At 55.1% G+C, this 68,625-nt stretch overlaps 3 protein-coding genes across 7 annotated transcripts in view; 1 reads left to right on the plus strand and 2 right to left on the minus strand.

Annotated features, from left to right (window-relative positions):
• Positions 1 to 15,756: 15,756 nt before the first annotated feature.
• Positions 15,757 to 30,130, plus strand: LOC101538207 (zinc finger protein 665-like). Of its 2 annotated transcripts, XM_055129403.1 has the most exons (4): positions 15,757 to 15,900; positions 16,047 to 16,106; positions 25,345 to 25,404; positions 26,596 to 30,130. In XM_055129403.1, the coding sequence occupies exon 4, from the start codon at positions 26,821 to 26,823 to the stop codon at positions 28,294 to 28,296; it is 1,476 nt and encodes a 491-aa protein (XP_054985378.1). In that variant the 5' UTR covers positions 15,757 to 15,900; positions 16,047 to 16,106; positions 25,345 to 25,404; positions 26,596 to 26,820; the 3' UTR covers positions 28,297 to 30,130. The 2 variants fall into 2 exon arrangements, with proteins under 2 accessions (XP_054985378.1, XP_054985380.1); XM_055129405.1 differs by lacking the exon at positions 16,047 to 16,106 and having other exon boundaries at positions 15,767 to 15,900.
• Positions 30,131 to 36,074: 5,944 nt separating this feature from the next.
• On the minus strand, positions 36,075 to 46,099 carry ZNF846 (zinc finger protein 846). Of its 4 annotated transcripts, none has more exons than XM_055129402.1 (7): positions 46,024 to 46,099; positions 43,665 to 43,840; positions 43,386 to 43,474; positions 41,887 to 42,013; positions 41,433 to 41,507; positions 40,414 to 40,496; positions 36,075 to 39,305 (listed from the first exon to the last, which is right to left on the minus strand). In XM_055129402.1, exons 3-7 carry the CDS (start codon positions 43,416 to 43,418, stop codon positions 37,971 to 37,973), a joined length of 1,653 nt encoding a protein of 550 aa, XP_054985377.1. In that variant the 5' UTR covers positions 43,419 to 43,474; positions 43,665 to 43,840; positions 46,024 to 46,099; the 3' UTR covers positions 36,075 to 37,970. The 4 variants fall into 4 exon arrangements, with proteins under 4 accessions (XP_054985377.1, XP_054985374.1, XP_054985375.1 ...); XM_055129399.1 differs by having other exon boundaries at positions 41,887 to 42,106; XM_055129400.1 differs by lacking the exon at positions 46,024 to 46,099 and adding an exon at positions 45,664 to 45,773 and having other exon boundaries at positions 41,887 to 42,106.
• Positions 46,100 to 57,255: 11,156 nt separating this feature from the next.
• Positions 57,256 to 68,625, minus strand: part of LOC129402513 (zinc finger protein 883-like) — a 12,311-nt gene continuing 941 nt past the window's right edge. The window contains exons 3-5 of the mRNA XM_055129397.1: positions 64,007 to 64,088; positions 63,147 to 63,229; positions 57,256 to 62,557 (exon numbers count right to left, since the gene is read on the minus strand). Of these exons, the coding sequence (XP_054985372.1) occupies positions 60,938 to 62,557; positions 63,147 to 63,229; positions 64,007 to 64,079 (1,776 nt within the window). The 5' untranslated portion in view covers positions 64,080 to 64,088 and the 3' untranslated portion in view covers positions 57,256 to 60,937. The remainder of the gene's footprint in view (positions 62,558 to 63,146; positions 63,230 to 64,006; positions 64,089 to 68,625) is intronic.

The following is a 68,625-nucleotide window of genomic DNA, read 5'->3' on the forward strand; positions in this document are numbered from 1 at the left end:
ATTGGGCTCCGGTATCTAGCATCATTCCTAAGGGTTTCCCCTCCACAGAGATAGTTGCCCAAGACTCGAGGAGGGGGTCCGAGCCCTGTCTCCCCTAGTCTTCCTCCCCTGCACCTGCCAGGAGAAGTTTAGTTCTTTCCGAGGCCTCTGCCTCCTTCCTGGGGTTGGCTCTGTACTTTCTTTTCAACTTGGGGCACTCCTTTCTCCAATATCCTATTCTTAGCAATAGGCACACTGCTGGGCTGGAGCAATAGCACATCCAGTAGGGCATTCACCTTGCACGCGGCCGACCCAGGTTCGAATCCCGAGCACCACCAGGAGTAATTCCTGAGTACAGAACCAGGAATGACCCCTGAGCATCACTGATTATGACCCAAAAAGCAAAAAAAAAAAAAAAAAATAGGCACACTGCTCTCTGTCTAGCTTCTGGCGTGCCCTCCCCCGTCTCACCAGATCCCTCTTTCCCATCCCTAGGCCTTTCTTTCACTCCTACCAAGAAAATCCTGGCCATCTCTTTCTGCTGCTTCTTACTTTCTTTAGCTCGGTATTCTCTGTCTTCTCTCCTGATCCGGTCCCCTCACTCCTTGGGAGTCTCCCGAGTGTGGAAGACTTTCTCTGCCACCTTGTCCCTAATAGTCATTTTCCCCAACCCCTCCTGTTTGTACGACTTCTTCCTTATATCCGGGGCTGCCTGATTTATGAAAGATATTATAACAGCAGACTGGTTTTCGCCAGCCAAAGGGTCAAGCGGGGTATATTGCCTATAAGCACCATAGAGGCGCTCCAAGAACATGGCCGGGCTTTCATCTCTGCCCCGTACAATTGCCTTTACCTGTGCCAAATTGGTAGGGTGGCGAGCCGCCACTCGGAGACCAGCCATCAGAGTCTGGAAATAGTCATGGAGCTGCTCCCTACCTGCATCGGTCCAAGGGGAAAGCCTTGTCTATGAGGTTCTGCAGCGTAGTGGGTCTGCCAGTCTCTCCCAGGACGTTCTTCCGAGCCTCATTGAGAATCTGCTCCTTTTCCTCAGGGGTAAACAGCGTGTCGGGTAGCTGCCTGCCGTGGTCCCAGGTTGGGGAGTGGGTATGCATAATTGACTCAGTGAGAGCTATTAGTCTTTTGGGATCCTCGGAAAAGGGAGGATTCTGGGTTTTCCAATTATACAAATCACTAGAGGAGAAAGGCCAGTATTGGTGGACTTGATCCCCTCCTGGGCCCACCTGTCTGATAGCCCGGACACGAAAGAGGGGAACCAGCGGGTCCCCTGAAGAGGAAGGCTCCTCGAAGCCCCCCTTCCTGAATCTCCCTTGGTCTACAGGGCCTAAGAGTGTGCCCCGAGTCTACCGGCAGGGCCAAGGGAGAGGAAGATGAATCTGCCGGCTGGACTGGATTATAAGGGGGTGGCTGCCTCCTAGCTTCGACCAAGCGGGCTAAATCAGCATCTAGTTCCTGCAGGACCCACTGATAAATTCCATCCTCAGGGAGGACAGGGGCCCTCGGGTGATGGTGGTCCATGTTCTCAGCCACCAGGGTGTGGTCAGGCTGAAGGAGCAGCAAATCTTCTGTGCCCGTGGTCCTCTCTCCCGTCCCCTTCGCCACAGCCACCGTCACTGGAGCCCGTGGAGAGCTGAGATGGGGTGTCGCTGCTGACCTGCCACTGTCCTGAGCCTGTGGAGAGAGAGTCGTCAGGGGTCCAGGGAGCGGATCCACAGTCATGAATAAGGGGTTAAGTCATTGTGGGGGGTTGTCAATCAGATCCTCCCAGAGGATGATGTAGGGCAATTGATCGGGATACCCCGATGATCCCGGCCGAGTGATGACTGATAAGTGATGACCTGCAGGATGAGGTCCCGTGAAAAGGAATCTTGGGGGGGGGGCATCTGACCCTGAAGGTGGGCCACTCTGAGGAGCAAGAAGTGTCGATTTTGCCCTTCTTAATGACCAGCCCCAGATTGAGGGCTCTCCGCTGCAATTCAGAGAAGTGGTTAAGAAGGAGAGATTTCAGGGTCACCTGTGCCTGAAAGTCAAGATTATTAAGGGGAAAGTAATAAAGGTTATCAATACAGTGGCCAAAGCAGCCCACAGACATGATTTCAGAGGAGAGACACGCACGCTTTCACTCGGACCGGTCCTCTCTCTTACTTCTTCCACATTCACACACACCTCCTCTTCCTACCTCCTCTTCCTCCTCACTTGGTATCGGTATCAGGCTAAAGGGCGTCCACTGAGACTGCCGCAGCCTGTCAGGGACGTCTTCCTCCAGTATCAACAAGGGAGTCTCCAGGATTCATTCCAGAATTCAAACCGCCCCTAGGTGCCAAACGAGGAGCTAGTCCTCCCAGACAAGGACCTAATCCTCCCAAAAGAGAGCGGCCAAACTCTCTTTCTGAGGTCCCTGGAACCCAGTTCTGTCCTCAGGCCTAGCCCACTGTTTCATCCCAGATATCACTCCAGGAACTCAGAAAAGGCCTGTAATCAACTCCGGTACCAGTGGCTGGTTTGTGGGTCCCAGAAAAAGGGGAGATTATCGATCCCGGACGAGCCCCCAGATGTTGGGGTCAGGGGTCAATAATTTTCCTTCTCCGAGCCGCACAAAGAGTCGACTAGTATTGCAAAACGCAAGCCGAGTTGATTCAAGCCAGCTAGCTGGGGTCAAGCTCTCAGGCGCATAGGCCAAAGCAAGACCCCGAACAAGGGTAACGCTTCAGATTTTATAGTCAGTGTATGCATCAGGCCGAGAAGCAGAATTCTGAGAACCAAGGCTGAGTTATCAGCCCAGTTGTCCTTCTTTTGCAGATGGCTGGGGGGGCGGTGGGCGGTGAGGTGGGGTGGAAAGGAGCAAAATCCTGCGAAAGTCAAACTGTTGAGAGCAACAAACTATTAGGAAAAACAACATGAGATAGGGGGAATGCTCAGAGGGGCATGGAGCAGGGGCTATAAAAATGGAGTCCGTTGTGGAGTCTGTCATGTCCCACTCCATTTCCAACAGTGTCATCCTGTTTTCAAGGGGGAGGCAAGTTTTTCATGTGCGAAGCCTGGACCCAGGCTTTGAGTCCATCCACTTTCAGAGCGGGGGGTGTGGTCAGGATCACAGTGTAGGGGATTCTCCACCAAGGTTCAAGGGTGACAGTCTTTACGTATATACATATATATGTATATGCATATTTTTAAATGAATCAGCATGAAGTACAGTTACAGACTTACAAACTTTTGTGCTTATGTTTCAGCCATACAATCATAGAGTACCCATCCCTCCACCAGTGCCCATTCTCCACCGCCAATGATCCCAGTATCCTTCCCACCATCCCCACCGCATCCCCCCACCCCACCCCACCTCTGTGGCTGGGCATTCCTTTTGCTCTCTCTCTCCTTCTGGGTGTTGTGGTTTGCAATAGAGGTATTAAGTGGCCATCATGTTCAGTCTATAGTCTATTTTCAGCACTCATCTCCCATCCTGAGGGACAGACATAGAAAGATTGCACTCATTTGTGGAATATAAAGTAACAGAATGATTGGGCTGGAGTGATAGCACAGCGGGTAGGGCGTTTGCCTTGCACAAGATTGACCCAGGTTCGATCCCCAGCATTCCATATTGTCCCCTGAGCACCACCAGGAGTAATTCCTGAGTGCAGAGCCAGGAGTAATCCCTGAGAATCGAGGGGTGTGCCCCAAAAAGCAAAAAAAAAAAAAGTAACAGAGAGAGTCGGTAACTCCTCACCTGTATTCACCAGGAGACCTGGTCTGGGGCCAGTGACACAAGACTGCCGCCCTTTGGTACATCTACGCAATGGAATACTATGCAGCTGTTAGAAAAGGTGAAGTCATGAAATTTGCATGTAAGTGGATCAACATGGAAAATATCATGTTAAGTGAAACGAGTCAGAAAGAAAGGCACCCTTTACTTGGTAGTCCCTTCTCTATCTGAGCTGCCTTCTCCCACAGCATGTGAGGCCGGCTTCTAAGCCGTGGAGCAATTCTCCTGGTACTTATTTCTACTATTCTTGGGTGTTAGTCTCCCATTCTGTTACTTTTTTTTTTTTCCTTTTGGGTCACACCTGGCGATGCTCAGGGATTACTCCTGGCTCTGCACTCAGGAATTACTCCTGGTGGTGCTTGGGGGACCATATGGGATGCTGGGAATTGAACCTGGGTCAGCCGCATGTTGATCCACCTATATGCAAATTTCATTACTTCATCTTTTCTAACAGTTGCATAGTATTCCATTGCACAGATGTACCAAAGGGTAGCAGTCTATGTCACGGGCCCCAGACCAGGTCTCCCGGTGAGTACAGTTGCGGAGTTACCAACTCTCTCTCACTCTGGTGATGCGCCCCGAGCCCCTCATGTAGGACCTGTAATGAGTGGAGAGGAGAGTGATCCTACATTTCTGCCTGCACCTCCTCTTTTAGGCTAAGTTGGAATGGTGGCGGTCGACCAAAAAGAATTTCAAAGGGAGTGAAGTTCTTCCAGTAGGGGGGGCTCACACCTGCCACATTCAACAGAGAAGAAGCCGGGCGTTCTCGGCCGGGCGTTCTCGGCCAGAGAATGCTCTGAACCCGAGACCGGACCAGCATCACTGGGTATCCAGACGGAGGAGGTGCAGCCACCACACCCTCTCCAGATGGAGCCCCGGCGACACTGAGCAGCAACTAACACGGCTCCAGGATTCGGGACTGGGACAACTCCGAACCGCGCGGCCGCATTAGTGGCCGTGCAACCTTTTCTAAAAACTGAAAACATACAATCTTTTAATGGAAAACTAATTATCAAATGCTTCCTTGGTAGTAGGACTGCCTTTCTTGGGGAGAAACTCCTACAACAATAGTGAGTTTTGTGTTGAAATATGGAACGTAATCAAGGTAAAGAGAAAATGAAGTGAAATTCATCAGTTATACAGTTGGGGGTGGGGGGGCAGGGACAGGAGGTATATTGGGGTTTTTGGTGGTGGAATATGGTCACTGGTGAATGGATGGGTGTTTGAATATTGTATAACTGAGACATAAACCTGAGAACTTTGTAACTTTCCACATGGTGATTCAATAAAAAGTTAAAAAAAAAAAAGCTATTCAGCACCATGAGCTGCGCTTGCTTGGCAAGAACGTCTACCCTGCCCACCCACCTGCAGCAAAATGCCCCCCACCATGCCAGGCACTGATCCCAATGTGCACCTGCCCGCTACTGCCCCAACCGGCCTGACACCTTCCTTCACATACACATGCAGCGTTTTGATAAATTATTGGTTTTCATGAAAAAAAAATTAAGAGCTGTTTAAAATTCCTATTCTGGGGCTGGAGTGATAGCACAGCGGGTAGGGCGTTTGCCTTGAACGTGGCTGACCTGGGTTCAATTCCCAGCATCCCATATGATCCCCTGAGCACCGCCAGGAGTAATTCCTGAGTGCAGAGCCATGAGTGACCCCTGTGCATTGCCAAGTGTGACCCAAAAAGCAAAAAAAAAAAAAAATCCTTGTTCTTGGGGTTGGAGCGATAGCACAGTAGTTAGAGCGTTTGTCTTGCACGTGGCCAACCCGGGTTCAATTCCCAGCAACCCATATGGTCACTTGAGCATGGCCAGGAGAAATTCCTGAGTGCATGAGCCAGGAGTAACCCCTGTGCAGGTGTGACACACAAAACAAAACAAAATCCTTATTCTTTCCAAATGTGTGCTCATAGGACTAAGAATGAATACCTAGAACCAGTTTAAATGTCTACTCTTGGCCGTTAGCCAATTGACAGGCTGGGGTAAAGCAATCAATTCTGCCCTTTGAGCTGAGGTTCCTCCTGATAAAGCTCTGGCTTCCAAAACCCTGGCCAGACTAGTGACAGCATGTACAACATTGAGTTTCTTAAAAGACTAGACTGCTTATTTACTGAATTACCCAAAGGGGGTACCATTTATTTATTTATTTATTTATTTATTTATTTATTTATTTTATTTAGGGTCACACCCGGCGATGCTCAGGGGTTACTCCTCACTCTGCACTCAGGAATTACTCCTGGCGGTGCTCGGGGGACCATATGGGATGCTGGGAATAGAACTGGGTCGGCCCTGTGCAAGGCAAACGCCCTACGCACTGTGCTATCGCTCCAGCCCAGGGGGTACCTTTTAAATCAAGATTAGAATACATTTATTCAATCACCTCTGTAGAATTAAGATCTGAGTCTTGGGGCTGGAGTGATAACACAGCGGGTAGGGCATTTGCCTCGCACACAGCCAACCTGGGTTCAATTCCCAGCATCCCATATGGTCCCCAGAGCACTGCCAGGAGTAATTCCCGAGTGCAGAGCCAAGTAATCCCTGTGCATCACTAGGTGTGACCCAAAAAGAAAAAAAAATCTGTGTCTTATGAAAAGCAAGTTACAGAAACATGGTTTTCTCTCCACCTTTATTTCAAATTTGCCAGATGGCTTAACAAACCTGGCTTGTTCTTTTGTGTAAACACAGCAAGATTGGAGAACTGTCCATTTGGGGTACCTCATTATTTACTGAGAAGTTCTGGGGATTGGCTATAGACAGAGTAGGAGATGCACCATTAATGGTGTAGTTTTTTTTTTCTTCTTGGGTGACACACCCTGATGCTCAGGGGTTACTCCTGGGTGCTTGGGGGGACCATATGGGATCCTGGGAATCGAATCTGGGTCAGCCGCATGCAAGGCAAATGCCCTACCCGCTGTGCTATTGCTCCAGCCCTCACATTTTATGTTTTACCTCATGTCTGGGCTACCCCAGGCTGGGCTGTTGTAAGGATCAGGTCACGCGTTAAGCTGGAGGCGGCCTCTTGCTTGCAGCTTGAGCTGGCTGTGACCTTATTCCAGATCTCCACATTCCTCATTTTTCATAGCACAGACGATGTCCAGTCCTTCCTTGAGCTGGCCTACCTCTAGGGTCTCCCTGAGGTTTCTTTTGTTTCTTTTTTTTTTATTATTTTTGCTTTTTGGGTTACACCTGGCAATGCACGCACAAAGGTTACTCCTGGCTCTGCACTCAGGAATTACTTTCTGGCAGTGCTTAGGGGACCATATGGGATGCTGGGAATCACACCCAGGTCGGATACGTGCAAGGCAAACACACTAACCGCTGCACTATGGCTCCAATTCCAAGGTTTATTTATTTTCTTGCAAAAAAATAACTAGTTATTTTGCTCTGACTGTTTCTCTGGAAGACAGCTTTGGGGTCCTATGGTTGGTTTTCCTGTCTGCATAAGAGGTAGACTTTATTACAGAGAGGAAAGACCTTTATCTGGGTCTATGCAAACCAATATAGTGCAATGAATCATTAAAAAACACACTGGGGGCTGGAGTGATAGCACAGCGGCAGGGCATTTGCCTTGCACGTGGCCAACCTGGGTTCGATTCCCAGCATCCCATATGGTCCCCTGAGCAACGCCAGGAGTAATTCCTGCATGCAGAGCCAGGAATAACCCCTGTGCATTGCCGGGTGTGACCCAAAAAGCTAAAAACCAAACATACCAAAGATACAAAGAAGAGAAAAGCAAATATTTCACCTAACTCAAAATGAAATGTAACCGTTTGCTGTGGGCCCTAGTCAAAAGGAGCTAAAATCTATAGAGATAAAGCATACAGTTTAACATCATGTTTAATTCATTCAATCCCATCTTGAAAACCTTGATTTCCTGCAACTTTTTAAAGAATTCAATGATCTAAGAGCACTGTAACAGGAGTTCGGATAATCTGTCTAATATCTTTTTTTTTTTTTTTTTTTTTTTGCTTTTTGGGTCACACCTGGCAATGCACAGGGGTTACTCCTGGCTCTGCACTCAGGAATTACCCATGGCCGTGCTCAGGGGACCATATGGGATGCTGGGATTTGAACCCGGGTCGGCCTCGTGCAAGGCAAACGCCCTACCCGCTGTGCTATCTCTCCAGCCCCGAGTCTAATATCTTTTCCATAGATCTTGCCAAAAAGGTACTAGGACAATCCTATAGATGTAATTTAAAGAGTTTCTTATCACAATATAGTCTGATTAGTTCCATCCCTTAAAACACAACCTCAAACTTTCTGCACATTTTTTTTTTCTTTTTTTGGGTCACACCCGGCATGGCTCAGAGGTTACTCCTGGCTCATGCATTGAGGAATTACTACTGGTGGTGCTCAGGGAACCATATGAGATGCTGGGATTCAAACCTGGGTTGGCCGTATGCAAGGCAAACACCCCACCTGTTGTGCTATCACTCCAGCCCCTGCACATTCTTTTTTTTTTTTTAATTTTTATTAGTGAATCACCATGAGGTACAGTTACAGACTTACAAACTTTCGTGCTTGCATTTCAGTCATACAGTGGTCGAGTCCTCATCCCTCCACCAGAGCCCATTTTCCACTACCAGTGGTCCCAGCATCCCTCCTACCACCCCCACCCCGTCCTCCCTTCACAACCCTCCACCTCTGTGGCAGGGAATTCCCGTTTGCTCTCTCTCTCTCTCTCTCTCTCTCTCTCTCTCTCTCTCTCTCTCTCTCTCTCTCTCTCTCTCTCTCTCCTTTTGGTGTTGTGGTTTCTGCACATTCTTTTACATTCATTTTGTCTTACAAACTTTCTTTTTCAAATCCAGATTCATTTTAACAGGATCTCTTTCTTTCATTTTTCTTAAAATATAGTCACATCTTACAACTATAACTTCCTTATTTTACTGAGCTTAATACAGCTTGATTTCCTAAGTTTTGAAACAAGTTGCTAGTTATTACCTCAGTTAGCATGACAAAACTGTACTCTGCAGTATTATTTAAAAAGCATTACATCAGTTCTATAGATATCCAAAAAGTTACAACACTCACAATTAAAATTCTTAAAACATATATTCACTTGGCAAGAGTTCACTTCACATTATGAATTAACTAAAACATACTGAAGTTTTATCTTTAGAATTCCAATTTCTAGGGAAACAGATCTAAAAGAATTAAAATACTCACAAAACAGACTATTTTCTTCTTATTTATTTTTTTAAAAATTATTTTCACTGTCACTGTCATCCTGTTGATTGTCAATTTGCTCGAGCAGGCCCAGTAACATCTCCATTCGTCCCAGCCCTGAGATTTTTAGCAGCCTCTCTTTACTCGTCCTTCCCAACAGTGCTGCCTTAGAGGCTCTTCAGGGTCAGGGGAATGGGACCCATCATTGTTACTGTTTTTGGCATATGAATACACTATGGGGAGCTTGCCAGGCTCTCCTGTGCAGGCAAGAAACTCTCGGTAGCTTGCCAGGTTCTCCGAGAGGGAGAACTAGGCTATAAGATGTCCGGGAGCTTGGTCTTATAGTCCCTGGATGTTGGTCATTGATGGGATCACAGGGCAATTTCTGGGTGTGACTGCCTAGCTACTGGAAAATGGGGGATCTGGGTGGAGGAGGCCCAGTCCCAATCCAAGCAGGCTTGGAGATCTCAGCCCCAGGTCCCTCAGATCTGGGTTCCTCTGCCGGTTCCTTTATGTATGAGGCTTGTCTAAGCTTGTGGAGAGTGGCCTTGAGCATGGTTGTGGCTAGGTTCTGGAGGTCTTCAGCTACCGGGGCTCTGCTCAGGGCAGGGAGGGAAACTCAACCTGCCCTCTCTGAGGGGCCTAGGTGAAGACAGGCAGGTGCAGGGGCAAGAGTCTCTGCCATTGGCATTCTTCATTACAAATATTTATTGAGGGTCGAAGCAGTAAGACAGCTGGTAGGGCTCTTGCCTTGCAAGAAACCAGCCTGGGCTCAAACCCCAGCATCCCATGTGGATCACCAAGCACTCCAGGAGTGATCCCTAAGTACAGAGTCAGGAGCAAATCTTAAGAATCACCCAGCATTGGGGCTAGAGCAATAGCACAGCGGGTAGGGCATTTGCCTTACATGTGGCCAATCCGGGTTCGATTTCCAGCATCCCAGATGGTCCCCCCGAGCACTGCCAGGAGTAATTCCTGAGGGCATGATCTAGGAGTAACCTTGTGCATTGCCAGGTGTAACCCAAAAAGAAAAAAAAAACTAAAAAGACAATTACTAAAAAAAAAAAAAGAAGACAATTACTAAAGGTTGAGCCTTGTGTGCTTATACAGACATACATACATATATATGTAGCACTGCAGCACTGTAGTCTCATTGTTCATCAATTTGCTTGAGCAAGCACCAGTAACGTCTCCATTGTGAGCATAACAGGTCTGTCTTCGAATATATATATGTAAAAATATATTTCTCTCTAAGATTGGTTGCCTCCTACTTTAAACCCCATTATATGTGTTGCGGTACTCTTGGAGTATGGGTGGTGTGAGGTTTGAGTTGTCATGCTGCTGCAAATGAGGTCGCGCAATCCAGGAATAAGTTTGCTCGTGGGTGTGGCTCGGCCTCAGCCTGTGGAGCGTGGCCGTGAGCAGGGTGGCAGTTGAGTTCTGGAGGTTTTCGGCTGCTGGGGCTGGGTCCCTTGGGGTGGGGAGGGGACTCACTTGCCCCCCTCGGGGGCACCCCTAATGAAACAGCCTGGTGCAGGGTCCAGTGGCATGGTTATGGCATGTGTCTTGTTATACTCCCTTATGGGAGAGAAAGACATACAACTCTGGATCGTGGCTGGTGACTAGCTATTTTTCACTTGACTAGTAATGCCCAAAGCTGCTGGGGTGGCTCAGGGCCTCATGCCTCACTCCCTGCACTCCCATTCTCAGACCATCAAAGCCAAAGGGGTTGTTTTTTAGCCACTTGAATTTTAAAGTGACTCTCATTTTTTACCTGCACACATGCATACTCATAGTTACGCATTCATGCACACATCCACATATGCATCCATGTATATACACTCACATATGCACACGTGCACATTCATACTTCTTGGTCCCAGGAGCACCACCAGGAATGACTCCCGAGCACAGCGCTGGGAGTAGCCACTGAGTAGCTTACGTGTGGTTCAAACACTTCTCCTCCCCCCAAAAAACCCACAAAAAAAACACAATGGAAAGATGCTTTGAAATGAATCTTAGTGACTTAGGATTTAGCAACAATACCCAGAATGCCAGGGTAGGTGGGGAAAACTTGGAACCAAGTTTCCTGAGAAATTATACGGCCAAAAGTTAGGTATGTGAGGGCCTGGAGCAATGGCACAGTGGGTAGGGCATTTTCCTTGCATGTGGCTGACCAGGGCTCAATTCCCAGCATCCCATATGGTCCCTCGAGCACCGCCAGGAGTAATTCCTGGGTGCAGAGCCAAGAGTAATCCCTGAGCATCACCGGGTGTGACCCAAAAAAGCAAAAAAAAAATAGGTATGTGGGAACCATGCCCACAACCACCCCCACTCCCACTCCCCACCCCTGGCTCAGCTATACAAGCTCATTTATCTGTCTTGCTTCAGAGACCCACAAATAAATCTTGGAAGAGATTAAAGAGCTGCAGTTAATCTCGGACCCGCACAAAGCTCAACAGATCAGGATAAATCAGAGGGGGGCAGGCCAACTTGGCATCTGCCCAAGCAGAGTCCCTGACAGCCACTTGCTCCCACAACCCAAAATAACCACCATCCCCCCTCTACCTCCCCCCACGAAGCCAGACTCCAGCATCTCAGGATGGACCCCAATGAGATACAATCTGCTGAAAATTCGGGTATACTGGTTTTGTGACTGAAATCTCCAGGCTTTCTTGGGTCAGGATGGGCTACTCCCCCCCCACTCCCTGTGCTTCCAGAAGCATCCTCACCCCAAAGCTGCCATCCAGTTAAAATGGTACTCCAGGCTTGCCTTCCAGATAAAATGACTGAACACCCCGAACAAACAAGATGACCTCTTAGTGTCTGTATTGTAAATTATAATGCAGAGAGAGAGAGAGAGAGAGAGAGAGAGAGAGAGAGAGAGAGAGAGAGAGAGAGAGAGAGAGAGAAAGAGAGAAAGAGAAAGAGAGAGAGAAAGAGAGAGAAAAAGTGCCTGCTATAGAGGCAGGCTGGGGGGGAGGAGGGGGGATCGTGTTGGGGGATGGTGGGAAATGGGGAACATTGGTGGTGGGAAGTGTACACCGGGTGTTGGATCATTGTATGGCTGGAACCCAATCATGAGCAACTTTGTAATGGTTTCTCTCACAAATATTCAATTGAAAAAAAATTAAACAGACAAACTGAGCCTGGACTTTTTGCCCAGTTGGATGCTTTCAGTTTGCTGCCCTAACAGACATGACAGGTGGGAAAAAAGCAGCCGCGTGGGGGCGCTGCAGAGCGACGCGGTTTCCGTATCTGAAGGGCCTTGCCAGACTGGAACACCGGGAGGGGGGCCAGGCTGCTCTAAACGCTTCTGGAGCCAAGGAGGCTCGCGCCTGCGCCCTGGCCATCCCACCCTTGCTTCTTAAAATGTGCAGGCAAGCCATGAGGTAGGGGTGAGGGGCAACCCCAATCCGGGTCCCTGCTGCAGTGCCTACGTCCAGCATGGCTAGGATGTTCCCAGTTCTAGTGTGTTCTGTTCTCTGAATCCAGGTCGCTGCATGCAAGGCAAACACCTTCCCCTTTGGCGCGCCCTGCTCAAAATATGAATGAATGCACTTAAGCGTTATGCTGAAGACCTCTGGAAAAACACCAAAAAACAACAGGCTCCGGGGCTAGAGAGATAGTACAGTGGGGAGGCGCTTGCCTTGCATGCGCCATACAGGGTTTGATGCCCGGGGTTTGATCACTGGTACTGCAGAGGGTCTTCTGAGCCCAGCCGGCAGAGATTCCTGAGTGCAGGACCAAGAATCAGCCCTGAGCACAGTCGGGGTGGTCCCCAAACCAGAGTCAGACAGCGTTGTTAGCAATGTTGAAAACTGCTTCTATTACCATTTCCACTGGCCATTTCCACACTGACTGCTCTTTTTTTTTTCCTAGTTTGTTATCAAGAGAGACTGCCAGGCTCTGTGCCAGAGCTAGGATTTGCAAATATTTGTTTTGTTTTCAGCTTCTCATTTCTTCTTTTTTAAGTTGACTTATCATTCCTGGAGGGGGTTGGGAGACTGTATGGGATGCCCGGGATCGAACCCAGATTCAGGTGTGTGCAAAGGAAGCATCCTACCCACAGTACGATGGTTCCAAGCCTTATTAGAACTCTTGCAGGGGTGGGGGTGGGGACCTGGAGCAATAGCACAGCGGGTAGGGAGTTTGCCTTGCACGCAGCCAACCGGGTTCGAATCCCAGCATCCCATATGGTCCCCCGAGCACTGCCAGGGGTAATTCCTGAGTGCATGAGCCAGGAGTGACCCCTGTGCATCCTTGGGTGTGACCCAAAAAGCAAAAACAAAAAAAAAAGAAAAAGAACTCTTGGGGGGCTAAAGCAATAGTAAGCAGGTAGGGCATTTGGCTTGTACGTGGCTGACCCAGGTTCGATTCCCAGCATCCCATATGGTTCCCCCCACACCGCCAGGAGTAATTCCTGAGTGCAAAGTCAGGAGTAACCCCTATGTATTGCTGGATGTGACCCAAAAAGCAAAATATAAAATAAAATAAAATAAATATTTTTTTAAAAAAAGAACTCTTGGGGCAGGGGAAATAGTTCAGAGGGTGGCATGCCAGAGGCCTGGGCTCCATCCCTGGCAGCTCATTGTTCCCTGAGCACCTCAAGGAGTGACCCCCAATCACTGCAATGGCTCCTGAGCAGGAGGTGGTGTAGCCTAAAAGAAAAAAGGAGAGAGAGAAAGAAAGAAAGGAAATGCCAAAGACCAAGTATACTCAGAACTTTTTCTTTTCTTTTTTCTTTTTTCCTTTTTGGGTCACACTCAGCGATGCTCAGTGGTTACTTCTGGCTCTGCACTCAGGAATCATTCCTGGCCGTGCTAGGGGGACCCTATGGGGTACTGAAAATGGAACCCTGGTTGGCAACATGCAAAGCAAACGCACCTCCCTGTTGTACTATGCTGTGGCCCCAGAATTTTTTATTTTTTAATTCCCCTTCTTGGTTTTGAGCCTACTGGCAGTGCTCAAGGCTTTTTCCTGGCTCTGCATTCAGGGACCACCTCTGGGAGCTGTTGTACCAGGCTCTGCTGTGTCAAGGCGAGAACCTATCCCCTTTACTGTTCTCACCTAGAACAATCTTTTTTCCTATTTTCCTTAATTGTTTTTTGAGCTACACCAGGCAGTACTCAGGGCGTATTTACCGCTGGCTCTGTGCTCAAGGATCTCTCCTGGAGAGAACTAGGGGCCCATATGGAGGTGCCAGGGATGGAAACCAGGTCAGCTGCACGCAGGGCAAGTGCCTTTCCCGCTGTGCTTTCTCCAGTCCTAGATTTTTTATTTATTTGTTTTGGGTTTTTTGGGCCATATTTAGTAGTGCTTAGAGCTTATTCCTGATGGTATAGAAGGGACCATGTGGGATGCTGAAGATTAAACATGGGTCCAGTAAGCGCAAGGTGGGGCGGGAATCTATCTACCCACTTCTGGCCCCTTCTCTGGCCTTTTAATTAAGTTACAGTTGTCCTCGCCTGAGTAGAGCCCCAGAGGCATAGAATACCATGCGGTCTAGTTCAAACTCACACAGAATGAATCTCCAAGACAAAATAAACGAAGCCTGGGCTGAAAGTGCAAAGGGAGGATGAACATATTATCAAACCAAGGATAAAAATCCACTGGGTCACGGCAATTAATGCAATAAAAATAAAAAGGCTTTGTCATGGTCCAACACCCTGCTGTGCTAAACACTAAGAAAATTAGGAGCAGATGGAAACTACCTCAACACCAGAAAAGCAGTTTCTGAATCTCACATCCAGCACCATTCTCAGTGGTTATGGATTGAACGAACCGTATTTCACCAAGTAATCGGCACCTCGCAATCTCTGCACTCCCTTGTTAAGCAACAGTTATTCAGGGGGACCGTTCGGGGCTTGTGGGATCGAATCCGGGTCGGCCGCTCGCACGGCGCCCTGCCTGCCGTCCAAAGTCGCCGACTCTCTCTAGGGGTGAGGTACGGAGAGATCAAGCCTGCTGAGGACGAAATCCAGGGCCTCACAGACGCAAAGCAAGTGCCCTAGGGCTGAGCAACACCCCGACGCCCTTAAAGGGCGTTTCACTCCCTCTACCCCACCTTAGAGGATCTCATGGAGCCAGACAAAGGCCACCTTCTGGATACCACAGGGGGCATTTAACCAGAAATATGCTTCCTTGTTGAATAAAAGCAAGCTTGGTATCACTGCATTAGACTTCTTAGCTAGGATTTGACTGATTCCCCCACTCCAAATGTTTGAGATACTTGTTTGCAAAACATTTTTTAAGTTACCGAAAAAATGTGGGGGGCGGGGCTAGCTCAAAGGAATACAGCGCATGCTTTGCATGCTAGATGCCACTCCGCTAGATCCCCGGAATCACAGGGTCACCCTCGGAACTGGACTCCCCCAAACCCCAACCCAGCTAAAGCACCGAGAAGGGGGTACCTTTGAGCTCCTCAGGGTGTGGCAAAAAAAAAAAAAGAAAGTTACCGGAAGTGCCGTTCCGTTCACAATACAAAATAACTGATGACTGGGGTGCAAAAGCTTGGTGGCCAACGCAAATTTTAAAAGGTGAAATAAATGTTAAATGTGGAATTGATCAATCGCAGACAGAATACTTCAAGGAAAGCTCCCCCGCCCAGTTTGAGGTGCCCGAATGGCAGGCCCCGCCCCTCAACGTGGAGCCCCGCCCCTTTAACCACGCCCACTGATATTTAACCAATCCCTGAGCCAAGTCCCCCAGAGCGACAAGCGCAACTTTGCCGGAGACTGGCTCTTCAGGGCGCTGGAGCTTGGCCCTTTAAAAGCGCGGGCAGGAAGCGGAAGTGGCGTCACCGACTTCCGGGACTTTTTGTCCGTTGGCTCTTCCTTGTGGGAGCGAGTCACATTCATCAGCCTGCTGCGGCGCTCGTGGGGGAGGCGCCCTGGGGGCGCCCTGGGGTGCAAAAGTGGGGGAGTACTAAAGGACGGTTTTGTCCCCGGACTGCGGAGGGGCCCCCTTAGAGAGGTGCGGACCCCACACCAAGGTCACCACGTTGCGCGCTGCGGGGCGGCTCCGGGAGGGGTGCGGGGGTCGTGGTGCGGGGGTGGCTCGCACCCACGTGCTCGGGGACCCTGAGAGTGTCCCGCGTAACCTTTGTGATGCTTCCCCAGGAGCGAGGCGCGCGGCTCGGGCGCCCGGATCCCCGCTGACAGCGCGCCCCGCGGGCCGGGGTGAGTATGGGGGTGGGGGAGGCCCCCATTGGCTTGGAGCACCCCACTGCACCGTGCACGGGAAAGTTCTCGTCTTGGAACTGGCCTTTGCTTTTTTTTAGCATTTTGTTGCTTTTGCATTCCTTGACATTTTTTGGGGGGGGAATCTCCCTTGCGGGCCTGGGAGGAGGTGGGAGCTGGCGGTGCCCGCATAGAACTTGTGGGGGCCCGTGCGTGCCCGGCGTGCGGTGCAGCCTTTGGAAATAGCTCTCCCCGACCGACCCCCGATTTCTTTTTCCTTTCGGTTTGGGGACCGCACCTGGTTTGTGCCGGGTAGGGGCGCGACGTCTGTGATGCCGGCCCATCCCTTAGGAGCTACCCTGGGTGGGGAGGCTCTGCCCGACTCTTTTGTTTCTTTTTCTTTTTTAAAAATAGTTTCGGGCCACACTCGTTTTGCTCAGAGCACGGGACCCTGGAGCTGCTGGTTGCATCCCCGAGGGCTGGGTACTTCGGGACAGCCTGGCAGTGCTTGGGGGGGCCGCGGCGCCCGTTCTGCAGGATCCAGGTTCAGACTTGGTGCCCGCCTTTGCCTGGACGTCCAGATTCTTGGACTCTCAAAACCCGGCCCTGAGCAGCCCTCCCCCACGTTTACTGAGGGAAGAAAGGGTGAGCGGAAGCGTTTCTTCCGTGCAGCTCCGATCCCCTAGCGACTTTTATTGAGTTGCATTTTTTAATTTTCATTTTTTTCCCCTCCATCGTTCCCACTGCTGAGTCTCAAGTTCAGCCCTGCCGCGGGGCCAGGGAAGCGGCTCAGCGGCCGTGCGCGGCTTTGCACGCACGGGGTGCTGTGGGGGATCCCGAGCCCGCCCCCGCCAGGACGAACCTGCTGGTGGTCCTCTGGCCCTGACCTGGGGCTCCCCCGCAAGCACCCCAACAGAGGAGGGGGTGGCTCCCAGCTGCCCATCCCATCCCTTCCCTCCTGCCTGGGTCTCCGGAGCAGTTTATAAATTAAACAACAACAACGAACAAACAAAACAAACAAACGGTGGCGGGGTGGGGCGGTGGGGGTTGGGAGGAAAGGGGCCAGAGGATAGTACAGTGGGGAGGATATTTGCTTTCCATGCAGCTGACCCGGGTTCAATCCCCAGCACCCCCGTAGGGACCTCCAGGCTCCTCTAGGAGTGATCGCTGAGTGCAGAACCAGGAGTCAACCCTGACTGCTGAGCACCCCGGGGTGTGGACCAAAAAAACACACCCAAAAAGTGGGGGGAGGGCTGGAGTAATAGTACAGCGGGTAGGGCGTTTGCCTTGCACGCGGCTGACCCAGGTTCAATTCCCAGCATCCCATATGGTCCCCCGAGCACTGCCAGGAGTAATTCCTGAGTGCAGAGCCAGGAGTAACCCCTGCGAATCGATGGGTGTGACCCAAAAAGCAAAATTTTTAAAAAGTCGGGGGAGCCTAGATAGGGTGCCAGTCCACTTTGCCCTAAGCCCACACAGAGCTCCTTGCTGGTGTCTCAAAGGCCCCAGCCAGTGAGTGATTCCCTGAGCACTGTGCCAGGAGCTTCCTCCAAAGGGGGCAACAAAAACAATAGGTTCAAAGGCCTGGTGGATCAGTAGGCTGGGAGGCACTCCTGCCCCGAGGTTGCTTCTCACGGTGCTTTTAGAATCAGCTTCTGATTGGGGTTCAGGGGCCAAGGCAAATCTAGTTCTCTAGTTCTCTGTTGGCTGATCCCTGTCTCAGGCCTGCAGGGTTGGGGGTGGGGGGCACTTGGGCCTAGATCTGTGTGTGGTGGGGGAGCCCTCTCCTGCAGCGCGCCTGCTTGGCGTGTGCTCCAAGCACCCTCGCCAGCCCCAGGCCCTTTGTTTTCGAGTATGTGGGGCTGCTGGGAAGATGAGGTGCCCGCGTGAGAACTGTAGAGAATAGGCTCTAGAAATAGAAACTGGTTCTTTGCAGGGAAACCTAGAATTTTCTTGGCTAAGAAACAGAAGACAACAGAATTGTGTTTCCCAAAAGAAATTACTGATGGGGTGATGGGGAAAGAGGAGAGGGGAGGCTCAAAGCCCCTGGCTTGTCCTGGGCCAGGAAACCTCATTCTGTCCTTTGTCTTTACCTGAAGTCCCCACCTCGGACCCTTCCCCAGAGCCTTCCAGAAGGGAGGACTTTTTCTTTTTTTTTTCTTTTTTTAACTTTTTTTTTTTTTTTTTTACTTTTTAGCTTTTTGGATCACGCCCAGCAATGGTCAGTGCTCTGCACTCAGGAATTACTATTGGCTGTGCTCAGGGGACCATATGGGATGCCAGGGATTGAACCCAGGTTGGCCGTGTGCAAGGCAGACACACTATCCTGCTGTACTGTCGCTCTGGGCCCCTAAAAGGGGGGACTTTTGAGGGGAAAGCAGGAGGGTATTGGGTTTTGTTTTGTTTCAGGCCACTTCCAGAAGTGCTTGGGTCTTCCTGGCCCTGCTCAGGGCTTTCTCCTGGCAGCAGTCAGAAGACCATGTGGGGTGCCTGGGATTGAACCCTGGTCAGCCTCGTGCAAGGCCAGCGCCCGCCATGCTATACTATCTCTTCAGCTCCCGAGTGCCCATAAATAGGATGTTCGGTCATTTAAAAATTTTTTTTTCTTTTTCTTTTGTTTTTAGCTTGGGGGGCACACCCAGTGGTACTCAGGGCTTACTCCTGACTCAGTGCTCAGGAGTTACTCCTGGTGGTGCTGGGGCAGACCATCTCGGGTGCCAGGGATGGAATGTGAGTCAGCCACATGCAGGGCGATTGCTTTATCTGCTGTACTATCTCTCCGGCCCCTTTTTAATTTTAGCTAAATAATATTCGGAGGGGCCCGAGGGGAGTGTGTTATTTTATTACTCAGGAAAATGAGCGATTATAGGATTGCATATTTCCTTTGTAGAAGTGAATGCCTGTTTGGTAAACTGGCAGGAAGCTCAAGCTGAATTGTAGGTTTTTCTGCTTTCACTTCGGAAGTGTGTTTCCTCACCGCAAGGGTACAGTCAAAACAAACCCCCCAAAACTGCATGCTAGTGTTTCTAATGTGTGAGTGACACATGAAACTTTTCTACAGTGTGGGAGGATGTTTGGGGGTCCCGAAACAAACCGAGTTTCGAACCTGGTGATCCTAAAATTTTTTTAGGTGCTATTTTGTTTGCTTGTGCCTGGGTGTCCCATGACTTCTGGAAATGCAGGGGGCGCAGGGTTTGCCGTGCGCTCACCAGACCCGGGTTCAATCCCCACCATCTGGAGCACTTCACCGGGTGTGCCCCGGCCCCCCCCCCCCCCCGCCTTTAAAGAAAAGCCACACAAGTCAGTTTAGGCCACATGTTGGGATATTTCTGTGTGTTGATGTTTTCTGTATGTTTGGCATTGTCCCCCCCCACCTCTTCACGCCTGGACTTCCTGTCACTTGGGAAGGATGAGCCAAGCTGACGCTAACACTCTAGTTATCAGGAATGTTCCAGTGGGGGTGTGCTGGGCACTGCCTGTTGTCCACGTGTACAAGGGCTCAGCCTGCCGGGACCGTGGGCGCACGGCCATTGACCTCTGTGTCCACAGGTGTGGCTGTCAGGAACTCAGAACAAAAACAGGCCCCGGGGCCAGAGTGTAATAAAGCATGTGGAGAATTGTTTTGTTTCTTTGGCTTTTTGGGTCACACCTAGTGATGCTCAGGGGTTACTCCTGTCTCTGCACTTAGGAATTACCTCTGGTGGCGCTCAGGGAACCTTATGGGATGCCGGGGATTGAACCCAGGTCTGTCACAAGGCAAACGCCCTCCCTGTTTACTGTCCCCGTTTACATGGGGCTCTGGCCCCATGCAGAGATGATTTTTAAATAAAATGTGGGAAGGCCAGAGTGATGGTACAGTGGGGAGGGCGTTTGCCTTGCACACAGTCAGCCTGGGTTCTATTCTTGGCATCCTATAGGGTCCCCCGAGCACTGCCAGGAATAGTTCCTATGTGGTTCAGAGCCAGGAGTAACCGCTGAGCATTGCTGGGTGTGACCCCCAAGCAAAAAATAATAACAAAATAATATCTGGGGGCCAGAGCTATAGTTCAGCAGGTAAGGCAATTGTCTTGCACCTGGCCGATTTGGGTTCGATCCCTGGTACCCCCCTCTGGTGCCCTGAGCATTGCCAGGAGGGATCCCTGAGCACAGAACCAGGAGTCAGTCCTCAGCACTGCTGGGTGTGACACCCCCCCCCCCCCGCAAATCAGGTATTTGCAGGTGACATATGAATTCAGATAGCAGCCTTTATTCAATTGCTAAAGATAATGTGCCCTTTGAAAAAGAAATATAAAATAAGTGTTGGGGGTGAAGAGATAACGAACGGGGTCAGGCCATTGGCGTGTATGCAGCCAGCACGGGTCTGAACCCCTGATACCACATGGGATCCCTTAGCACCGAGCCAGGAGTCAGCCCGGAGCCAACCCCTTCCCCGAAGATAATACTCAGATCCCCCGTTGCAGAGCTACACCCGCTCACTAGAAAGCACGCACCCAGTAGGACATCGGCCTCGGCTTGTGCTGACCTGGTGTGGGGTTGAACCCTGGTACCCCATATGGTTGCCACCCTTCAACTCTTAAGAGAGATCCCTCAACACAGCCAGGTGTGCCCCCTCCCAAAAAAAAAAAAAAACCATTTTGAATAGAAGTGGGGTATGGTTTGGGGGGGGGTAGTGAGGCAAGTAGGGGTGCACCTGGATCTCCCGCATACAGAGCAGGCATTCACCCCACTTTGAGCCATCAAGGGCTCAAATGGTAGCACAGCGGGAGGGCATTTTCCTCGCACGCAGCAGGTCCGGGTTCGAGCCCCAGCATCCATACATAGGGTTCTCTGAGCCCAGCCAGGAGTGATCCCTGAGCACCGACAGGTAGGGTCCAGAAATAAAAAGAAACAGAAACTGCCAAGTGTCTGCGTGGTTCCAGCCTCCGTGAGTGGTTCTTAGTAGCTGTCCATTGTGTCACATCTGTGGAGTGGACGAGGGCTAGTAAACGCACCTGATCAGCTTCCTGCTCAGGTTTGCTGGTCTCCGTTTTCTTTTCTTTTTTTTTTTTTTTCTTTTTTTGGTCACACCCAGCGAAGCACAAGGGTCACTCCTGGCTCTGCACTCAGGAATTACCCCTGGCAGTGCTCAGGGGACCCTATGGGATGCTGGGAATCGAACCCGGGTCGGCTGCGTGCAAGGCAAACGCCCTACCCACTGTGCTATCACTCCAGCCCTGGTCTCTGTTTTTATTCCAGAACTCTCAAACGTGGGCAGATAGTTTCAAAGCATTGCCAGGAGGCAATTTTATTTATTTTTTATTTTTGGGTCACACCCGGCTATGCTCAGAAGTTACTCCTGGCTCTGCACTCAGGAATTACTCCTGGCGGTGCTCGGGGGACCCTGTGGGATGCTGGGAATCGAACCTGGGTCGGCCACGTGCAAGGCAAATGCCCTACCCGCTGTACTATATCGCTCCAGCCCCAGGAGGCAAATTTTGCTTACTGTGTGTAGGTGGTCCGTACCCGGCAGTGCTCAGGACTGACTCCTGGCAAGCTCAGGGTGCCAGGGATCCAACCTGGGTTGTCCATGAGCAAGGCAGCTTGCCCCGCCCACTTGTGCCAGTGCTCAGGCCCCACGAGTCAAATTGCTATTTTAAACAAAATATTTTTGCATGTTTGTTTGGGGCCTCCTCTGGTGGCGCTCAGGGAGAGAGTACTGCAGGCTCCACACTCAAATTACTCCTGGTGGGACTGGGGGTTGGGGGGAACCCTATGGGGTGCCGGGGGTCGAACCCAGGTCGGCTGCCGTCTTACCACGGCAGCCCCTCTGATCACACCCACTGGGATCTTAATCTGTTCATCCGCGTAATGGGGTGCAGAAACTCGCCATCATACTGATCTTTGAAAGAAAGTGCCCCCCAAGGACAAGTCACGCCCGTCTTACACAACACTTAGCGGATCTCTGCCAGGTGTTTTTCTTGGCCGACCCAATTCCTGGGCCTTACTTCCTCTGTGCCTTTAACCCGTCCAGTCCGAGCGTCGAGTAACTGAGCCCCCGGCCAGTCTGGTGGCTGCCCTCACCTGGGTTCCGGGTGGGCACTGTTGACCCCTTCTCCAACTTGCCACTGGATTTGTTTGTTCTGGGATTTGGGCCCCACCTGACAGCGCTCTGGCCTTCCTCCTGGCGCTGTGCTCAGGGAGCACTCCTTCTTTGCTCTGTGCCCAGGGATCACTCCTTCTGGGCCGCAGGGGCCCCTGTGCAGAAACTGGGTCAGCCCCGTGGGCAAAGCGGGTGTCTCAAACCTGGTGCACGGGCTCACCTCTCGCCCCCGGAAATCAAATGGTCTTTGATGTGTGTTTCTGGTTGGGAGCCACGCCCTGCGGTGCCACCCCTGTGGTGGCCCATCTCCAGCCCGGAAAGCAAATTTTCAAGAAATCAGTTGGTGACAGGATGGGGGCCAGGAGTGAAGCTTCAAGTGGGGTGTGGCACTGGCCTTGCCTGGGGGAGGGCCCAGGCTTGATCCCCAGCATGAATGCTCCCCCCCAGGTCTCCTTGCCACTTAAGATGCAGGTGTCAGGACTGGAGCAATAGCACAGCTTGTAGGGCAGTTTGCCTTGCACACGGCCCACCCCCCACCTGGTTTCGATTCCCAGCATCCCATAGGGTCCTCCAAGCACCACCAGGAGTAATTCCTGAGTGCAGAGCCAGGAGGAACCCCTGTGCATCGCTTGGTGTGACCCAAAAAGAAAAAAAGGATACAGGTGTCCCCCCCAGCGTCCCCAACCCCCACTGAGCAGTACTGGGGCGTGGCCAGCAGCAGCTGTGAAGGTCAGGCTTGCAGTGAAGCGGAACCACAGCCACCACAGAACCAGAGCATTAGATATCTTTGGACTCACGCCCGTGGGGCCCGAGGGCCAGCCAGGCATTGTTTTAAACCTGAGATAGATATTTATTTTATTTATTTTTTTGCTTTTTGGGTCACACCCAGCATTGCACAGGGGTTACTGCTGACTCTGCACTCAGGAATTACTCCTGGCGGTGCTCAGGGGGGACCCTATGGGGTGCTGGTCATCGAACTTGGGTCGTTCTGCAAGGCAAACGCCCTACCTACTGTGCTATCGCTCCAGCCCCTGATAGATATTTATTTTTGCGTTTCAGGCCACACTGGCTATGCTTAGGGATCACTCCTGGCTGGAACTGGGGGATCAGGCCCAGGTTGGCCCTGTCCATGTCGGGCGCCCGATCTCCCGCAGAGCCTTGGCCCTGGCCCCTGATAAATATTTATGATTATATCTTCCTTGACACCGGATAAACTTACCTTTTGTTTTTCTGAGCCACGCCCGGCAGCACTCAGGGCTTACTCCCATCTCTGAGCTCACTCCCTGTGGGGCTCTGGGGACCTTGAATGGGGCCTCTGTGCGGGGAGGAATCAATAACCAGGGGTCTGCGGTGGGCAAGACTGAGCCCCTCCCTGCTGTGCTCGCTCCAGCCCCTGGACAGACTGGCCTTCTGAGGTGCTGGGGGACTTGGGGGGGAAGGTTTGGACTGCAGAAGGGAAGAGAAGGGAGTGTATTTGTTTACGAGAAAACCCGCTCTGCGCCCCCATGGGGCCAGATCTCTGAGGAGGCAGCGGGCGGGCTGGGAGCCCAGCGCAACTGGAAGGATGAAGACTCTTCAAAGACACTTGTGGGAACCTTGGGCCGAATGAGCATTGGAGCAAAGTAAACAAGTCATTTGAGGAATTGGGTCCAAGGGAAAGATGCCGGGTCCCTTCCGTGAGAAGCCCGATGAGGTGGGGTGGATGGGTGGCGGCTGGTGGCGTCTGGAGTCCCGGGAAAGGCTGATTCTTTTCTCTAGGTCCTTGCTGAGTTGTAGTTGGTGTTGGTGTTCCCAGACGAGGCTGAGGAGCCGGAGTATTGCCAGGAAGGTGGGAAGCAGGAGGGGGGCTCTTGAGTTTACCCCTGAAGCTTGCTGGCAGGGCCGGGTCCTGGGGCTGAGAGCATTCTCCAGGGCGTCGTGATGCAAGAGAGAAATGGGGGGGGGGGGCACTGATCGTGCGTCTGGGTCTCTAGCCGAGGTTCCACTGGGGCCGTTTTGGCATTGCTCTGGTTTCTGTTTGGGGGGGGGGCGCTGGGAGGATCACACCCTGAAGTGTCCAGGGCTTCCGGTTGGCACTGCAGACCCACTTGTGTGGCCTCCCTGGAGAGGGGGGCCGCGGTGCATGCTGGAGGGGTGAAGAATTCCTGAGTGTTTACTAAGCGAGGTCCTTGGGCCAAGTTGTTTTGTGTTTGCAGGCAGGAATTTTCGGGGAAGGCGTTGAACTTGGAGCAGTGTGGTCCTGACCTGCAGGCCGGGACGTCTACACCCGGGTTGATTACTGAGCCCAAGTCCGGGTCCGGGGGAATTGGCCCCGCGCTGAATTACATGGGGGCAGTTTGGCACCTTCCCCATTGGCTGCATGGTATTGTCGGGGGTCTTTGTTTCTTGCCTTTCTCTCTTGGGTGGTTGGTTCAGGAGGCCATACCCGGCAGTGCTCAGGGGTAACTCCTGGCTCAGCATTCAGGAACCACTGCCGGGGCTCGGGACCCTACAGGATGCCGGGGATCGAACCTGGGTCAGCTGCATGCAAGGCAAATGCCCTCCCTGCTGTCCTATCTTCCGCCCCCCTTTTTTATTTTGGGGTGGTTTGAGGTTACTCCGGTGGTGCTTAGAGGGACCCCTCAGCAGCAGTGCTGGGATAGAACCAGTATCAGCAGCGTGCAAGGCCTGCAAGTAAATGCCTTTACCTCCGTATGCTTTTTCCAGCCCCGAGATTTTTTTCCTTTTATAGAAGGGGCGAGGCTCAGGGGACCCTACGGGGTGTCAGGGATGGAACCTGGGTTGGCTGCGTCCAAGGCCAGCACTCTCCCCCTGTGCTATGACTCTCCCCAGCTCCCAGGTTTCTTCTCTTTTTTGGGAGGGGTCACACCCAGCGATGCTCAGGGGTTTCTCCTGGCTCTCAGGAATTAACTCCTGGCAGTGCTCGGGGGACCATATGGGATGCTGGGACTCGAACCCGGGTCAGTTGCGTGCAAGGCAAATGCCCTCCCTACCCGCTGTGCTATTGCTCTAGCCTCCCCGCCCCCCCTCAGGTTTTTTGAGTGCACGAATGGGACATCATTTCCAGCTCATTTCCAGGGCAGTGACAACTAGGCCAGTGGAGGTGCGACTCGCCACCACCTCTGCGTGCTCATGACTCACTGGTTTGTTCTCTTCCAGGTCTTTCTCCCCAGGGACCTTTCCTGCCTGTGCTTAGGAGACACAGAGACAGAATGGATGGTGAGTCTCAGCGTGCCCTGGTCAGAAGGAAGCGGAACCCGAGTGTGCGCCCTGCAGCCCAGTAGGGGGAGGGGGGCCAAGTTCGAGCCCTCACTCCACGTGACCCCCAGAACCAAAGTGGGGCGGGGCTAGTCCATGGGTTCAGGCACATGCCCTGCGTGTGTCCGAGCCTAGTTTGGCCTCGAGAATCTCCAGCCTTGTTCGTCAGGTATCGCTGGGAGGGGCCCCTGAGCCACCTGAGCACTTCTTGGGAAACTTTACCCTCCCCCCAAAAAAAATAAAGCGTCCCTAGCATGCTGGGGCCCCAGCTTATGCCTCTTGGGTCACTCTGTCATCTCTAGATTTCAGAGAGAAATTAGACCCTGGCTCGGTCGCTTGCAAACCAGGTGCCCTCCCGAGGTGCCCTGGCCCGACCCTGCAGCCTACTTACTGTGAAGATCACAGGCCAGGGGGTGCCTCCGAGGACTGGAGCCCCTCTTTGCACGAGGGGGCCCCAGCTTTGCTTTTTTATTTATTTATTTTTGACTGTTTGGTTACACCCAGGCTGGAGCAATAGCACAGCATAGGGCGTTTGCCTTTCACACGGCCAACCCGTGTTCTATTCCTCCGCCCCTTTTGGAGAGCCTGGCAAGCTACTCAGAGTATTGCGCCTGCACGGCAGAGCCTGGCGAGCTCCCTGTGGCGTATTGGATATGCCAAAAACTAACAATAAGTCTCACAATGAGAGACGTTACTGGTGCCCCCTCAAACAAATCAATGAGCAACGGGATGACAGTGACAGTGACAGTGGGTCACACCCGGCGTTGCACAGGGGTTACTCCTGGCTCTGCACTCAGGAATTATTCCTGGCGGTGCTCAGGGGGACCATATGGGATGCTGGGAATCGAACCCGGGTCAGCCGAGTGCAAGGCGCTGACCCGCTCTACCCGCTGTGCTATCGCTCCAGCCCCGGGGTCCCAGCTTTGATACCTGAGCACCACCCAGGTGCCCCTCCTTTCAATGAGAAGGGGACTGGGGACCGTTGACAGCACAGCAGGAAGGGCACCCACCTGGCACATGGTCAACCCGGGTTCCATCCCCACCACCCCACAGGCCTGACCCCCAAACCAGGGAAAGAAATGGGAAGCTGGAAGGGAGGGTCGGTTCGTGGTGGTCCGAGCTCTAAGCGGAGGCTCGTCTCTTCTCTCCCAGGGGAGACTGCGGGCCGGGCGGACGTGTCCCCGTGTCTGAGGAGTGTGGCCAGGCCTGCTGGTAGCAACCCCCGGGGGGCACCCGCCGCCACCGCCAGATCCCAACTGAGGGCGCCCTTCCGGGGAGCTGCGTGGTCACACTGAGGAAGGCGCCCGCAGCCCTGCATCCCCCGCAGCCCCTGGTGAGCCCGGCTAGTCACTCCGCAGCCTGCGCCCACGCCGCACCATGGATCGGCCGTCGGAGGCGGCCGGGGTCGGCAAGACGGAGCCAGGCCTGCACCCCTACACCTGCAGTGAGTGCGGCATGGTGCTGCCCTGCGCCGCCGACCTGAACCTGCACATGCAGATGCACCCGGGCAAGCACCCGTGCGTGTGCCAGGAGTGCGGGCGCGCCTTCAGCCAGGCTGCTGACCTGGCCGACCACCTCAAGTACCACACGGGCGAGAAGCCCTTCAAGTGCGACCAGTGCTGGCGGGCCTTCGCCACCCTGTCCAAGCTCACGGCCCACTTCCGCTCGCACACAGGCGAGAAGCCCTACCCCTGCAACATCTGCGGCAAGACCTTTGCCTGCTCATCCTACATCACCATCCACAAGCGCGTGCACACGGGCGAGCGCCCCTACGCCTGCCCCGAGTGCGGCAAGCGCTTCGCCGAGTCGTCCATCCTCACCAACCACATCAAGGTGCACACGGGCGAGAAGCCCTACGCCTGCAAGGAGTGCGGCAAGGCCTTCATCAAGGCCTCAGGCCTGGCCGAGCACATGAACACGCACACGGGTGAGAAGCCCTTCGCCTGCCGCGAGTGCGGCAAGGCCTTCATGAAGTCGTCGGGGCTGGCGCTGCACGCCAAGATCCACACGGGCGACAAGCCCTACCAGTGCGACAAGTGCGGCAAGGCCTTCTACGCCTCGTCCAACCTCACCAAGCACTTCCGCACGCACACGGGCGAGAAGCCCTTCCAGTGCAACGTGTGCGGCAAGACCTTCACCACGCTGTCGTACGTCACCATCCACAAGCGCTCGCACACGGGCGAGAAGCCCTACGCGTGCAAGAAGTGCGGCAAGGCCTTCACGGCGTCCACGCACCTGGCCAAGCACCTGCGCTCGCACACGGGCGAGAAGTACGAGTGCGACCTGTGCGGGAAGAGCTTCGCCAAGGCTTCCAGCATCCTCATCCACAAGCGCACGCACACGGGCGAGAAGGCCTTCGAGTGCAAGGAGTGCGGCAAGGCCTTCTTCGACTCGTCGGGGCTCACGGCCCACAAGAAGATCCACGCGGGCGTCAAGCCCTACGAGTGCAACCTGTGCGCCAAGGCCTTCATCAAGTCGTCGGCGCTCATCAAGCACATGAAGATCCACACGGGCGAGAAGCCCTACGTGTGCGCCGAGTGCGGCAAGGCCTTCACGCGCTCGTCGGGGCTGTCAGTGCACATGAAGATCCACACGGGCGAGAAGCCCTACATCTGCGACAAGTGCGGCAAGGCCTTCGCCTCCTCCACGCACCTCACCAACCACTTCCGCTCGCACACGGGCGAGAAGCCCTTCCAGTGCAACGTGTGCGGCAAGACCTTCGCCTGCTCGTCCTACATCACCATCCACAAGCGCTCGCACACGGGCGAGCGGCCCTACGAGTGTGAGGAGTGCGGCAAGGCCTTCACGGCCTCCTCGTGCCTCATCAAGCACTTGCGCTCGCACTCGGTGTAGGCGGGCTGGGGGCTGGGGGGATTCGCACCCGCCCGTCCCTCTCCCTGCCCGTCCCCAGGGCCCCCTGCCCTACTCGCTGCGTGTGGAGCCCTGGCTGGCCTCTCTCTCCACCCCCTCACCCAGTCGCCCCAAACCCCCCAGACACTCAGGCCTTAGTGGGACGCCATGCAAATCCCACAGCCCCGCCTCGGACCCCAACTCTTTGCAAAGGCCACTCACTTTTTCTCTTTCTGAGACTTTTCGCTGCCCGGATCTCCGCCAGAGGTTCCTGAACATTCGCTGGTTCGATGGATGGAAATCCTGAACGTGCGCTGTTGAGGGGCGGCAGGATTCGTGTTGGAAAGGGGGGTGCCACCCCAGGTGGGCTCCCCCAGTGAGCCCCAGAGGGTTAAGGATTCAGTTGGGATGGTGAGGAAGTGGACCCTTGTTGTCTGCATCCTGGAGGCTCCCACGTTTGTCCCGGGTCCCAGGATGCCCAAGTCCGCACGCAGTGTGTGTGTGTGTGTGTGGGGGGGGGGGTGCTGCCTGCTTGCATCTCACCACCCTGGACAGACCCCGTCACCCTGCCAGGGAAGCTTCAAGAGTCCCCTCAGGTCCGCTGCGCCCGAGGACAGTGTGCGACCATGTTTGTCACATGTTCTGCGAAGGATGGGACGGAGGCAGCCCAGGCCTCTGCCCACTCAGCTGTTTTGTTGAGCTGTGTGAATGGGACAGAAGGACGCAGGGGGTCTGATGAGTGGGGGGTCTCCACTGCGTCAGGTGAACCCCAAAGTTTCCTGGATGGAGAGCTGCTCTGCGCCAGGAAGATTACTGGCGGAAGATGGTCTGCTCGTGCCTGACGGGGTTAGACGCCGTCGGCCCCTGGACCCCTGTCCATTGCCGCCCACCTCGCCCCGTCCTTAACTGTTAGGGTGTGGACACGCAGCCTGTGGCTCCCTGAACCTGAAATCGTGGCGGTTTCTAGCTGAGGCAGGGACTTCGGGGTGACCGTGCGGGCTGGGGGGGTGAAGCACGTCCGAGCCAGCTCTGACCAACGCTGCCTTTCTGCCAATAGCCATACCGGGCCCGCCACGGGGCCTGCCTCCGCCTTCCAGCCACCCAAAGCCAGCCAGTTTATTCTTCTATAAACCCCCTATGGTCCCGGGACAGGGACAGGACACGGTGAGCCGCAGGGAACCCCAGACGCAGCACGGCAACACGCTCTGCAGGGCCCTCCTGCCCTCCCACCCTCCCGCCCTCGGCATTGCCTCGGTGTGGTGTGCAGATGGGGAGAGAGAGGCGGGGGCGGGGGTGGGGTGCCCCAGCCCTGGGGGAGCTTGGATTCCTATCCTGGAAAGAGACCGGATGGTAGTGGACGTTTGTTCCCCTCAAATGGGGGGCCCCCGCCCCCTTGCTGCGAAGACTTGTGTCCAGGCCCTGTGTCTGAGTCCCGAGGGCCCAGAAGCCCCGGCCACAGCCCTCTACGGGTAGGGGCTTACACATGAACCCGTGTGTTGCAGGCACAGGGGGGCAGGGCGGGGGGAGGCTGAGGAGGGTCCATGCCGGCTCTGGGGGACTTGGGGCTAGTGTGGGGGCCGGGGTGGTCAGTGTGTGTTTGCTAGTTGCTGAGTCGGGGGTCGGGGGCCGAGTTCTATCTCTGTTGCCGTCCAGGACTGGGGTGAGCCCCAGGAGGGGCTCGTCCCAGCCAAGACCCACCCACCCCACCCCTGCCCCACCAGATGTCCAAGTAGCAAGGATTTTTAAAAGATAATAAAAAAAAAGAATGTAAGGACACAGTTAATAGATATACTCAAGGTCACAGGAATCAGAAAATAAATGCTTTTGGAGACCAGTATTGGGTTTATCATGCATAATTTGTTGCTTTTTGAAGTGTCTGGAATGTAAACTGGGGCCTGCACTGTATTTGCTTTCATGAGTTACATGAGTTTTGTTTTTTTCACTTCTAAGACTCACTGCTGTTGTGTGTTTTTTTGGTTCCCACCTCCTCCCCATCTTGACACTTAAACCTCAGCTTACGGGGCTGGAGGGATAGCCTAGCGGATAGGGCGTTTGCCTTGTACGTGGCCGACCCAAGTTCGATTCCCAGCATCCCATATGGTCCCCTGAGCAGCATCAGGAGTAATTCCTGAGCACATGAGCCAGGAGTAACCCCTGAGCATTGTCGGGTGTGACCCTCAAAAAAAAGAAAAAAAAAAACAAAACACCTCAGCTTGTGTGCCCATGCCCCAGGCCTCCCTCTGGGTGGCGGGCTCAGCTGTTGGACCCAGCTGGACTCATGTCACCCAGGACTTTCTGGTCCTTGCCGACCTGGCCAGAGCCTGCCTGTATGCAGGTCAGTTGGGGTCCAGTTTAGCAATTCATGCAGGTGGCCCATGGCACCTGCATCTGATGCAGGAAGGAGAAGCAATGTCTGCCATCTGGGATACGGGGCTGGGCACCCAGGCCTGCAGGAAACCACCCAGCTTCCTTTGGGGGACTCTGGGGGAGGAGCTTTGGACCACACCCAGCGATGCTCAGGGCTAACTCCTGGCTCTGCCCTTGGGGACCTGGCACAGCCCTGGGGACCATGTGTGGATGCAGGAGATTGAACTTGGTTCTGCTGCCAGCAAGACCAAAGCCTTCCTGCTGTCCTGTCGCCCTGACCCGAAACAGCTGCCATTTCTGTCGGGGCTGCACCCCCTATTTGGACTGAGTCCCTCACTCCTGGCAGGGATCGGGGGATCTTGTGCCAGGGATCAAACCCAAGTTGGCTGCTTGCCTTGCGAGCCCTTTCCTCCCTCTGCCATCTGTCTCTGCGGCACCTTCCAAATGGCGTTCCCTGGGAGTGCGCAGACCCAGTTCGTGGATATTTTACCAAAAGCAAGGTATGGATTTAATACCTTTCTCACATAGAAAGGAAATGAAGCCAGAAGGTAGGAAGGTAGATGCAAGGGCCGGATGCAAGATGCTATGCCTCTGTAAGAGGCCCGGGTTCAATTCCTGACTGCACTGCATTCTCTCTTTTTTTTTTTTTAATTTCATTTTATTGAATCACTGTGAGATAATTACAAGCTTTCATGTTCAGGTTACAATCTCACAATGATCACCCACCCCTCCCCCAGTGCACATTCCCCACCACCGATATCCCGGATATACCCCCCCCTTTCCCACCCTCCCCTGCCTCCGTGGCAGACAATATTCCCCATACTCTCTACTTTTGGGCATTATGGCTTGCAACGCAGACACTGAGAGGTCAACATGTTTGGTCCATTATCTGCTTTTGGCACGCATCTCCCATCCCAACTGGTTCCTCCAGCCATCATTTTCTTAGCTGCACTGCATTCTCTGGTATCTCTGAGCACTGCCGGCTGTGCCCCCACCCAAGTAAATACTAAAGCTTAGGCGGGATTATCAAAAGAAGTCTTGGCAAAGCAACTGAAGGACAGTCCTCGCCGGTTCTGGGACATGGCCACCCACCTGCTGGTCCTCCAGACTGTCATCCACAGCTCTGATCTGGACCGCATGCTGCTGTTGGAACTGCATTACGCACAGCTGTCTGGTCTGTACTGTACACAGCTGTCTGCTTGGTTCCTCCCATGCAGACACCCTCTAACTCACAGTGAGTCTCTCTGACCTGTGCTCTCAGGACAGGGCTGTGGAGGGGAGGGGTCTAAAGCATCCTCACCTGAGAACCACTGGCTTTGAACCTGGGGTACGCCCATTCCCCACCCCATCCAGCCATCTGCCCAGGGTTCACAGATGTGAGGGACACCCCATCCAAGTGCCCCAGTGCTGGTTTGCCACCGTGTCCTCAGTACATCTGCATTCCATCCCCAAAGTCCAAATCTTTTCCAGGCATCAGAGCTATAGGACAGCAGGGAGGGCATTTGCTTTGCACATGGCCGACCCAGGTTCTGTCCCTGGCACCCCAGAGGGTGAGCACCAGGGGTGATCCCTGAGCATCACTGGGTGTGGAACCCAAATAACAAATCTATGTTCCAAGCAAGGGTCAGGAAGACAAGTTAGTGAGTAACTGTGAGTGAATGAGTCAGTGTATGAGTTGGCTGAGTGAATAAGTGAATGAGTGAATGAGTGAGAGTGAAATGGGTTGAGTGAATAGCTGAGTAAATGAATGAGACTCTGAGAGTTGAGTAAATGAAATGAATGAGTCAAGTGAAGACATGAGTGAGTGAATACATAGTGAATGAGTGCCCTAGGGGATCTCAGCCTTTCGTGAATCAGCTTTATAAACTCCAGTGTCCTGGGGCCTGAGCCAGAGTCCAGTGGGGAGGCATTAATTAGCCTTGCAGGCGGCCGCCCAAGTTCGGTCCCTGGGTTTGATCCCCGGCATCCGTAGTTGTCCCTTGAGCACCACCGGCAATGATTTCTGAGTGCAGAGGCAGGAGTGACCCCCAAACTAAAAACAGAAAGACTTCTCCCCGCCTTTGTAATGAAAGGGGGGTCAGCTGAGAGCAATCCAGGCCCAGGGTCTGGGCCCCAGCCGGGAGAGGGGGACCCCCAATGTCGGGAGCTGGCAGGGACCCAGTGCTCTGGTGCCTGTGCCCTGCCCCCCACCCCCAGAGGCCTGGTTGCCACCATGGGCTCCTCCACTGAGCTCCTGCCCTGCTGTGGCTCCCCACCCCCGCCCAGGCTGTCCTCACTACCCTGTCATTCCCGGGGCCTTTGGTCCCTGCAAGAAGGAGTTTTGGGGTCACACTGGGCAGACCTCAGAACCGTGTGCAGTGCCACTGGTGGAACCAGGGGTGACTGCATGAGAGCAAGCACCTTCGCCCCACACTATCGCTCTGACTCTGGGATGTGGTCTTTTTTTTGGGGGGGCGGTGGGCACACCTGGTGGTGGCCTGGGCCTTATGATAACAGGGATTCAAACTCAGGATGGTCAGATGCCGGGCAGGTGCCTTGGCCCCTGGGCTATCTCTGGGTGTTGTTTAACTTGCAAATGTTTGAATCACACACACACACACACCCCTTGCTCCCCTGTTTTTTTTTTTTTTTTTTTTTTGCTTTTTGGGTCACACCTGGCGATGCACAGGGGTTACTCCTGGCTCTGCACTCAGGAACCACCCCTGGCGGTGCTCAGGGGACCATATGGAATGCTGGGATTTGAACCCGGGTCGGCCGCGTGCAAGGCAAACGCCCTACCCGCTGTGCTATCACTCCAGCCCCTGTTTTTAATGTCTTTTTTTTGGTTCTTGTTTTGGGGCCATACCCAGACATACTGAGGGGTTACTCCTAGCTCTGTGTTCAAGAATCACTCCTGACAATGCTTTGGGGACCCCATGGGGTGCCAGGAATCAAGCCAGGGTTGGCCACATGCAAGGCAAGTGCCCTGCCCACTGTGCTAACGCTTCACTCCCCCACCACACACACACCTTTAATCTTTGGTTTGGGGCCACATCCGGTGGTGCCCAAGCCTCAATCCTGTTTGTACTTAGGGATCACTTCTGGCAGGGCTGAGAGACTCTAGGGGGTGCCCTGAATCGAACCCAGGTCAGTTGCGTGCAAGGCAAGTGCCTTAGTCATTATGCTGTGACTCCAGCCCCAATGCAAGTTTATTCTTAATCACAGCAACTTGCCCCATGCCCCCTCACCCCCCAAGGCAGCTGTGGGATGGGCTCCCCCGGCTCCCCCCCAGCCCTCCCCAGGCCTGTCGCTTATAGCTTATAGGGGCTCTTTTCCGATTGCTTCATTTCTACCCACTCTGGGAGTCACAGCTCAAACACTGATGCTTGTTTTCAAGAATCTCCCTTGGAGCCTGCAGAGACATTTAATGAAGTGTTGCTAAGGGGGCCAGAGCAATAGCACAGCGGGGAGGGCGCCTGCCTGGCACGCGGCCAACCTGGGTTCAGTCCTCGGCACCCCGTAGGGTCCCCCTCCGCCCTGCCAGGAGTGATCCCGGAGCACAGAGTTTGGAGCCAACCCTGAGCACCATTTGAGTGTGGACCCCCCCCCCCAACAAATCAATGAAAATAGACATAAGACACAATTTCCTGTAGGGGGCGCTCTGCACTAGCGCCCGTGGGTCTGCCCTCGGCTTCCCCCCCCAGGGAGTGCTGAGAAACAGGAGTGGGGGGCTCGCTCTTCTCTCCTCCTCTCCCACCTCTTCTGGTTGTTCTCCCGTGGGTGGGGGGGGATCCACACAATGTGACCTGATGGTCCTGGGGTCTGTCTACTGAAGTCCCAAAGGCCATTACAGTGTGGTGAGGCTGGGAGGAGGGGGGTGTGCCCCCACACACCTTCTGCCTCAGTTTCTCCACCCATCAGCAGGACCAGCACAGCTCAGGGCTCAGAGGAGGCAGTGGAAGGTCGGTGTAATTGGGCTTTGCCGCATTAACAGTCTGGGCACCCCCCCTCCGCCCCCAGTGCCATCTGTCCTGCCTGAAATTCTGGCAGGGGAGGGAGATCCGGGAACCCAAATGGGGGCTGCCGCAGTGGTGGTGGCAGGAAATGAAGACTCCGGCGCCCTCCTTCCCCCCAGCAGCAGGCGTCTGTCCCAGATAGGGGTCCCCCCTCCCCCCACAGCAGCCGAGACTCTGGCTCGGCTCACTTCAGTCCTATTTGCTGAGCAGAGGCCCCTGACGCTTCGCTTGCCGCCTGCTTTAGATAAACAACACAAAAGAGGACCAGAGCGACAGTCCAGCGGGGAGGGCACTGGCCCTGCATGCGGCTCACCAGGGTTCGATCCCCGACATCCTAAGGGACCGCCAGGAGTTAATTCTTGAGCCCAGAGCCGAGTCAGCACCGCATGTGGCCCCCAAACCAACACCAGCGACAAAAAAACAGAAAAAAGATCGACACTGCTCCAGAAATCTGCCTTTCTCAAACAGAAAGCACACCCCACAATCGCTCCCATCACCACCCATTTGGTTCTCACGAGGGGTTCCCCCTCCTCAACTTCCTGCCATCGGGGCATATGGGTCAGCTCAGCTAGTCCTGAGCCCCCCCACCCCCACATTGGCCTGGGCCTCGTTGGAGCCTGAGACAGTGGCACCAGGTGGGACGTTTGGGGGCTCGTAGGGTGGGGGGGCTATGGGCGTCCCGAGTACCTGCTGTCCTGCAGATCACGGGGGTGCTGAGCTGTGCCAACTGTGACACGCATCCTGGGCCTGCTGCTCGCGGTGGGGGCAGAGCCACTCACAGGTGTGCTGTTTCCTGCAGGTAACCCTGGGGCAACTGTGGTTGGGGCGTGCTGCTCCTGAACCCCAGCTCAGACTCTGCAGCCCAAACTGGGCCCTTGTGACTCCTAGGCCCAGGCCAGATGCCCCCCTGCCTCGCCCCTGGGCAGGTCCTTCAGGGGTTATTTCCATGTTCCTGACTTAACTGGCAGACTTAGGTGTGGATCTTCCTGGATCACTCTCAAAACGTGGCTTAATCACCATAAACTTCCTGCTGGGGGTCAGCATGCTTATGCAGGGCAGAGGCACTCCAGAGCCACCCCCCCCAGCCCAGCCCGGAGTGATCCCTGAGCACTGCCACTGGGGGCTGGGGGGTGGGGGGAAGCGGCATGTGCTGAGATGCTTTGTTCGTGTTGAGTGCAGGTCGTGAGGACTGTGGCTTCATGCCATCTCCTACCCTTCCCCGGGGGGCTCTGTTCCGGGGGGTGGGAGGAGGCTGGCCGGGGTGCAAAGCGAGGTAGGGGCCTGGATGGCTGAGTCCAGTTGGGATATGCCAGCAGCTGCCCCCATTGGCCACCTACCCACCCCCGGCACGTGCAGGCACACAGAATCTGTTTTTAGAAAGCAAAGCACAGACTCATCGAAACAGATCAACGATGAAACTGACATTTCAGATTGTATTTAAAGAAAAGAAAAAGACCAGGGGCTGGAGCTGTTTAAAGGGCACGGGCTCGGCAGGCCCGAGGCTGCGGGTTGGCGCCTCGGCACCGCCCGGACTCCCAGCGTGCCAGGAGCGACCCCGAGCAAGGCGCCAGGAGTGAAGCTGCCCTTGAGCACTGCTGGGCGCGCTGGAGTCAGGAGCAGACGCAGCCCGTGAGCAATGACGGCAGGGTCAGCTGCCCCGTCCATCCTCTGGTCTCCGGCCCCTCCAACGTGCTCATCGCAGCCTTTTGTTTTTGCAAAGTGGACACCTCAGGGGGAGGGGTGGGCTTTGCAGGGTCGAGCTCCTCCCGGGGTCACCCCTGTCCCTGAGACGGCAAGCTCAGGTGAGCACGTCCACTTCATATGCCGAACCCTGACCCCGGCGCGGGGCCCCACACACCGGCAGGCTCAGCCCGGGGCCCCAGGACACGGAGCCCCAACTCGAGTCAGGAAAGTGGGGTTCCAGGCAGGCTGGGAAGCGTATCTGCAGGGTGAAGAAACACCTGCTACCCTCCATCCTTCCTGGACGGGGACCCCAAGGCCCCCAGGATGATGGGTGCTGGTGGCCCACAGATGTGCTGACCTATTTCCATTGATCCCAAGCGTCCTGATAAATAGTTACAGAAAAGCGTCAGCGCCAGGGAGGAAACCTGCCCAGGTTACATGTGGATTTTCTCACTGCCTTAGCTGGGAAGTCTAGTGACTACGGGACAGTCTGGAGCTCACGGCTCTGAGCTGGGGGGTGGGGGGCAGAGGAGGGGTCTGGGAGCTGTGGGGGGGGGGAAGCCTGGTGGTCCCTGCAGCATCACACGCGAGGCTGGGTCCTGGTCAGGGATCGCCAGGAGTGGCCCAGGGTCCCTGAACACCTCCTGGGAGTCGGCACCTCCCCAAAGAAAGTCACTGGAGGCCCGAATAGGCCAAATCCATCTGTCAGAGACGCCGGGACAGAGGGGAGGGGTGGGGGCTGCAGCCGCAGGGGAGGGCGCCCTGGGCCCCTTCGGGCCTGCGACAGGAACACCCCTCCCAGGGGCCTCCCCGAGTTCCCACAGCTGCTCCACTCAGGCGGACCCGGCTTGGGTCATGGGCTGGTACCTGGGTACCCAGTTCTCACCCCCCAGCCCCCCCGGGTACTCAGTACTTGTGTTCGCTGTGGTTGGGCAGGGCTGGGTGGTGGCACATTCACACGCAGCTGTCAGGCTTTTGTCCCCCCCATGGGGCACAGGGGAAGGGGGCCAAGACCTGGCTTCTGGGGGCTTCCGCACCGCAGGAGATGCTTCTGGCGGGGACCCCCAGCTTCCTCTTCTTCGAACAGAGGAGCCAGCGTGGCCTGTGTTGTCCTTGGGGCTTTTTTCGATACATCCATCCCCCCAAAGCCAGAGGGGAGCCGAAATGCCCCCAACTCCCACCCCTGGAAGGAAAGAGGGGTCCCTGGAGTGTGGGAACACTCGGGAATGGCAAAGCAGAAGGAAATACAGTTTCCCCTCCCTTCTCTCCAGGAGCTCCTAGACTCTTCCAGAACCTTGTCTGGGGGACTTCTAGAATCTTCTAAACCCTCTGTCGGGGTGGTAAGTTCTAGAATTTTCTAGCACCTTCTCTCCAGGGGCTTCTAGAATCATCTGCAAGTGACGAGAAAGCAAACGCCATTCCACCTTTGCCCCGCTTGGAACCTTCCTCTCCAAGTCAATGTTCTGTCTGTTTTCGGGGCGACACGGGTCAGTGGGGGGATGATGGGGCCACATGGCTTGGGAACCGAACCGGTGGCCCAGCCACGCCAAATGCGGGCTCTGGCCCGTGACGCCATCTGCGGGGGGAAGCCGGGCCAGACGGCCAGGCCAGAGGATGCCTTCCGGGCCCTTCCTACAGGCCGATGGCTTGTCGCCAGTGCGTGTCCTCGTGCTTGGCCAGGAGGGCGAACTGGGCGAAGGCCTCGCCACACTCCTTGCACCGGTACGGCGTCTCGCTGCCGTGGATCTTCATGTGGGCCGTGAGGCCGGACGAGTTGAGGAAGGCGCGGCCGCACTCGGCGCACTCGAAGGCCTTGTCGCCCGTGTGCGTGCGCTTGTGCAGGAGGACGCTGGAGGCCTTGGCGAAGGCCTTGCCGCACAGCTCGCAGGGGTAGCGCCGCTCGTTGTGCGAGTGCAGGTGCTTGGTGAGGCGCGTGGACGCCGTGAAGGCCTTGCCGCACTTCTTGCACACGTAGGGCTTCTCGCCTGTGTGCGAGCGCTTGTGGATGACCACGTAGGACGATGTGGTGAAGGTCTTGCCGCAGAGGTTGCACTGGAAGGGCTTCTCGCCCGTGTGCGTGCGGAAGTGCTTGGTGAGGTTGGACGAGGACGAGAAGGCGCGGCCGCACTTGTCGCACTTGTAGGGCTTCACGCCCGTGTGGATCTTCACGTGCTCGCTCAGCCCCGACGACTTGAGGAAGGCCTTGCCGCACTCCTTGCACTCGTAGGGCTTCTCGGAGTTGTGGATCTTCATGTGCTCGCCCAGGCCAGACGCCTTGGAGAAGGCCTTGCCGCACGCCTGGCACACGTACGGCTTCTCGCCGCTGTGGATCTTCACGTGCTTGGCCAGCACCGACGAGCGCGTGAAGGCCTTGCCGCACTCCCGGCACACGTAGGGCTTCTCGCCCGTGTGCACGCGCTTGTGGATGAGCGTGTAGGACGAGCTGGTGAAGGTCTTGAAGCAGATGTTGCACTGGAAGGGCTTCTCGCCCGTGTGTGTGACGAAGTGGCGGGTGAGCTTGGGCAGCGAGCCGAAGGCCCGCCAGCACTTGTCACACTTGAACACCTTTTCCTCGGCGGGGCTGCGGGGCGGCCCCGCAGGGTGTGGCGACGGGCCGAAGGCCGCCGGGCCGTGGGCGTCCACCAGGTGAGTGGGCCACGGCAGGTCGAGCCCGCACTCGGCGTGGCACGGGTACGGGCCCATCCCGGCGTGCACCGGGTGGAGGTGGAAACAGGGGGAGCTGCCAAATACACCGTGCTTCCCGTCCACGGCTGCGTCCGCGGTGCCGGCCAGTCCCGTGGACTCCAGCAAGGCCTTCCCGGGGGACGGTCTCCGCCTGGGGCCAAGGAGGCCTTTCCCGCCCTCGTCCTCCGAGGCGGCCTCTCCGCCCGACAGCGTCTCCCCGGGGGCGCCGAAGTCTTTCCCGTACTGCGCGCACTCGTACACCTCCCAGTCCTCGATCCGCTCCTGGCAGAGAACACAGACACCGTCACCCCCACAGTGGCCAGGCCCTGCTGCACGCTCCCCTCCCCAGCTGGCTTGAACTTAGACTAAGATTTCTTTTCTCTGTCTTGGTTTTTGGGCCACACCTGGCCGTGCTCTGGGCTGACTCCTGGTGGGGCTCGGGGAACCCTATGCAGCGCCGGGGATCAAACCAGTGTCGGCTGCATGCAGGGCGAGTGTCCTGCCCACTGTCCTATGGCTCCGGCCCTCGGACTCGGCCTTCCACCATTCCCAGGACACGCATGGAGCTCCCGCCTCGGGGCTCCCTGGATGAATGAGGAACTTCCTGCCTGATCAGGTGTTTGCCTCTAATGTGGAGAGTCCATCCACCACGTCCAGGGAACTCTGGGTCACCCAATGCCTTGCTGTCTTGGGGGATCAGTCTCCGTGAGAGCTGTGCAGGCACCTGTCCAGCTGGATGTCGGGGATCCCCAGACTGGGCCTCCTCAGAGGCCACATCCTCTCGGGGGCGAGTGACGTTTCTCTGACCTGATCGCCCCTTGTGGAAAAGGTGCATGTTTCGTCTGTGGAAAACTCTTGGCATCTTTCCAATATGGAAGAAAAGGAACAGTGACGCCCAGACTTCCCAATCAGGGGCCAGAGCCATAGCACAGCGGGGTGGGTGCTGGCCAGGCATGCAGATGACCCGGGTTCGATCCCCAGCACTCCACAGGATCCCCTGAGCACTGCAGGAGTGATTTCTGAGTGCAGAGTCAGGAGGAAAACCCTGAGCTTTGGGGCTGGAGCAACAGCATAGAGGGTAGGGCGTTTGCCTTGCACGTGGCTGACCCGGGTTTGATTTCCAGCATCCCATATGGTCCCCTGAACACCGCCAGGGGTAATTCCTGAGTGCAGAGCCAGGAATAACCCCTGTGCATTGCCAGGTGTGACCCAAAAAGAAAAAAACAAAAAAAAAACAAAAAACAAAAAAAAACCCCTGAGCTTTGCGGGGTGTGACTCCAAAACAAATAAACAAAAACCCCACAAAACATAAATCAGTACCCCTATATTATTAAACAAACAAACAAACAGAAAAAAAAACAAAAGCAGAAATCAAACTTCCCAGTCTTACCGTTTTTATTCTAATGGGTGTTTCACTCTCAGCATCAGATGGCTGAAGCTCTGTGTCCGAGTTTGAAAGCTGCTGGTCCCACTCTTAAGAGAAGAGAATGTGAAATGTAAGAATCTGCACAGTATAGGGGCCGGAGTCATAGTACAGTGAGTAAGGCGCTTGCACACAGCTGATCTAGGTTCAATCCCCGGTACTCCAGAAGATCCCCTTAGCCCCGCCAGCAATGATCCCTGAGCACAGAGCCAGGAGTGAGCTCTGAGCACAACAGTGGGTGATTCTCCACCGAAAACCCAAAAACGGGCTAGATTGACAGCACAGCAGGTTTTTGCCTTGCACATGGCCCACCTGTGTTCGATTTCCCAGCATCCCATAGGGTTCCCCAAGCACTGCCAGGAGTAATTCCTGAGTGTAGAGCCAGGAGGAACCCCTGTGCATCACTGGGTGTGACTCAAAAAGCAAAAAAACAAAAACAAACCCCAAACAAACCAAACCCCAAAACTACAGCTGAATGAAATCAAAATCACTTGCATTGTTCTCATGCAAAATTTACACACTACTGTGAACCAATGACTGATCAATACAATGTTCAAAAACTATAAATTTCAAATATAACATAATTTGGTGATTATCACGGTAATATTTTTGTTTTGGGGCCATACCTGGCGACCCTCAGGGCTGAGTCCTGGCTCTGCCCTCAGGAATCACTCCTGGAGGGGCTTGGGGGAGCCTATGGGGTGCTGGGGACGGGAGCAGGGGTGGGCACACGTGAGGCAAATGCCCTGGACTATCGCTCCAGTCCCTGTCACGGGAAATTTGGAGCCAACGGTATGTATGAAAGATCAAATGAAAGATCAAATGATGTCCTGGGTCTTCTGAGAGCTCGGCCAGGTTCAAGTTCCTGACATTTCTGAATTTTGGTGACGGAGCCACAGCAGGTGGGATACCAGGCTCCAGACCTCCCCCATTCACCCACACAACCTGGTCATTCCCTTCTGGAGCGATGGCCTGAGGCTACTCACCTTCATCCACTGCCCTCAGTTCCTCCTCCTCTTCCTCCAGCCAAGACATGGCACTGGACTTCAATCCCGGGTTCCCTGCGCACGGGGAAGGCGTGATCAGTAGACTCAGCATCACTGAAACCCTCACCCGCCTTCCCAGGGACCAAGTCCTTCACTGCCCATTTTTTGCAAGGGGGGGAACCACACCTGATGGTGCTCTGCCCAGGGCTGACTCCTGGCTCTGTGCTCAGGGGTCACTGCTGAATGGGCTTGGGGGACCCTATGGGGTGCCGGGGATCGAACCCAGGTTGGGCACAGGCCAGGCCAGTGTGGGGCACTGCGGTGAATCCCGAGGATAGAGCTGTCTGCGTGCTGGGGTGGTCCCCAGGGCTGCACGGATATGCTGGAGGGCAGAGTGGGACGCCTGTCCTGCTCCCGGCCCTGGCCCTGGCAACGGCCGGAGGGCCGCGCTCACCAATGGCCCGCAGGTGCTGGCACGTCTCCAGCATCACGTCCCTGTAGAGCTTCCTCTGAGAGGCGTCCAGGCATGTCCACTCCTCCGGGGTGAAGCTCACAGCCACGTCGGGGAAGGTCACTGCATCCTGGGCCAGCATACATAGGGGTGGGGTGGAGGTGGGACCGCCCCCTCCAGCCACCCGTCTTGGAGTCTCGCCCCTCTTCCTCCTCCTAGGTTGCTGCAGGATTGGAGCCACACCCGACATTGCTCAGGGCTGACTCCTGATGAGGCTCAGGAGAGCCGATGGGGTGCTGGGGATCGAACCCAGGTCGGCCGCGGGCAAAGCAAGCACCGGCCCCGTTGCTGTCCTGGCCCTGGGCCTCTGGCTACGCATGCATCTACACTCAATCATGTTGAAACTCCCCAGCCAGGGCTCTAATGATTCCAGAATCACGTGAGATGGTCCAGATGGCACCTCATATGGCCCCAGAGCCCCGCCAAGAGCAATCCCTGAGCACCAGCCAGGGGCGGTTCAAGGCTCTTTCTCCCAGCCCGTTCCACCCTCTTCAAAAGATTACATGAAAAAATATTAAAAAAAAAAACTGGGGGGTGTGGGGTCGTACCCAGCGATGCTCAGGGCTTACCCCTAGCTCTGTACTCCGGGATCACTCCTGCTAGGCTCAAGGGACCAGATGGCAAGCTGGGGCTCCAGCTAGGTGACAGCCTCCTCACTGTTCTATTGCTCCAGCCCCATCAGAATTACCTGAATAACTCTCCCCAGTCTTCTTGCTAGAGCACAATGCTACGCATGTGAAGCTTCATGGATGAAAAATGGACATGTGTGCCGATGGTGCCCTAGCTTCAGTAAAATCATCATAATAAAACCCAGAGAGGAGCTGGAGAGACAGGACAGCGGAGAGGGTGTTTGCCTTGCAGCACATGGCCAACCTGGGTTCGATTCCTGGCACCTCCCCCACAGGGTCCCCCGAGCATGGCCAGGAGTGATCCCTGAGCACCGAGCCAGGAGTAAACCCTGAACATTGTCGGGTGTGGCCCCCAAACAAATAAAAAACAAACACTACGGGGCTGGAGCAATAGCACAGCGGGTAGGGTGTTTGCCTTGCTCGTGGCCGACCTGGGTTTGATTCCCAGCATCCCATATGGTCCCCTGAGCACCTCCAGGAGTAATTCCTGAGAGCAGAGAGAGCCAAGAGCAACCCCTGTGCATCACCAGGAGTGACCCAAAAAGAAAAAAATAAATAAATTAATTAAAAAAAAACCAAAAAACTAGAATATTGCCACAGGAGCCAGTACTAGGAATTCACGTTTAGTTAGCATCCAGTAACCTTCGCCGATGGCCTGATGCCCACACCGCAAGGCAGTTCCTTGGGGAGCCCCCTCACCCGCCCGCCTTGCCCTCATTTCTTCCTCGGAGAAAGCTGGGGGTGGAGTGTCACAGGCCTTGGCATATGTCCAGGATGACAGGAGGCCCTGCTTCAGGACAAAGTTCATCTTACCTGAGGACCGTCTGTCCAACTGTCAATCTCCATTCTTCCGGCCTCCCGCTCTGCCCAGGATGTAGAGGGGGTCCTTCTAAGGAGAAGAGCTGGAAGAACCCCAACAAGGCGTGAGCCCCCCCTCCTCCCTGCCAAAAAATTCACTGCCTTCTTGTGCCAAAAGACCCAGCAGCATCCCCCACCCCCCTTGCCCTACCCTCCCTGCCACATTCAAGATCTCCCGAGGGGACACTGGGGTGTGGTGCTGTGCTGGGGGCACGGAGGGGCCCTAGCCCTCACCTGATGGCCAGGAGCAGACCTATGGTTTCTTTTTTCTCTTTGGTTTTCAGGCCACACCCAGTGATGCTCAAGGGTTACTCCTGGCTCTGTACGCAGGAATGGGGCTGCCGGGGATTGAATCCAGGTTGGCTACGTGCAAAGCAAGCGTCCTGCCCGCGGTACTCTCTCTCAGGGACCTACAAAATTTATTTTTTACAAAAAAGGAATTCTGAGCTAAACTGGATAATTCGACAAGAATAACAACATCAAATATGCATTTATCAATTTAGATTGTTTCATGCGCAGTCTGAAAAATTTCGGAATTGCTTTTGATGCAAAACGTATTATGGCTGTAGAAAAGTCTGATTAAAAATATGTACTATAGGGGGCTGGAGCGATAGCACAGTGGGGAGGGCGTTTTCCTTGCATGCGGCCGACCCGGGTTTGATTCCCAGTATCCCATATGGTCCCCCGAGCACTGCCAGAAGTAATTCCTGAGTGCATGAGCCAGGAGTAACCCCCCTGTGCATTGCTGGGTGTGACCCAAAAAGCAAGAAATAAATAAAGTATTATAAATTAATAAAAATAAAGGCAGAAGCCGAAAAGGTAGTACAGCGGGTTGGGCACTGACCTTACATGTGGGCTACCCGGGTTCGATCCCTGGCATCCCATCTGGTCCCCCAAGAACTGCCAGGAGTCATTTCTGAGTGCAGAGCCAGGAGTAACCCCTGAGCATCACTGGTGTGACCCAAAATGCAAGCTAATAATAATAAATACTGTGACAATTAAAAAAAATCAGAAATGTCAAAATACATGGCTTTCTAAAGAGAACTGGCAGATTTCAAAGACTCAATCTGCTGAACAAATGAAAAGAAATGTAAGTAATTTCAAAGGATTCAAAGTCATAAAACTGTTCTTGGCTGAGGACAAAACATGCAAAATGGTTTTTTAAAAAAAGGGGGTGAGGAGTTTATTCTGATCACGGATTAGATTTTACTGACCAGCCAAATTTTATGACTCTTCTGCCTTCAGGTACATGCTTTTACAGAAGCACTATGTAGGGAAAAATTACTTAGTTCAAGTATCCTGTTAATGGAAATTTAATTTTTTTTCTTTTTTAGAAAATGGGGGTATAACCGGCTGTGCTCAGGGCTTACTCCTGGCTCTGCGTTCAAAATAACTCTACTGTGGAATGAACATAAAATCCCTAGACCTGCGGGAGTTCAGCTAAGGATACAGCTGATCCTTAGCTGAACTTTTTTTTTTTTGGCCACACCCGGTGCTGCTTAGGGCTTACTCCTGGCCCGGCTCTAAGATCAACCCTGGAGGGGCTCAGGGGATCTAACCCGGTCTGCCGTATGCAAGGCCAGCTCCCTATCTGTGGTCCTATCTCTTCCACCCCACAGGAATAGGAAGATCAATTTTATTCCGATTTACACAGACACGCTGTTATCTTTCTACCTGCAGGCAACTTTCCAAAGTAAACACCATGTGGGCACTCGCAATAGCTCTGAGCGGCACCCCCAGAACCACATGGTCTCTTAGGAGTGCTGGCCTCACACAGCCAGCTGGCTGCAGCCTGGGGCCAGCAGGCTCATGCTCCTGGCGAGAACATCCCCGCGGTGGCCAGCTGCGCGCATCCCGGCGGTGGCCAGCCGCGCGCATCCCGGCGGTGACCAGCCGCGCGCATCCCCGCGGTGGCCAGCTCCGCGCGCATCCCCGCGGTGGCCAGCTCCGCGCGCATCCCCGCGTTGGCCAGCTCCGCGCGCATCCCCGCGGTGGCCAGCTCCGCGCGCATCCCGGCGGTGGCCAGCCGCGCGCATCCCCGCGGTGGCCAGCTCCGCGCATCCCTGCAATGGCCAGCCTGGTCCTTCCCCCCATCCCCGCCACGCCAGCAACGTTTTGAGTTGCGGGGGGAGGGGGGGAAGTGCAAAGACAAAGAGGAATTCTAAAGCGTAACTTTTCCTTGCAGAATATAGGACAGCAGGTTCTTTGTGGCCACTGTCGCCCCAATACTCACACGGACACTCGGGGGGCTCGCTAAGGTCCGGGAGAACCCGAGGGCTTGGGGGGTGGGGGCGGGGGGGAAGCCTGAGCAACGGGACCCGCCGAACGGAAATCCTCCGTCTCCTGCGGAAACATCACCGGGGTTATTCGCACGGGCCGGGGGGTGGGGGTGGGCACCCCGGGAGCACGTGGGTGGAAGCCCCCCCTCTCCCCCCCTCCGACCCCCATGAGCGGAGCCTCGGAATGGGGGTGGCCAGGGCAGCTGCAAATGATCGGGGACCGTCTGAGGCGGCCCCGCGCCGTCCCGGGACAAAAGCAGCCTGGCCCGACCCCCGGGCCCCCGCCCCCGCGCCCTCCCGACCCGGGTCCTCACTGATGGAATCCACGACAGGACGACGCGCCCGACTCGCTCCCCCAGCGCAGCCAGCAGACAAAAAGGTCCAGCGAGCCGGTGACGCCACTTCCGCTTCCTGCCCGCCCCTTAAAGGGCCAGCTCCAGGGGCCCCTGGACAGTCCCCCCACAACCACCCCCAGCTTTGCAAAGACTTTTGCAGCTTAGAAAGGCCGGGGTGTAGCTCCAGCGGGAGAGCGCTTGTCCTCCATGTGAGGCCCTGCGTTGGATCCCCACGCAGGAACACACACACACACACATTAAAATTAAAGAGGGGAAGAAATTGCACTCCTCTTGCTGATGGTTGTTGATCAGGTCAAGGTTACCGGCTCTGGGAGTGGCTCTGGGCGGGCTGAAGGCGGATTTGGGTGCTTGGGGTGACCGCGGGTGTATCCACGGCTTGTTTGTCTCCAGGCTCTAAAGCGGTGAAAACCACCTGGGGCTGCAGCCAGAGGACAGTGTGTGAGGCGCTGGCCTTGCACATGGGCTACCCACCCGGGTTCCATCCCTGGCATCCCATATGTTCTTCCGAGTCCAGCCAGTTGTAATTTCTGAGCGCAGAGCCAGGAGAAAACCCTGAGCATCACCAGGTGTGACCCAACCATTAAAAAAATAAATAAATAAAAGATCTCTAAGAGCTCAAGTTCCTGAGTTCCCTTTTTAAGAAGGTCCATTAAGAACGGGGGACTTTTATTGGTTTTTGGGTCCACAGCTGATGGTGTTCAGGGCTTACTCCTGGCTCTGGGCTCAGAAATTACTCCTGGAGGTGCTCAAAGGACCCTGTGGAATGCTGGGCATCGAACCTAGGTTGGCCGGTGCAAGGCCGGTGCCCTCCCTGCTGGACCATCTCTCCAGCCCCATTAAGCTAATTAAAAAAATTTTTTTTTTTTTTGCTTCTTGGGTCACACCTAGCGATGCTCAGGGGTTACTCCTGGCTCTGCACTCAGGAATTACTCCTGGCTGTGCTGGGGGGGGGGGGCATATGGGATGCTGGGAATCGAACCCAGGTCGGCTGAGTGCAAGGCAAATGCCCTACCTGCTGTGCTATCGCTCCAGCTCCCCCCCCATTAAGCTAATTTTAAGCAAGTATTTCCCTCCCCCCCTTTTTTTTTTTTGGTTCTGGGACCACACCCAGCAGTACTCAAAGCTTATGTACTCATGGATCACTCCTGGACCAGGTGAGCTCTGTGCAACGCAAGCACCCTACCTGCAGTACTATTGCTCCCGCACTTCCCCCATCCTCTGCTAGCAGTACTAAGTGCTTACACTCTGGCTCTGTGCTCAGGGATCAGTTCTGATAGTGCTCAGAAACCCAATGGAATTTCGGGTTTTGGAACCTGGGTGAGCTGTCTATAAGTTCAGGACTGCCAGTTGTGGACGACCCCCTTCTCCCCCCCCCAAAAAAAAAACCCCACTAAACAACAAACCACAATAACTGCTCGATAATTCTGCAAGCACTCCCCAGAAACTGTATTAAACCAACAAGACCTCGCCTAGCACCCTTTGCCCTGGCGATGCTCGGCTTAAGTCCACCTGGCTTCATTCAAAGCCCAGCACGGCAGCCGGCTGGCCACAGCCGGGAGTCAAACAAAAAAAGAAAAGAAAGTCAGATGCACAAACGCTTCCCCCAGAGCGCGGCAGGAAATCGCCCGCTGCTGCACTTCCTGCACACCTGGCGCTCTTTGGGGTGTCGTTGGGGCTGGGGGAGGGGAGCCCCAAACCCCCAAATCAAGAAACAAAAGACCCCCCAACCCCCAGGCCATTGCATCAAATCCTATTGTGGGCCAGAGACCCAGATACTGGGGTGTGGGGTTGGAGGGGCGCTAGGGGTGCTGGGAGAGGGGGCTGGAATGCCGTCCCAGGAAGGGGAACCGGAGCCAGGCGAGGGGCAGCCAGTGGCTGGACCGGGACACAGGAAGGGGTTTTCCCAGAGAAATGACTGCTCAAGAGGGCTTGGGGTTTGTCCTTGCATATATACTGTTGGTTTGTGGGCCACACCCGGCGGTCCTCAGGGCTCACTCTTGGCTCCATAATACGGGAATTACTGCTGGCGGTGGTGGAGGGGACGCTGAGTCCCAGGGATGGAATGCGGGTCCGATGCGTACAAGGCAAACGCCCTGTGTGCCTTACTCTCTCTCCAAGTCCTTGCATATTTGGAGGAGGGCAAAGAGGTGCCTTCTTGGTCCCTTTATTTTTGTGGGGTGGAGTTTGGACCGTATCTGGCGGTGCTCTGGGCTTACTTCTTGTGGGGCTGGGGCGCGAGGGGAGGGAGGGACATCTCATAAATGTTCTGGAGACCGCTCGCCGATCGTCGGCTGCGTGCAAGGCAAGCGCCCTCCCCTTGGTAGGCTGTTGCATTTAAAAGTTCTTTTTCTGGGGCGAGAGCTAGTACTGTGGTGCGGGCGCCTGCATTCCCGCCACCTGGTCCCCCGGCATAGCGGGGGCCGCCTTGGAGGCACCAGCACCGCGGGAAGCATCAATTCCTGGAGACGCCTGTATTGAACCTGCATTGAACCGGGTCGGTGGAGAAGCAACGCGCTTGGGAGGGGCAGGCAGGGCTGAGCAGCGCCGGGCACTGCGGGGCGTTCTCCTCCCACCCCCTCACCCCTGGGGCCCGCCTCTGCCGCCACCTGGTGTCCGAAACGTGCCCGCCGGCTCGCCCAGGGGCTCCCCAAGCTTCTGGGAACGCGCCAAACACTGGGCCCGGCGCGCACCCCAGAGCCCCAACAGGGACGGCCACACAAAAAGGCCCGGGTGGGGCCACCCACGGAGAGACTCCCCTGCACGGGGCTGGAAGGGGGGGCAGCTTCGAGGCCCCGGTGGCCCAGGAACTTCGGGGTCCCTCGCTCCTTGAGCTCCAGCAAGCGGGACCCCGGAGAAGGGATTGGAGGGTACGCGGTCGTTCGTATAATACATGGACATGGCCCCCTCGGACATGCAGGCGGAGCTGTCGCGGCCGGGGCGCCTTTGCCGGGGTCCCCGAAGGCGTCGCGTGTGCGCTTTGTGACACCACTTTCAACAGCAGCCACTGGGACGGGGCCCTAGCAGGGCCCGCAGCCGGGAGCGCTATCCACGTGAGAAGACGGAGCAGGCCAAAGGGGCTGCTGGGCCTGCAACCTCCGCGCCAGTCGCCGGGGACCAAGACGGTGACCAAGCCCTGAAGTGAATTGGATATCCGTCTCTTAGAAGCCTGGGCAAGAGCTCAGTAAGAGCTCAGAGAGGCCTGCGGCAGGCCCCGCCCCCGACGATAGACCCCGCCCAATCTACTTCAGACCCCGCCCCCAGGCGACAGACTCCGTTCAATTGATGTCACCCCCGCTCATAAAGCCGAAGACCCCGCCCCATCTACTTAAGGCCGCGCCCAGTCAGCGGCCTCTCCCGCCCCTCCAGCGGCAGACCCCGCCCAACTGGAGTCAGGCCGCGCCCAGTATGCGGCAGATCCCGCCCCTCCGGCGGCAGGCCCCGCCCCGGGATGGCCGAGAACGCCCTCGGGCCGGGCTGCGCGGGTGGCCCGGATCTCCGAGGCAGAGAGGCCTGAACCGCGTCCAGGCTCCCCACCCCCAACCCCGGGTTCAGAGCGAGAAGCAGCTGCAGCCGGGATTGTAGCTAAGCACTGAGGCTTTGCATGTGTGAGGCCCAGCGTTCCATTCCTCCCCTGACTTCAAAAAAAAAAAAACATAAAAAAAACCCAAACCCAGAACGAAACACACACACAGGATAAAAAAAGCAGCTGGACACCGCGGGAGGAGCGAGCTCAGCCGGCTGGAACGCAGGATTTGCATGCAGGAGGCCCAGGCTTGGTTCCCTGAGAACCGCCCGGGAGCGGGGAGTGAGCCGTGAGCACCGCAGGGTGTGGTCCTCAAACAAACAGATCAAATAAAGCCGCAGCGCGGCCCCCCAGACGCGCCCGGAGGCCAGAAGCGGGGCGGACCGGTCCAGGGAGCTTTCCCAGCCCCGCTCCTAACTGGCACACAAGAAGTGCAGTAGGTGGGCCCGCCTGGGGGCAGGGCACAAATCCCACCGCGCCCCCCTTTCTGTGCCCCTAATTCCGCCGCGACCTGGTGGGGCCTGGGCCGGCATAGGAGCTGGGAATGCAGGAGCTGAAGAGCTGGTACTGCGGCAGGGGCGCTTGCTTTAGGCATAGCCAACCCGGATCCCTGGCACACCAAAGTGTCCCCCCACCCCAGCCAGGGCGATTCCTGAGTGCAGAGCCAGGAGTCAGCTCTGATGCCCCCCAAACAAAAGAGCAGAGGCTCGGGACACTTTCCCGCTGGGCACAACACGGTCCCTAGCAGGGATGGCCCTGTGCCGGTTGTCACAGCACAACCGAACTAGGTCACCCAGACCGAACTAGGTCACCCAGACCCAGTGCCTGATGCCACCCCAGATGCTGCCCCCTCTACGAATGTGGAGCTCAGTGGCTTCAGAGACTGGTCCAACAGGCAACACCCCACAGCAGTTTTGTCCCTTGGGGGCCACACCCAGCAGTGCTCAGGGGCCACACCCTGCTGGATGCTTGGGCACACTCTGGCATTGGGCCTCCTGGACGCAGAACATCAAACTTGGGGCAGGGGTTAGCCTGGCCAGGGCCTTGGTGTAAAATAAAGAGATTTTGTTTTTCTTTTTCATTTTGTGGGGGGGAGGGGAATGAGAGTTTGCTCAGGGGTTACTCCTGGCTCTGCACTCAGAAATCACTCCTGGTCGCGTGCAAGGCAAGCATCCTTCCTGTTGGACTATCTCTCCAGCCCCAGCACAAAATATTTTTTTGTGGGCTCAAAGGACTCAAAGGACTGTGTTCTTCTATGCAGGACAGTCAGTTTAATTCTTGGGCGATACAGTCCCCCAGTGCTGCGGGGGTGACCCCTGATTAATGGTCTGGCTAGAGCCTCTGAGCACAACCAGGGGAGGCCCCCAAACCAAACAAACAAAATCTTTAAAGGCTTCATTATGGGCCAGAGCTATAGTACAGCGGGTAGGGCATTTGCCTTGCACACGGCTGACCTGGGTTCAATTCCTGGCATCCCATATGTTAATTCTTGAGTGCAGAGCCAGGAGTAACCCCTGAGCATCACTGGGTGTGACCTAAAAAGCAAAATAAATAAATAAAAATAAAGACTTCATTATATGATTACTTCTAAGTGGCTCTGCTGGGAGCAGAACTCATCCTTTGAAAAAATTCTTTTGGGTCAGGAATGCGGCTCAGTGGGGGGGGGGAGCACTTGCCATATTATGTGTCAAGTCCTGGACTCCAGCCCTTGGTGCCCCATGGTCCCCTGAGCCTCATCCGGAGCAGGCCCCGTACAGAGCTGGGGGTGGATTGAGCAAAACCAAAAATTGTTTATTTTCTTTTCAGGGGAAGGACCCCAAAAACAAATCGAGGGAGGAGGCCAGGAAGACAGAATGGGGATTGGACACAGCAGCTCAAGTCCTCTCGAGGGCTATTTTTTATTTTTTAATTTTTATTAATTTTTTGCTTTTTTGGTCACACCCAGTGATGCACAGAGATTACTCTTGGCTCTGCACTCAAGAATTAACTCCTGGCGGTGCTCAGGGAACCATATGGGATGCTGGAAATTGAACCCGGGTCAGCTGCGTGCAAGGCAAACGCTCTACCCGCTGTGCTATCGCTCCAACCCTGCTTTTGATTTTTTAATTTCTTTTGCTTTTCAGGTCACACTGGTGATGCTCAGGGATGACTCCTGGCTCTGGGACTCAGGAATCACTCCTCACGGGACTCAGGGGACTCTATGGGATGCTGGGGATTGAACCTGGGTCAGTCGAGTGGAAGGCAAATGCCCTCCTCGCTGTACTATGGACCATAGCTCTGGCTCCTCTGAGGCTTTTTAATTTTTCTCTCTTCTCATGGGCCAGGGTGCATCAAATCACTATACTAGCGCGCTGGCACCAGATTTTTTCTTTCAAGAAGGAGCAATCCAAGGCTGGGGATTGGCCTCACATGTGTGCAGCCCTGGCTTTGATTTCTGAAAGTGCAGGCTGCCCTGAGCAGTCAGCTCGGAGCCCTGACCACACTGGGTGTGTCCCCCAAAACCAAACCAAACCAGCTGTCCTGGGCTATTTCAGTACCAGCTGCTATGCAGGCACCTAGACTTACAGGAATAGGCTGACATACTAGAGTGGGGTTTCCTGTATTAGCAGCACCCCTCAAAGGCCACTCAACAAATTTCTGTGGGACCAGTAGGGCATGCATCTTTTTCTTTTGGATGTCACACCAGGCTATGCACAGGGGTTACTCCTGGCTGTGCATTCAGGAATTCCTCTTGGAGGTGCTCAGGGGACCATATGGGATGCTGGGAATCGAACCCAGGTCAGCCTTGTGCAAGGCAAACGACCTTCCCACTGTGCTATCGCTCCAGCCCCGAAACACGCATCTCTTGAAAAAAAATTTTTTTTCCCTAGAGACAATGGAGACGTTATTGGTGCCCACTCTAGCGAATCGATGAACAATGGGAGGACAGTGCTACAATGCTACAGAGAATAATTATGTTTTTCATGTCGATTCCACTTCCATGCCAAATTTAAGCAACAACTCCAAGGCAGAAAGCCACATTTTATTTCCGGCCTGGTAAACACTTTGCCATTTTGGACCTCGGTAGGCCTCAGCAGCCCCCCACTTCCCAGGACCCACCCAGAACCCTGTTTTTTTCTCTTTCTCAGATGCCGGGGAACCTCCCTGGCTTATGACCCAAGAACAGGGCTCCACCTGCCTGCCCCCCAACCACTTGAAGGTGGCCTTAGGGTCCTTGGGGGCGGTGGCGGGTCAGGGGTGGGGCACTGCACAGCTCACACCCACATTCCCCATGGTCCAGCCAATGGAGTGCTTAAATTCCTGGAAAAACAAGTCTGGTGCCCAGGAAGTGCCCTAGAACAATTGTTTTGCTTGTATGAGGACTTGGATTCTACCCCCCAAACCTCAAAAAAAATTGGGGGCCAATTTTTTTGTCAATTGGGGAGAGGATTCAAAGGGCTGGAGATCTGAGGTTGGAGAGAGGGCGCATGCGCCTTGCACACACTCAACCTGAATTCAATCCCCAGCATCCCATAGGGTCTCCAAGCACAGCCAGGAGTAATTTCTGAGGGCAGAGCCAGGAGGAACCCCTGAGCATCGTCGGGTGTGGCCCACAAACTTAAAAAAGAAAAAAAAAAAGGGCTGGAGCTCAGTTTTGAATCCAGGAGCCCTGGGTTCCAACCTCAGCACCGCGGGGTCCCCTGAGCACTGAGCAGGGTGTACCCCGCCTCACTCTCCGCCACCCCACCCCTTCACCCACAAATGAAAGGTGATTTTGGAGTTGGAGAGAGAGGACAGCGGGAAGGGCGCTTGCCTTGCATCGGACTGACCTGGGTTCAATCCCTGGCATCCCATAGGGGCCCCCGAGTCCCACCAGGAGTGATCCCTGAGCACAGTCGGGTGTGAATCCCCCAAAGCGGCGGCTTTTAACAAAGGGAAAGTGTGCGGTATTGGGTGGAGATCAGCGTCTGGAGTGACCATCAGGATAAGCTTTTTTTTTGGGGGGGGGGGTGGTTTCACACCCGGCGATGCTCAGGGCCGATTCCTGGCTCTGCAGTCAGGAATCACTCCTGGCGGTGCTCAGGGGACTCTATGGGATGCGGGGAATCGAACCCGGGTCGGCCTCGTGCAAGGCAAACGCTCTACCCGCTGTGCTATCGCTCCAGCGCATTAGGGTGATTATTTCAGGGTCCAAGTTTCAGGAAGATGCTACTGCTGCCCCATTCCTTGCTGGAAAACAACCTGCCCGGCAGCCCCTAAAAGGGCCAGCGTTTCCCCTTCTGAAGTTCCTTCCCCACTAATTTTTTTTGGAGACCCACATCTGAGAGCGACCCAGGCCACGCGACTCCTGTCCCCCATCACCTGCTGCCTCCAGGCCCACCCGGGTAGCTGGCGGCTTCTCCGCCCGCTGGAAGGAGGGCTTCGTCATCATGGAAACGGGAGTGTGTGTTCCCGCGATAGAAAGATGAGGCGGGAGGGAGCGTCGCCACGGAAACGCGAGGATGTGTTATCGCGAGAGGAGGACAAGGTTCGGGGATGCTGGACATTTGCCTGCCGGCTCAGGCTTTCCACAGAGACTGCAGTGCAAATATTTGGCCCTCACAGGGACCTGCCAGATACCTCTCAGATCCCCCAATGCTCGGGGCTGTGACAGTGGTGGACTCATTTTAGCTTTTTTTCTCCCCCTTCATTCCATTGTGTGACTGTTGGTGGTGGTCATTTTAGGTTTTTTTTTTTTTTTTTTTTTGCTTTTTGGGTTACACCCAGCGATGCTCAGGGGTTACTCCTGGCTTTGCACTCAGGAATTACTCCTGGCAGTGCTTGGGGGACCATATGGGATGCCGGGGATCGAACCCGGGTCGGCCGCGTGCAAGACAAACGCCCTACCCGCTGTGCTATCGCTCCGGCCCTCATTTTAGCTTTTTATTTAATTTATATTTTTATTTTTTGCTTTTTGGGTCACACCCAGCGATGCTCAGGGATTACTCCTGGCTCTGCACTCAGGAATTACTCCCGGGGGTCATTGGGGGATGGGATGCCCCGGATATGGGAGGCCGGAGATCGAACCCGGGTCAGCAGCGTGCAAGGCAAACGTCCTACCGCTGTACTATCGGTCCGGCCCCCATTTTAGCTTTTTAAACAGCAAGAGTGAACAGCAGAGTCCTGGAGAGAAAGATTCAAGGGCTGGAGCACAATCTTAGGGTCTGCAAGTGGCGGGGAATCCGTCCCTGGCACCTCCTGACCCATGGAGGCCCACCACTGCGAGCGAGCACAGAGCAGAGAGCCAGGAGCATCTCCCTCTCCCTCAGCGCAAGGTGTGGCCAAAAATATAAAGAAGCAAACATTAGGGGACAGAGCGTACTGCCTTGCATGAAAAGGTCCCGAATTAAATCGCTGCCACCAAATGGTTCCTTCAACATTGAGTCTATGTGTGTGTGTGTGTGTGTGTGTGTGTGTGTGTGTGTGTGTGTGTGTGTTTTCTGCCCCGCCACTCCTGGTGGGTTCAGGGGTATGGGATGCCAAGGATTGAACCTAGATGGACCTCGTGGAAGGCAAACGCTCTACCTGCTGTATTATGGATCTGGCCCCCTCAAAATAATTTTTGTTTTGGGCTCTGGGGCCACACCCTTTGATGCTCAGGGATTTACACCTGGCTCTGCACTCAGGAGTTACTCCTGGAGGTGCTTAGGGGACCAGATGGGTTGCTGGGTTGGCTACGTGGAAGGAAGGCAAACACACTACCCGCTGTACTATGGCTCTGCCCCACCCTTCAAATATTTTTTTTTTCTTTTTGGGTCACACCCGGCAATGCACAGGGGTTACTCCTGGCTCATGCACTCAGGAATTACTCCTGCCGGTGCTCGGGGGACCATATGGGATGCTGAGAATCAAACCCGGGTCGGCCGCGTGCGGGGCAAACACCCTATCTGCTGTACTATCACTCCAGCCTCCCCAAATAATTTTTTAAAAAGTTGGAAGGCCCCTTAGATACAGGGAAGACCCATCTCTTTGGGCTACTGACCAGGACCCAGCAGCACCCACCTTACCTCATCCAGACACCCTCCAGTCCTTATGGCCTGTTTTTTTCCACAGAACATTGGATATTTCAAGTCACGGCGTGCTGGCATACTTTTGAACCCACTATTTGATCATGGGTGAATTTCCCCCTTCTGCTTGCCCTTCGATTGATTCTTCTCTTGCACAGAATTGAAAATGGGACTCACAAATATTTGGTTTAAGGTCTGTTTGTTTTAGTGTCTTCATCCTTCACATTTAGTCTTTTTTCCCTTCTTTGCAGTGCTGGGGATTGAACCCAGCTCTTATGCATGCCAGGAATTCATGTATAAACATTTGTGGGGGGCCGGGAGGGGAGAAGGGGGTTACTGGGCTACAACTAGAGGTGATCAATGGTTAATTCAAGTGTGGCACTGGGAGTCTGAAGAAAACACAGTGGGGAAGGCTTTTGCTCTGTGTGCAGTCAACTGGGGTTCAAACCCTGACATCATTTAGGAGCTCAGAAAACGATGTAATGCCAGGGATTGAATCCGGGCTGGCCATGTGCAAAACAAACTCTTGCTTGACTCACTGTACCGTCTCTCTGGTCCTTTTGCTTTTGGGACACACCGAGGGGTATTCGGAACTTATTCCTGACTGCTGTGTGCAGGAAGCACTCCTGGTGGGGCTCAGTGGACTTTGCTGGGATGCTGGAACTTGAACCTGGATCAAACGCATGCAAGGCAGGTGCCCTACCTGTTATAACATCCCTCCAGCCCCTGGTGGTATTTTTGTGTGTTGGATTTTGTGTTGGCTAACTACGTCCCAAGCCACAGACTTAAGATGACCAGATTCATTTTTTTGCAAGTGAAAGAACTGGCCACATGCTGGTAAGATTCATAAGAGAACAAAGGCACAGAAAAGACAAAAAGGAGTAGGGTTGGTGGTGAGGGGCTTGTTTTACTTATCACAATACCCCAGGCCACGAGAGTCAAGCCATGTCCCCCCCCTACCTAAAAGAAAAAAAAGTGAGTAGGGCATTTGCCTTGCATGCAGCCAACCCAGGTTCAATCCCTGGCACCAATGAGCTCCCTCAAGCCCTGCTAGGAATAATATCTGAGTGCAGAGCCAGGAGTAGTCCTGAGGAGCAAGCCCTGAGCACAGCAGGGTGTGGCCCCACTCCTGTACCTCCCCCATCCCAAAACGCATCACCAGGAAAGTAAGATTTGAGATGAAATGAAAAAGTTTGCTAGTCCGATCCACATGGGGCCATAGAATCCTGGCTTTGCAATTGTTCCAAAATTGGAAGCTGGAGGGTTGGAGGAGCGATTCCTGAGCACAGAGCCAGTAGGAAGCCCCAAGCAAAGCCGGATGTGGTCCCCAAAAGAAAACCAAAATGGAACTGGGCGCCCAGTGCTGACATTCGTGGGACAGACCCTTGCAAGGCCGTGGGTTACTTTTGTTGCTGATGACCAGAATGAGAGAAACCATTCTTGTTTTGTTCTTGGGCCACATCCGGTGGTGCTCAGGGATCACTCCTGATGGGACTCAGGGTACCCTATAGGATGCTGGGGAATTGAATCCAGGTCAGCCACCACGCAAGGTGAGCACCCTCCCCTCTTCTGGTTCCAAGAAACTATTCTTGTCCCTTAGGAAGGTCAAGCGAAGCTTTCGGAAGACACTCAGAGGCATTTTCAAAATGAATATATTTCACAAGGCTGCAGGGCACGTGAATCTAGACAAAGGGTAAATGCATCAGACATAGGACACTAGAAAATTGACAGAGAACAGTAAAAGGAAGAGCTTGGTACAAAATTCTCAACAATCCTGAATGAAACGTGGTTTGTCGTTGGTGGTGGTTTTGAGACAGTAAGATACAGAATCCTCCGAAGGAAGAGGGTGAAACCAGCGGGAAAAACGGGAGGAACAGTTCTCTCCAAGATACACTCCCATCCCACGTGAAATGACAGCGAGAGTCTGCAAACCCCTGGCAGAGGCACCTCACAAACAGAGGCAAAACGCGCACACACACACATATACACATATCTCAAAGTCCCCCCTGGAAACTCATCAAACCCACAGGCTGAAACAGAACACCTTCGCACCTGCACTGGGGACCCTGCTGGGACAGTATGTGGGGGGCTGGACTGAGCCCCCTGGGCGTCCCGGGAGGTCCCCAGGCCTGCCAGCTTCCCTGCTAGGGCTTATATGAGGGGCCACCCCTCCACCGCCCGCCCCCCCTGCCGACTGGGTCTTGGAGGCAGAAGGGCTGACAGCGACGTCCTACTGCCCCAGTGTCTGGGACCACAGGATCTGGGGGGCAGGTGGGAGTGCCTGGTGCCCACTCAACGCTCACCCCTTTCTTTGCCAAACCCTGAGTTCCTAGCCCCCCAGGCCCCCCTCCAGCTGGGCCCCCTCCCCCCTGGGGCTGTCTGTGCTTCTGGAAGGTTCATCCTCGGGGTTGAGGCCTGGCCAGCTGCATGGCTGGGTTCTGGGCGACATTCTCTCCAAACTGCCTGTGGGGAGCAGAGAAGCCGGAGAACTCACTCGCCTGCCCCACCTGCTCCCCCACGTCCCCTCTGGTGAAGGGGGGAGGGATCCTACCAGCTTAGGCTCAAAGGCTGCCACGCCCCTTCCCTTTCTGCCTCAGTTTCTCTACCTGTCATGTGCCCCCACCCCCATGCATCCAGTCTGATTTCTGATATTCTGGTGGGCAGGCAGGAAGCTGGCGGTGTCTCTGAGGTCCCAGCTGGGTTCAGCTTCCCCCAGTGCTCCCAGGAGGATCCGTCTGCTTCCTGCCCACCCTAGCCACATGACATCAAGCCCAGGCCTGGGCGCAGGAGGCGGGGTGAGCTAGTGTGAGTTGAGGTGGCTGCGGGGACTGTGTGGGCACTTGGTGGCGCCTCGCCCCTTCCTCCAGGCCGGGCTGCCCACCCAGCGGCTGCAGCACCAGCTCCTGGCTCTCAGCATGGCCTGGTCACAGCGAGCTCTTGGTGGGGGGGGCTCCGTGGCAAATGTGGGGCCCCTGCCCCAGCGCCCTGTGTTCCTGGTTTGGGGGTCTGGTGTGGGGGGCCAGCTCAGTGCACGGCCTATAATTTGCCCTCGGTGTCCCCCCCACTCAGAGCGCGGCTGCTCCCAGGCCTGGCTGCCAGCAGCCGGGGCCTGCTGAGGGAATTCGCTCTCCTGAGGGTCCATGTTACAGGTTCCTGGGTGTCCTGGACCGCCCCCATGGGGGTGCTGGACAGCACGTGGTTTGTGCTTGCTCACCCCTGCCAGAGCTTCCTCAGTGCTAAACTGAGGCCCGGGGGCTGCAGCGCTAGGACAGCAGGGAGGGCCCTGGCCTCGCACACAACCCACCCAGGTTCGAGCCCCGCCCAGGCTCCCCCGAGCACCACCAGGAGTGATCCCTGAGTGCAGAGCCAGGAGTAAGCCCTGAGTAGTGCTGGATGTGGCCCAAAAACTTAAAAAAAGAAAAAGAAAGAAAAGGAGAAATTAAACCGGGGCCCAGGCTGGGCTGCATATTGGGGAGGGAAGCAGTGAGGGGACCCGAGCCCCGTGCCCAGGACCCTTGCACCATTGCTGCCCTCTCCTTTCCCTCCCAGGTGAGAGCTGAGACCTGCAAACAGCTGCCAGAAACCCCCCAAGCCAGTGTCCTGGGGCGCTGTGGAGCTTGGTTCAGGAGACAGATTGGCGGGGAAAGAACCACACGATGGAAGGAGTGTGTCAGCAACTGAAGCACTGCAGTATGCACCCGTACAAACGGACAGATGGACGGAAGACAGACCGGAAGCCGAGGTCTCAGCAAAGCCTCGACGTGGGCCGGAACACGGCTGTCCACGAGGGACTTCCCTTTGCTGGGACTGAACCGCTGGTGTGTGAATCACTGTGTTGGTCTTTTTGCGACCTGGACACCTTTGTGGGGGGACGGGCGGGGGTCTTGCCTGGAATGAGCCTCTCCTGGTGCGGGGGGGAGACCCCCCAGTCCCAGAGACTCAAACATGACTCACACACAAGTATGTCCATTTCACATGCAAAATCCCGACTCGGGCCCCCCACGGCTTCACCTCACCTCTGCTGGACTCACAAACTAGGCAACTAACAAACACACACTCACCTCCCCACCCTCCCTTCATCTGGAAGCTCTTCGTATGTGCCCCCACATCCTAGACAAAGTGGGGTGCTCACCCAGGAAGGGGGCTGTGCCAGGGGTGTCTGGGTCCTGGCACTCAGGGGGATGAGCACCTGGATTCGCCTCTCACACCAACAAAGGCAGCAGGGTGGGGGTGGGGGGGCAGGTTTGGCCGGGCTGGGCAGCGTATTTGGGGGGACAAGCACCCACTACCCTCCCGCTTCCTTGGACACAAAGCTCCTCTATCTTGAGGTGGGGGGGATGACTCACCAACCCCAAGTTTGAATGCGACCCGGCCATTCTCGGGGGGGTGGAGGCTCAAGACTCGAGTCTGCGGTTTCCACACATACCAGATGTGCTGCCCGCCCAGGCCTGAGTCCCTTCCCTGTGGATGTGGCCAGTCCTGTCGGGTCTGGGGCACACAGAAGCCTGCTGGGGACAGGACACAACCAGTTCGTGCTGGTGTGGCTCGAGGCAGGTCTGTCCCAAGCCCACCCAGAGGGCGCCCCGGACTCATCTGAGAAGCCGCTGAGGCCTCACACTCTCGGGGACCCTCTCTGCATCTCCAGGTCCTGCAGGACCAGGATTGCAATGTCCATGTTCATGGACGTGGCGGCAGGTGCCTGGAGATGCCTCCTCCTGGGAGGACCTTACCTTGGGGGCCCCCACAAACTCCCCAACTCCCCAGGCCCCTAGCCACTGCTTCCCATGCTCCAGGTGCCACTGACCTAGTGGCCAGGAGACTCATCCCCACCTTCTCAGTCTTGAGGGAACCAGTGAGGCCTGGCCATGACCCCCAGAGAAACCGGGCAGAGGCAGGCAGGGCGCGCGCCCTGGACGAAGAGCACGCGGCCCTTTGGAGAGACCCTTTTGCTGGAACCTCCAAACCTGGTCGGATCCCATGAGCCCGGGGGACAGAGGGAGATGTGGAGACGCGGCACCAAGTGTGAGGGGGGGAGGAGGGGGAGTGGGGGCGTCTCCCCCAACCGCCGCTCCTGCGTCTTTCCCACCAGCAGAGATGACGCTGTTTTAAGATTCTCCCACCTCCGGGACATTCTAAAGAACGAAAGAGAAAACGGAGCGGGCCGAAAGCGCCAAGGAGGGCCGAAGCGCGCCCAGGACGGCCTGGAGGCTGCTCCGGCTTGGCTTCCCGCGCGCGAGCACCGAGCCTGAGGATACAGCAAACCCCGGGGCGGGGGGGGGATGGGGTGGGTCGCGGGGGGTCCCCCCCCCCCGTCGGGGGCCGTCTACACGGTGTGCGAGCGCAGATGCTTCAGGAGACATGCGGACGCAGTGAAGGCGCGGCCGCACTTGCGGCACTCGTAGGGCCGCTCGCCCGTGTGTGAGCGCTTGTGCAGGGTGACGTAGGACGCGCAGGCGAAGGCCTTGCCGCACACGTTGCACTGGAAGGGCTTCTCGCCCGTGTGCGCGCGGAAGTGGCTGGTGAGGTGCGTGGAGGAGGCGAAGGCCTTGCCGCCCTCCTGGCACGCGTAGGGCTTCTCGCCCGCGTGGCCGCGTGGGTGGCCGTCCAGCCCCGCCGGCTTGGCGTAGCCCGGGCCGCACTCGGCGCAAGCCAACGGCTTCTCCTCGGCGTGCGTCTTGGCGTGGGCCGTCAGGCTGGTGGTGTCCAGGAAGGCGCAAGCCCCCGCCCCCGCGTGGCCCCGCTTGTGGCCCAGGAAGCACGAGGCCTTGGCGAAGCTCTTCCCGCACAGGTCGCACTCGTACTTCTTGCGGTTGTGCGAGCGCAGGTGCTTGGTGAGGCGTGTGGACGCTGTGAAGGCCTTGCCGCACTTCTTGCACACGTAGGGCTTCTCGCCCGTGTGCGAGCGCTTGTGGATGGCCACGTAGGCGAAGGTGGTGAAGGTCTTCTCACAGATGTTGCACTGGAAGGGCTTCTCGCCCGTGTGCGTGCGGAAGTGCTTGGTGAGGTTGGACGAGGAGTAGAAGGCACGGCCGCACTTGTCGCACTGGTAGGGCTTGTCGCCCGTGTGGATCTTCATGTGCAGCGTCAGCCCCGACGACTTCACGAAGGCCTTGCCGCACTCGCGGCACGTGTAGGGCTTCTCGCCCGTGTGCACGTTCATGTGCTCAATGAGCCCCGACGACTTCACGTAGGCCTTGCCGCACTCCTTGCACTTGTAGGGCTTCTCGCCCGTGTGCACCCGCAGGTGCTTGGTGAGCACCGACGACTGCGTGAAGGCCTTGCCGCACTCCTGGCACACGTAGGGCTTCTCGCCCGTGTGCACACGCTTGTGGATGCTCAGGTAGGACGACGTGGTGAAGGTCTTGCCGCACACGTTGCACTGGAAGGGCTTCTCGCCCGTGTGCGTGCGGAAGTGCGTGGTGAGCTTGGAGAAGGTGCTGAAGGCCCGCCAGCACTTGTCGCACTTGAAAGTCTTCTCCTCGGCATCGTCGTCGTCCTCCGCCCCCCGCGCCTCGCCGGCCGCCTCGGGGGGCTGGGCCCGGGCGTCCACCGCGGCCCCGCGCTCGTAGCCACCCATCTCGGCGTGTGCCTGCAGGTGGGCGCTCAGGTGCGCGGCGCAGCTGAAGTCGATGCCGCACTCCTGGCACCGGAAGGGGCCGGCGCCGGCATGGACCTGCTGGTGGACGCGGAAGCAGGCGGCGTTGAGGAAGAACACGCCGCAGTCCTCGCAGTAGAAGGGCTTCCGGTCCAGGGCCTCATCCGCTCCCGCGGACTCCAGCAAGGCCTTCCCGGGGGACGGTCTTCGCCTGGGGCCCGGGAGGCCTTTTCTGTCCTCCTCGTCCTCCGAGGCGGCCTCTTCTCCATCTGGCGGCGTCTCCCCGGGGGCGCCGAAGTCTTTCCCGTACTGCGCGCACTCGTATACCTCCCAGTCCTCGATCCGCTCCTGGCAGAGAACACAGACACCATCACCCCGACAGCGGCCAGACCCTGCTGCACGCTCCCCTCCCCTGCTGGCTTGAACTCAGACTAAGATTTCTTTTCTCTGTCTTGGTTTTTGGGCCACACCTGGCCGTGCTCTGGGCTGACTCCTGGTGGGGCTCAAGAGGACCCTATGCAGTGCTGGGGATCGAACCTGGGTCGGCTGCATGCAAGGCAAGCGCCCTGCCCACTGTCCTATGGCTCCGGCCCAGGACACACACAGCTCCCGCCTCGGGGCTCCCTGGATGAATGAGGAACTTCCTGCCTGATCAGGCCTTTGTCTCTAATGTGGAGAGTCCATCCACCACATCCAGGGGACTCTGGGTGACTCAATGCCTTGCTGTCTTGGGGGATCAGGCCACGGGAGCTGTGCAGGCACCTGTCTGGTTGGCTGTCGGGGATCCCCAGACTGGGCCTCCTCAGAGGCCAAGTCCTCTTGAGGGTGAGTGATGTTTCTCTGACATGGTCACCTCCTATTCCAAGCTGTGGAAAATCTCAGAGCCTCTACAATATGGAGAATAAGGAAGCCCTGTGTCCAGCCTTCCTCTTCTTACCGTTTTTATCCTAATGGACGGTTCCTTTTCAGCATCAAAGGGCTCAAGAGCAGACTCTCTGTTTTGCAGCTGTAGTTCCCACCCTAAGAGAAGAGAATGTGAAATTTAAGAGTTTGCAAAAGGAGTCGACGATGAATGAGAGAAAAATCAAAGAGGCCCACTTGAACCATTCTCCTGACAAATTTAGATTTGACTGCAATCCAATGATCGATGAATAAAATTAAGGACAAAATGATAACACAATTTCATTTTTTATGGGGGCCACACCTATGTGCTCAGGGACCACTCCAACCATGTGGGGTGACTGGGATGGAACTCAGGTTGGTCACGGGCAAGGTCAGCATCCCACCTGCTGTGTGATAGCTTGGCCCCAAACTCTTATTTTATTTATTTAATTAATTTATTTTTTTTTGCTTTTTTGGGTCACACCTGGCGTGCACAGGGGTTACTCCTGGCTGTGCCCTCAGGAATTACTCCTGGCGGTGGTCAGGGGATCATATGATATGCTGGGATTCGAAACCTGGTCGGCCGTGTGCAAGGCAAACTCCCTACCCGCTGTGCTATCGCTCCAGCCCCTATTTTATTTATTTTAAAAAATTGTTTAAATTTTTATTTTGCTTTTTGGGTTACACCCAGCGATGTGATGTATAGGGGTTACTCCTGGCTCTGCACTCAGGAATTACTCCTGCCGGTGCTCGGGGGACCATATGGGATGCTGGGAATAGAACCCAGGTCGGCTGCGTGCAAGGCAAACACACTACCCACTGTACTATTGTTCCAGCCTCAAACGCTACATTTTAAACATAACAGACAACTCTGTGATTATCACAGAACATCGGGAGTCCATGGAGCAAACTGACCTTGGAGGACGCCCCTCTCCACTGTCCTCAGGCCTTCCTGCTCCAACCAGGAGATCATGCTGGGCTTATACATGCCGAAACTCTGCTCAAATAGAAAAGCCACATTAGTGCCAATGTGCCAGCGCATCGCGACCTACTCTCCCACCGAAAGCAGAATGAAAAAGATAGCAGGTCAGGATCTACCCCATTGTGCACCTGCCCAGAAAGCACCTCTCTGACTCCCGGCGCCGCCCCTTTCTGAACACATACTGAGAGGTGCCAGTTCTCCTGGGGGGGCCTGCGGACTCAGAGGTCGTCCATCAGGGTCAGGTGTCTCTTTGTCGGCGACCTCACGGGGATGCCGACAAATCCATCGCCGGGTACTCTTGCCCCCAATCCTGCGTGTGCGTGTCTACGCTCCAGCCGGAAACCCCCGAACATCTCTGCAATGCCCAGGGAATGGCTGGCACACAGGCAGGCCGGGTGACACGGGCGCAGCAGCCCCTCCCACCCCCGCATCTCAGCTGGAGGCCCCCCAGAAGAGAAAGCAAGCTTCTTAGTACAGGGAAAGAAGCCCCACGGCTCAGTCTTGGGGCGGTCATGCCAACAGAAGCTGGGAGGGGACCATGCAGTGGACCTTTCCACCAGTGGCCCCGCCCACTTACAGCCCTCCTACATGTGACTGGCCCTTTCCACTAGTGGCCCCGCCCACTCAACAGCTCTAGCTGCACGTAACTGGCCCCTTCCACCAGTGGCCCTGCCTACCTACAGTCCTTATACATGTGACTGCCCCTTTCCACCCAGTGGTCCCGCCCACCCAACAACTCCATTTACATGTAACTATACCTTTCCTCCAGTGGCCCCATCCACTTACAGCCCTACATGTGACTGGCCCTTTCTACTCAGTGGTCCCGCCCACTCAACTCTATTTACATGTAACTGGCCCTTTTCACCAGTGGCCCCGCCCATCTACAGCAGTCCCGCCCCCTATAGCCCATCTTTCATGCAACCTGCCCTTTTTACCCCATGGCCCCCTAACCCAGTGAGCCACCTCTCCCGCCCCCCTTTAGGCCCCAGTGGACAGGCCCCGATGGAGGAGTGGATCTGGATAGGCCAGTGAGCCCAATCTCTGCAGTCTCGGAACCAGGCTAAGAGTGATCATGGGATAAAACCAACGCTGCCCTCCTGCGAGGCTGCAATGGGGTCAGGCTGGGACTCTTCCCTCCCCGACCCATGGTCATTCTGTGAGGGATCAGCTCCGACCCCCTGGAGACGGGCTTCCTTGGGGTCCTGCTCCAAGGCAATCATTAACCACTAAAAACTGTCAAATATTTACTTACTTGCCGCTAGCAGTCGCCCCAAATGAGAAACCAGCTCTTTTCACGCAAACAACTTATTTGGAAACAGGTACAAGCAAAAGTATTATGCAAGCAAAAGTGGTAGGTCCGAGTCTTTTTATTTTTTTTTTTTGGGGGGGGCGCTCAGGGTTTACTGCTGGTGGTGCTGAGGGACCACAGGGCGTGCCAGGGATCAAATCCTGACCCACCATGTGCAAGGCAAGTGCCTGTCACCCCTGTTTTAGCTTCTCTCTGCCCCCTCTTTTCATAAATTCAGTCGAACTGGCTGAAAACACTAAATAAAATAAGCACACTTCTACATTTTTTTTTGAGCCACATTTGGTAATGCTCAGGGATTACTCCTGGGTCTTCACTCAGGAATCACCCCTTGACTGAGTTTAGGGGACCATAGGGGTTGTGGAGAACAAATCCTGGTCAGCTCGGTGCAGGCAAGCTCTGTCCACTGTCCTATCTCCTCACTTCCCAAACCATGTGGGCCATTCTGAGCATCCAAAGGCATCTCGAACTGGGCTGTGTCTCCCCTGGGGAATGAGCCCCCCCACCCTGAACCCCACCGGGACACACCCCCTCTCCCGACTGTGCATGGCTAGGGCTGCTCCCCTCCACCTATGGCTCATACTCTCTGCTCCTACTTGAGAAATTAAACTTCACCACAGGTCTGCATGAACAGGAACACACGCAGACCAGAACTAGATTTATGCTTATGTGCCACACTGCATGATCTGCAGTTACCTGATGCCAAATGGGCCCCCCCAAAGATGTGTTCGGGGATCACTCTGGGCACCCCATAGGGTGCTGGGGATCAAACCCAGGTTGGCTGCATGCCAGGCAAACAACCGCCCTACCCACTGTACTATCTTTCTGTCCCCCCACCCCTTTCTAGTGAACTTATAGAAAATTTTCTTTTAACTTGATTACAACAAATAATTCATGGGCTTTGCTTTAAATGGAAATAATATAAAATCCACTTTTGTTCTACAGTTTAATTAAAACAGACACAAATACCTTGGAAGACACTGGGACCATTCATTACTGATTTCCAAATTAAAATACGTGCTATACTATTTTGATGCTAATATTGCTTTTTTTTTTTTTTTTTTTTGCTTTTTGGGTCATACCCAGCAGCGATGCACAGGGGTTAATCCTGGATCTGCACTCAGGAATTACTCCTGGCAGTGCTCAGGGGACCATATGGGATGCTGGGAATCGAACCCGGGTCGGCCGCGTACAAAGCAAATGCCCTATCCGCTGTGCTATCGCTCCAGCCCTTGATGCTAATATTGCTTTTTATGGCGATAGTAGAGCGCATACTTGGCTGAACCCTGGCACCCTATATTGGTTCGTTCTCCAAGTCCGGCCAGGAGTAATCCCTGAGCGCAGAACCAGGAATAAGCCCTGAGTACCACCTGGGTATGGCCCTCCAACCAAAACCCAAACCAAACCCAAACCCCAAAAATCATTCTCCAAATCAGATACACAGGTAGGCTGCAAAATGTTTTTTTTTTTTTGAGTGGGGGGTGGTGGTGAGGGGCAATTCCCAGCATTGCTCAGGGATCACTTGTGGTTGGGGGATGGGAACTCGGTGAGACACCCAGAACTGAACCCGGGTTGGCCGTGTTGGGAGCCTGTGGCCAGGGTTTCTGTAAGCCAAGGTGTGGGCTCCCCTGGCTGCTCACACATGCAGGCCAGTGGCTGCCCACATTCCCAGCACTCTGCAAGGCGCAAATGCTGACGCAGGTGGTCAGAGGCAAATTAGAGCCATCCGCCTGTGGTGCCAGAACTCACGGGACTTTCCCAAGCGGCTGTGATGTCTCTCATCTCTTGGTCACAAAGCCCAGAAAACAAACTCTTGGAGCTGGAACGATAGCACAGCGGGTAGGGCGTTTGCCTTGCACGCAGCTGACCCGGGTTCAATTCCCAGCATCCCATATGGTCCCCTGAGCACCACCAGGAGTAATTCCTGAGTGCATGAGCCAGGAGTAACCCCTGTGCATCGCTGGGTTTGACCCAAAAAGCGAAACTAAACCCAAAAAAACCCCAAAAAACAAACAAAAAACCCCCACAATCTCCACCTTGCTTGGGACCTAGAGCAAAGAACCTTTCGGAATAAAAGGAGCCCTCCCGGGTTTCCCTCAGAGCAATTCCCAGACAGCATCTTATCTCGCATTTCCTTTGGTGAGCCAGGGTCAGGTCCTTATCTTTAGGAAATGCTTGACCAAGAATTCAGAGGCCAATTAGGGGCCTGAGAGATAGTCCAGAGGATAGGGAATTATCGCACTGTCCCACGCCAGGACTGATACCTGAGTGCAGAGCCAGGAGCACTTCTGGGGGTGGCCCAAACACCAAAAAGAATTTAGAGGCCAATCCCCATGTCTATCTTTGTATTTGTTTACACAGAGGGGAGAAAAAAATCTGATAGCTGTTCCAAAATGAAAAATCAGCTGGGCCAAGTAAAGTTCCTTGGGGGCATAAGAATTTTTTTCCTCTAGAATTTTGGGCAAGAATAATGTGTGTGTGAGGCAGATACACTTAGCCTAAACATCCTGTTAATGGTTATTTAATTTATACTAAACTCACTTATTCTGTGGTGTCAAAATGATGGGTCAAAATCCCCCCTACCCCATCTTCTGAAGGTCCCTCCTTATCTTTGGTTACCTACAGAGAACATTTAAAAGATGGCATAGGTGAGTATACACAGATTTTTTCTTATATCAGAAATCACACATCTTCATATAACCATTTCTCTTTTCTTTGGCCTTTTGGCTTGCACCAGCAGTGCTCAGGGGGGTTACTCCTGACTCTGAACTCAGAAATTACTCCTGGCAGTCCTCGGGGGACCATAAGGGATACTGGTAATTGAACCTGGCTGGGCCAAGTGCAAGGTAAACACCCTCCCCGATGTACTATTTCTCCAACTCTTTCTCTTTTTTTTTTTCTTTTTGGGTCACACCTGGCAATGCTCAGGGGTTACTCCTGGCTCTGCACTCAGGAATCATTCCTGGCGGTGCTTGGGGGACCATATGGGATCCTGGGAATCGAACCTGGGTGGGCGGAGTGCAAGGCAAACGCCTGACCCGCTGTGCTATCGCTCCATCTCCTCTCTCTTTTTTGAGCCAAACCTGGTGATGCTCCTGGCTCTGTATTCTAGAATTAGTCCTAGCACTACTCAGGGGATCCCTTGGGACGCTGGAGTTCCAACCTCAGTGGGTTGCGTGCAAAGCAAGCTCCTTATCTGCTGGACTAAATCCTCCATCCTCTGTAGGACCAATTTCTACCTACAGG

Source organism: Sorex araneus, chromosome 2 (assembly GCF_027595985.1).
Source record: "Sorex araneus isolate mSorAra2 chromosome 2, mSorAra2.pri, whole genome shotgun sequence".
NCBI lineage: Eukaryota > Metazoa > Chordata > Mammalia > Eulipotyphla > Soricidae > Sorex > Sorex araneus.

What these genes read in the sequence shown, in the direction of transcription:
- LOC101538207 (XM_055129403.1), top strand. Translation starts at nt 26,821, where the DNA reads ATGGATCGGCCGTCGGAGGCGGCCGGGGTCGGCAAGACGGAGCCAGGC.
- ZNF846 (XM_055129399.1), bottom strand. Translation starts at nt 43,418, where the DNA reads ATGGAGATTGACAGTTGGACAGACGGTCCTCAG. An exon ending in CCAGCACCTGCGGGCCATTG is followed by an intron (nt 41,508 to 41,886) that starts GTGAGCGCGGCC and finishes CCCCGTGCGCAG; the next exon opens with GGAACCCGGGATTGAAGTCC. An exon ending in ACTGAGGGCAGTGGATGAAG is followed by an intron (nt 40,497 to 41,432) that starts GTGAGTAGCCTC and finishes TCTTCTCTTAAG; the next exon opens with AGTGGGACCAGCAGCTTTCA.